We start from the raw sequence: 67,007 nt of genomic DNA, 5'->3' as shown, positions 1-67,007 counted from the left end.
TCGTTCGTTAAACCTATTTCCGCATTTATGATATGCTTAAATAAATCAATATACCTAAATTAATCTAAAAAAAACTTAAATTGTATTCCCATTCAACTCACAAGAATGGGAAATTGTCATTTTAAAAGACATATTTGGCATGTCTTTTTTTTTTTTTTTTTGCATACGGAATTACTATCCAATACGAGAATATGCCAGTTAATTTTTTATTTCAAAAGTTGCCAAGGATCTTCTTGGAAGTTTTAATATCCAATTCTCGCCGTAGCAACGAATTTTCAATTTCATAAAGAAAAAGCGACTGCCAATTAATTATCCATTTTTTTGCTTTCAAGTCAGTTAAAATTAATTTGTTTTCATATTATGCTATTTAATATGACATACAACAATTAATGTGGAAGCTGTTTTCCTAAACATAAACATTTTAGAACCCATTCTTATATATATACATCTTTGCAAATGCATATTGAATGTCCATATGTGCATTCATAAAACATTCGTTTCTCTTTTTGTATAACAAAAGTGTGTTTGGTTATTTTTTTTTTTTTTCAAAAATACGTGGTTTTTAAAATAAACATTTTTATTGCATTACTATATGTTGATTTAAAAAAAGAAATCCAACAATATTTCAGTTTAAACCCCGAGCATAATTGGTTTCTTAAAAATATTTAAGAATTTTTTGCTGTGCTGTCATTCATTCTATATTTTCATTTCTGAAGATATATATTTTTTGTTTTTTTGCAAATGAAAAACAATGATCCCCCATACAAGTTGAGACAACACTGCTTAGAATTCATTCTTCTATATATGTGCTAAGATCCAATCACATAAATGATATTTTTTTAAACTTATTTTCTTTTTTCTATGAATGGAACTTTGTCATTGTAGCTCCTTTTCATCATCTGTATATTTATGATGTTCACTTGTTTTAGGTGTAATCTAAATAAGTAAATACGTATTTTAATTTTTAATAATTTTCAATAATAAACGTATAAAAATATACAAACTTTTGTTGATCATCCTTTTATTCATTTTCTAGATTTTTCATTTAGTTTTAGATCCGATTCGCAATTATTGTCATCAGAATATAAGAAATACTTTGTTTATAAAAGTCGAGTATACAAGTGGGCTTTGTTGTTGTTGTAGTGGATTCTATGTGGAATGGAGGTTTGAAATGTACGGTTTGTGTTGGCGCATTGTATTCTAAACACAAACGCGGGTCTGGTCTATATAAAACGTTTGCTTCATTGAAATTTTCATTTTCTACACAACATTTTATTTCGAAAACTTATTTACTGGGGCACTAATGTTAGATGTGATGGAATTAGGTATGTCAAACTGGCTGGATTGTCCAGTCTTTTTCATGCTTGTTCAGTGTCAAGATAAAATTTAACTTGACAATAACTTGGGAACAATGATTTTCGTGTAATCTTTGTGAAATTATGCTAGTTAACACTAGTTGTACATTTGTTATACAACTATGTTATGATTTCCCTCATGTAACATCCGTGAAAATATGTTTTTTCTCTAATGATTTTAGTTTTATATAAACAAAATCATGTTGATCATAAACAAGACGAAATTATTCTGGACATCAATTCCTTTTCAATTTGTTCGATTTTCCCTTTAAAGTTTTTCTAAACAACAATTTGCAGTTAATTTTTCGGTGAATGAAGTCCGAAAGCTAAAAAATTCGCTATGGGGAAAAATAAGTTATTCTGGATTACAGGTAGTGGAAGAATGTGATTACATATAGAGGAAATTTTTCGCTAATAAATTAAGAGCGACTATAAAAATATAAGTACAGTAAAATCTCGCTAAACCGGATAATTGATTGCAGACCCCAATCCCGATTATCGAGGATTTTAAATTGGTTTAATTTTTTATTCACCCTTATTACGGTAGGCGTAGTCGTAGTACGGCATCGCTCGTAGGCTTAGTCGAATGCGTTGTCGTAGTCGTTTTTGGTCGGTGTTATGTAAAATTTATGACGCCAAATTTTGTAATAGATTTTTCTTGTACTCTGTTACAAAACCAAAGCAAAAATTGTACTTTTAAAACCTTTTTTATATTGTATTGGAAAAACTATGTCATTTTGTTTTTCTAAGTAAGTGTAAATCTTATTAATATTGAGAAATACAATACGAGAAATACAATAAAATAAAGGGTAATGTAGCAGTTAACATTAAAGGGTAATGTTAACTGTTACATTACCCTTTTTTATTGTATTTCTCAATATTCATAAGAATTACACTTGCCAGTAAATATTGTTAAAATGCAAATTTAACACATTTTTATACTTTTTGTATGCTGTCGATTTTCATAATACCGATTTGTCGTTTAAGTGCGACAGGGCCCAATTATTATCGGTTAGTTTTACGATACTTTAAAGACGTGGGTAAAAACTTGGGTAAATACCCGAGTTTTTACCCAAAAATTGGGTATAAACTCATTAAATGCCAAACCACTTGACATAGGCGGCCAAAATTTTGCACACATGTTTCTAATGTCAAAGCAAATATAGAAATCCAAAATGGGGTCCCGTTTTAAGGTATTTTTTGTCTATTAGATTCATTTTACAACCAAATTGGCTGTAATTTGGCACAGAGTGTTTTCTTTGGGTACCAAATGTCCATGCAAAATTGTATGTATGTAGGTCCACGTTTACTGGTAGCCACCATACAAAGGTACCCCTATTTTGAGTATTTACCCTAAAATTGGGTATAAACTCATTAACTGCCGAACCACTTGACATAGGGGGCCAAAAATTTGCATACATGTGCATACAAAGCAAATATAGAAATTCAAAATGGGGTCCCTGGGTCCAAGTTTTGATATAGCCCCCATATATCCGTATCTTCCGATTTAAGGTATTTTTTGCCTATTAGACACATTTTACAACCAAATTGGCTGTAATTTGTCACAGAGTGTTCTCTTTGGGTACCAAAGGTCAATATTTTATTTATTGATTTTTTTATTAAAAATGTTTACTTTTTATTGTTATTTAAACTTTATAACAATACAAATGTGAAATATCAATAATCCGGTGTATAAATGCTTTGTAATTAAAAGAAAAAAATTTTTAGTTTAAAAAAATAATAAACAAAATATGTGAAAAATATTACACAATTTTGATGCAATTTGGTGCAACACACAACAATAGATTACAATATAAAACACACATTTTTTATGATGGCAAAAACAAAACGAATAATGGGAGGAAATCGGCTGTTGAATTAATTAATTCACATTTTTTTTATTTCTACACACATTTCATATTTTACAATATGGCCACACAAATTCTTAAATATGGCCAGTTATTTTATGAATGTGAAAGCGAATTTTTTACATGCGAGATATCTCCCAATGAATATCCAGAATAATGCTGATAAATAGTTTTATGTTTTTAAATCGTCATAGAATAAATATTGTGTAAATATTTCTCATAAACATATTTATTATCTATGTTTTTGTAGTCAGCTCTCTTTGTGATCATATACAGCCTTATACTGGATATCAATTCCACGTGAATTTACTCGATCTTCCCCTTCGACTTATTCTGAACAACATTTTTCTGTGAATTTCTTCGCATTCTCGCTTTCGCCTTATTCTGAATGAAGTTCGCTTTGGGGAAAATTACATCAAAACAATGAACAGCTATTTCACATGCCATATTGTAGGTTCCCATATTTTCAAACTTTAATTTATTTTCTTTCAATTACAAAGCATTTGTACAGCGGATTATTGATATTTCACATTTGTATTGTTATAAAGTTTAAATAACAATAAAAGTAAAAATTTTTAATAAAAAAAAATAATAAACAAAATATTGAAAAATATTACACAATTAAATTGCCTATCTTGCACGATCTTATCTCAAATCAGCTGTTTGAGCAACACAAAACTTAGTATCTTTTTATAATTTTGTGATTTTAGGCAACTATAACATATTAAACTATCATAATGTGCATTTTTTATTTTATTTTTTATTTTATTTGTTATTTTATATAGAAAAACGTGTATACACCCGACTCTCACTATAAAAACGTAGGTGTAAAGAATTAACTTCAAACGGGTGTAAAGTGTGTTACAGAACAGCTCGATATGTGTTCGATACACTTATACCCATACCACAATAAATAGGTAGTCCCTTTATCGCAGCTGATGTCTTGATTAACTGTCAATGTGGGTAATTTCTACTTGAATTCGATGTGCAGTGTTGCCAACCATTTGAAATATTATATGGAAAAATTTGACAGATAATCGAGACAAAAACAAAGGTTGTTGTTGTGATACATCACCTTATTATTGCATCATGGTTCGTGCCATGGTACGATTCAAAAAAAAGTATATCCACAATTGTTATGACAATTTTAAATATTATACATGGTTTTATTTTCGTTAAACAAGTGAAAAAACGTTAAGTTCGGCCGGGACGAACTTTGGATACCCTCCACTCACAGGTACTTGAAATGAAAATATAGGGAACATATCAAAAAGTGAACCTATACCGATAATTCTACAAACCTGTTTATGTAAATTACTATGTACACCAAATACAAATGTCAGCAATTTTTAATGAAAACCCCAAAGCGTGGACTGATACTAATAACGCATGGTCGAGTATGCAATCCTCAAACTACTGCAATTTAGATTTCATAGTGTAAGAATTAAAGAATTAAAACTGACTATTTCGAGTAACGACTATCCCCTATACTATAGTAGAATACATGTGGACAACCCCTGCACACGGAACTAATTAGTTATTTTAATATAAGAAGGGGTTATATAGGAACTACCCCAAAAATGGGGCGAATATTTATAATTTTTGGTAGGAATGCATTATTACTATATGCGACTATAAAATACCATATTACAAAGAATTCGGTTGAAAAACGCACTCAAGAACTCCAAAACACCGAATATTGGGGGTGCCCTTATATGGGGTCTACCCGAAAAAATTTACCTATATTTATAATTTTTAGTGAAGAAAGAATTTGGTACAATGGGTTCTTACTGGGTACCAATAAGAACCCATTGTACCAAATTTCAGCGAATGCGGGTTAAAAACCGGAAAATGGGGGGGGGGGGGTACCGTTAGGGGGGGGGTCTACCAGAAAAAGTGGACCAAATTCTAAGACGATCTACCCATGTCCCTGCGTCTTTTGAAATCATGCTATTTCTCGAAGAAATTCAGATAGGGAGTTGAATTATTCCCTATATCTTTATAATCCCCCCATTATTATTAAGTATTTCTGGTCGTCAGTAGTTTCCAAGATATTATTGGAAAACTGTTTGCATAGGTTCACTTATTTGTAATGTTCCCTATGTAAAGAATAAAAATATGTCGTGTATTAGCCAACTAATTAGCAAATGCGACGTACATGGAGCATTCGCTAGCAGGGAATTCGAAGTTATCTAATAAGAATTCGAAGTTATAAATTGTAGATAATTAAGTATACGTGTAGCACGTTCGTTATAACCAAATTAAAATAAGATAAGTTTAAATGTTTGACAAAGTCCAAAATAATACGGAATCATGTTGTACATCTTTCGTGCGAAATATATACTCTGTTGTAGCTTCATTTAAATCTGAACGTAATTAAATACACTTGGGCATAAAAGCTCGAACTGCTTAACGACAGAATTATCGACGATGACTACAAATTTTCTTTTGTTAATAATTTCGTTAATTAACGAACATGTTTGGTAAATTAAAGACCAATATATAGTCTGTTCTAGTAATTTTTTAATAGTAAAGCTGGTAAAAGGCAAACATTTCAAAATCGCTCTCAGAGTACAAAATAATTTGAAAAGTTCGGGAACGAAAATCTAGTAAATATGCCAAAATTAGATGGCAATACTTCAAAATCTACAAACAGCCAATCAGAAGTAGGCATTCCTGTTTACAACTTTAATAATTAAAAAAAAATAATTTCAAGCATTTTAAGTGAAATTACGGAATATTTTGCAAAATCTTACTGAAGGTTGTCTGTTTAGTTTACTCAGTATTTTTGTAAGAAAGAAACAACGGTTTACTCTCTGAAATAGAAACCTGACTAATTCTATGCATTTTTAATGTCCACCTCATGGTGCAAAATATTAAAAGTTCGATACGGCCGATATTAACTATGTTTTTACTTGTTTATAATATAAGTGTGATCAATAAAAAAACATATCAATAACTATTATTTTTTTGTAAAAGAAACCGCTGATTCTAAAGTTGAATTTGCCAACACATCCCATTGCGATTGAGTGTCGATTTAAAAATAGCAAAAATATTTGCTATGAATGCTATTTTTTAAAGTATTTCAAATTTCGTTCGGTTGAATGTGGGTGGTTGGATCTAACGCCAGCTAGTGGAAAGGTGAATCTTTCATTTAATTGGGTTCATTTTGGTTGTTTGTTTGCTTGTTGATAAGCGAATATTTTGAATAGCAACTTTTTTTTTGGTTAGAGAGCATATTTTTGTTTTCGTGCGATAGGAGTGACGTAAACTTGAGAACAAAGGGGAAGAAAATGCAAACAGGAAAACTAAGAGTCATTATGAATGAAAGAGAAGCTATTCTATAGCAGAATAGCATATTCGGGTACACTTGCATTCTGTGACATTTTATAGAATTAAATTGTTATGTCACGTGCAACCACACATAAATATGCTTGAACATGCGGTTGTTTAAATGGATATGAAATGTAAAAAAAAACAAAAATAATACGATGTTGATAATTTTTCGTGCGAAAGATATACTCTATGTAGCATCATTTGTATCTGAAGTTCTGATTCTGGACGTATTTAAATAAACATGAGCCTAAAAAGCTCGAAAGCTCTCCTGTAGTGCTATTCTGTAATGGTTTAACGACAGAATTATCGACTATGACTGCAACTTTTCTTTTTCGTTAATTAAACGGCCTTTAAATTAGAACTTTCTACCGGGTTAACCTACTCTATGAGAATTTATTTGGCATGTATACATTGACAATTGAAACCCACAGGGTTAACGAAATCCGTACAATGTAAACGTACTATTAACGAAAATGTTCGATGTTAAAAATTAGGATTCACTGTTGTTTAGTTCATATAATTTGTAAAGCAAATTTTGAAATTAGTTGAGTAGAAAAGAAAGTTTTAAAAAGTTCCGTCCCAATTATTTTTTATTTGAGTTGTGAAAATTAGTGCGACAAATCAATATTATGAAAGTCGTTACAATACGCCAAATTTGTCGTTCGAGATTCTTTTGAGTACAGCATACAAAAAATATAGAGTAACTTCGGGTAATGTGGACCACCATTTTCTTTTTTTTGATATTGTGGGCGTAACAACGGAAAAAATAAAAACATATTGTTTTCACAACATAGTAGATTTGTTGGCTAAATATATTCCAGGTCAAATAATATTTATATTTGTCTATAAAAATGTTATTGCATTATATTTCAAAAAATTCTAAACTGCGAATAAAAATAACTTGGCGGGTAATGTGGACCAGTATGTGTGGGTAATGAGGATCAGTAATTTAAAGGTAAGTTGTGGATTGGTTGTGATAAATTTCAATTTATTGCACTCTTGGGTAACAATTAATGCAAAAATGTATGCGTTTATGTTTTGGAATATCCCCCATTTAAGGGTACCGCCCCATTTGCGGTATTTTGAAGGTCCTGGCTTCATTATCCAACCGAAGCACCTGTAATTTCGCATATCAAGTTTTCAGAGGATTGAATACCTCCTCGCATATTAAATGCGCCCATGTTTCGAACTCGTCCTCATAAAAAGGTCCCAATTTTTATAGTGGTCCACATTACCCGACATTGAATATTTTTATTTAAAAATAATTATCGGCTTCAAAAATGAATAAAAATTAAAAATCGCCGATTATAATTACTGCTAAACGTATATTTTTGTTAAAGAAAACAAGAAAACCACATAACTTCTTTATATTCGAAAAAAACCAAGTGTTCGACTATTTTGCAAAAATGTTCGACTATTGTGCTAAAAAATTTTCAAATTACACTTTTACAATCTGAGCTACATTTTCTACTACTAATTTTTCAACTTTGCAATTAATTATTAAAAACCAAGCTTGATGTTTGTTTTCACTAATTAGGAAAACATTTATCAAGGCGGCATTGACATATTTCAAGCATTTTCTTAGATATGGGGGATGGTCCACATTAGACGCCTGGTCCACATTACCCGAAGTTACTCTACACTAAATATATATCAAATTATTCAGGTTAGCGACTACAATAATCTTATACAGTATTTTTCGGTTAATAGACCCTACGGCTAATTGGTTTCCACGCTTAATTGAACCACATGATGGGGCAAAAAATATTTCATAGGGAAATACATGTAAATTTTCTCGGATAATTAAACCCTGTTAATTGATTTTCCCGCTTAATTGGTTCAACATTAATTGCATAATAATAATTGAAAAATAATCTGCCATTTTTTTACATACATATTTGACATAATTTGTGAAAAAGACTAGGTGGCATCTCTACTAATTCAAAACATATGTTTATTGCTAAGAACATTGGATTTTTTTAAATCATTAGTAGTTCCAATTATACGTGATTACTGTAATTGAACAAACTATTCAATTAAGCGGGTTCGGATAATTGGTTCCTCGGTTAATTGAACAAAAATTTGTGCAAAAAAAAATACTTTAATCGATTTTTAGAAATTCCTATTTGCTTATTAAAGCTAGAAGTAAAATTCGAAAAACACTCAAAATCGAGTTTCAAAATGTTAACATCATTCAAAGGTAGACGCAGTTAAAATTTTGAAAAATGATAAATAAGAGACGTAGTCCCCATTTTGTAGGCTTCTAGTTTTACTTTGACACGAAAACCGTGAAATGAGTGGCTTAGTCACAAATAGAGCGAGAACATAAAAAACTGGTTCGCCTCAACCTGTTTTTTACACATTTTTTTTACATTAAAGTAGACACAGCTTCCACACAAATAAAGTTTGGAGATCAATATCATGAAAAGTTTGCAACGACAGATCAATTAACCCAAAACTATTCACTTCCTTTAATATACTTAAGTAATTCCCGAGTTATAAGGGGGTGAACCTCGGCTTCAGCTATGTTAAAAAATTTGCAATATTGCCCATATATAATCGTCCGATTTAATGTAAATGGTACACCAATGTCTATATATCTGTCAATTTGCATGAAATTTGGCATAGCGTACCGAATGGAGTCTATAATAATGCGTGCCATGTTTCGTGAAAATCTGTTCAGATGTTTATATAGCTCCCATATATATTTTAGTCCGATTTAATAGAAGTGGTACACCAAAGTTCCTATATATCTTTCGATTTACACGAAATTTGGCATAGTTTCGTGAAAATCGGTTCATGTATATTTCGAACGGGTGTCTGATTGAGATTAAATTTTGAAGTCTGTGGCCTACCGAATAGCGAGTTTCTAGTTTGCTCTAAATAGATTTACATAAATTTGTCCCATTGTACGCAAACGACTCTAAACTTGCCAGAATGAAATGAAATTTAGCATAGGTTCCAGAAAGGCATAAATATCACATATTCACAGTTCATTCAATTTCATGCCAATGTTCTTTCGAAAATCGCCATCTGTTAGGAGACATATGTAGAATATATCGAAAGAGGTGAAGGGTATCGTATAGTCGGCCCAGTCCGACTTTACTACTTTCCTTACTGGTTTTAGTTGTCGTAATCTTTCTTACCAAAAATATCGGCCCATGCTCAGGTATACTCTCCATTATTTAGAGGACTCCAGTCATGTTTCCTGCTTTCCTGTTTGTTTTAAATTTAGGCGTATTATTTGATTAAATTAACTTTTAATTCATTGTGGTTTCGGAAATAACCAAAAACAAAGCTTTGTAAGTACGAATGATTCGTTGTCGCGAAAAAAATCGTTATACGGCGAAGTTTTTTCATTTGAAATTTTAATATAAGACAAAAATTCCCATTCACATTTAAATTCCCATTCACATTTATAATTAATATAACAAGTTTAAATATTTTTTAAAATACGAAAGCATTCTTTCTGCACCCATCGTTATACCCACATTTCGAAAACGTTCGTTATATCGGAAGTTAGTGTAAAAATGCATCTAATTTGGGCATTTGTTATATCTAGAAATCGTTATATTTTGGTGATTATACCAATTGTAACAAAATTATAATGTCTTTTTCTTGAAACCACTCTTGTTATGATTTTCAAATCTATCAAAATATCGTACAAATTCTATTAATATAATTACATTATTTTCTCACCTTTAACAAATGTGTAAAAATACGAAGTGAACGAACGCTCTTTGATATGAGTGTGTACACACAAAAACTCTATAAACGTAAAAACATCACGTGTGTGTAACTAGAAAATAGTTTTTTATCGATTCCAGCGAGGTCGCGTGATTTCGTTCATTGTAAGGCAGTGTAACTGACATTGAATGTAAACACTTGTTGTTGTTAAAAGCTTTCGAATACAATGCGACAAAATAAAAAATGATGACTTTACTAATAAGCTTTCGTTTATCACATTTGTGAAATGTTAAGAAATGTGTTATGCGATGCTAAAAGCATATGAGACATTCAACGTGAATATATTGGGTTATGAATTTTAAATAACGTGAAATTATATATGGACTTTTTGTGATTTTTTAACTAAAAATTAGGTTATAATTTTCCTACATTTAAAGGAAATTTTCCAACGCTAAAAAATTACTATAATGATTGATTACATTGACTATAATGATAAGATTACATTAATCTTTTGAGCCGCGAAGTTTTTCCATGACTACTGACCGATTTTCAGAATTAATGCTACTATCCTAAATATGAATAAAATTTGACGTCGCTATACCCTTGTATTCGGCAGATACAGTACATTTTTTCTTGAAAGTAAAAGTCCAAAATCATGATAACCAAATGCAATATCGAAGAAAAAAATAATTTTAAATTATTATCAATTTTCGGTTTTACAAGAACCAAAAATAATTCTGATGACACAATTCGAATTCGAAGCCATCAGAATTAGTTGGACTGTATACACAAACTGGTACTGTACACTTTTTTGCTCTATTCTCTATATTGATAAAATGGTCAAAAAATTGTTTTTTTTTCGGATTATTCTTTTGCTATGTGTTGACCCTAATCAGGTGATGATATATGTAATCCAAAAAATATGCATTTACTAGCTGCGTGTTAAAAAGGATATTTAAGCCACTCAGTACACATTGTGATTAATTTTGATATTTAGAAAAGAAGATTCTTGGAGATATAGGTGCAGAAAAGAATATTTATTATATATATCAATTTTGTCATTCCGGTTGTGGTATCTCGAAATATATTAGGTCAGTGCGTGCGGTACCCACTTGTCCATCTTCTTGACCTTGTCAATCTCAGAAAAGTGTCTGAATATCGTTGTATAGCCAACTTTCATCCTGATAGCAAGTTCCCTTGTGGATACGGCTGGATCCGCTTCCACTAGAGCCTTCAGGTGACCATTCTTCACCGACGTTTTGGGTCTTCCGCTCGGCTCCTTTTGCAGTGAATAATCGCCAGTCCAAAAATTTTCGAACCAACCCTGCACTTTCCGATCGTTAACCTTATTCTCCCCAAACGCTTGGTTTATGTTACGTGCAGCTTTTGCAGCACTATTACCAAATTTGTACTCGTATAAGAAAATGACGCGAATGTCGGCAGAATTCATATCGGCAATAAACTCAAAAGAAATAAAGAAAACAAAAGGGAAGACCTTCGAGAAAAACTATTTTGCTGAAATGAGTCTCTGACAATGGACAATACGACTATGAATGAGGTTATGCCAAAGACAATAGTATAACGAAAACAGGGAGACAAACGTCCGCATGTAAAGAGAGTCCGACATTTCATACGCACCAACCTAATACATCAGCGTATATTATTGGTCGGAATAAACTTCTGTATCGATTTTGAATTGTCTGCCTTTTGAAATCACTACAGTGTTCGTAATATTTAAGATAGAGCTTTAGCATTTTACACATACATTGCTGGATGGACGTTTGGTATTCCACATGTCCTATATCGGTTCACGTTTAGGTTCCGCTCTATATTTTGCAATCGAAGTGGATGTTCTTCGGGATTTCAGGTTCCCAGAGGGTGAAAACATATTTGCAGAAAATTTGAAAAATATAAATGATGTTTTGGAAATAGCGTCTATATGCAGGTCTAGCCCAAATTTGGGAAAATTTTCGGTTTCGGTTTCTTTAAATTGACAATCCAGAATCTTCGTGAATATAAATCTTATTAGCAGAACATTTTCAATATAGAACAGTTTTTTGACATAGCCTCCGTTCCAATTTTATGGTTTGCTGGTGGGTAAAATTCTTTTATAAAGAAAAATGTCAATGTAGATCCACGTTTTGATATAGGCCCTGTGTAATGGACTCGCGCCCCTTTTTTATTTTGAAGACTTTAGCTGGTTTTTCCTTCCAATAGAAGTGGCTGTAATTTGGAATTCCGGGCCCTTGGATACAAAAACCTTCATTCGCGGAAACATTCACCTTTTCGTATTTTGATAGTCCTAAGATCATTTGGGTAGAAAACTTGAGTGTAGGCCTATGTTCTAACATAACCTCATATTAGGATACCGACAGATTTTAATTGTTTCGAATGTACGCCTTAATTGAAGGCCGGGCTTAACGCCGTTCTATTTTTTGCTATATATCCGGAGATATGTGCCTTCAAAGTTCGGCTGGGGCCTTTATATTCTCCAATGCATAGGGGTATCAATTTAAAGCATTTGAAGTTCTGATTCAAAAAAATTAATTATATTGTCGAAGAAGTCCATACCGCCTGAGATATGGGTCAACAAAGTTCGGTAAGTAAGTTTGAATATTTTTATTGTGTTAAATATTCGCCAAGACAGTATGGGTATTATTCAACCTCATTAAATCGAAACTCATATTGCCTTAGAGATATCCATATCTCCAAAAGCATGGATTTCCGAATGAAAAAATTATATCGCGGGTTATCTATGGTAAATAATTAAGAACGTTCAGCGGCAGGTTACTAAACTGAGCTGTTTCTAAATTGGGCTCCAAATCTAAAACATATATCCCACATTGTTTACCAGTAGGCACTAAAATAATTTTAATAGCTCATAAGCAATGAAATCGCTCATATATTACTATGTTATAAATGTATAACAACAATTGTAAGAACAACAATAACACCGAAATCGACAGCGACAATTACAATAACATAAAATGTTAATATAATTTTGTTGTTCTAATTTTTTTCCGACGCTCTCTGTTGTTATGTGCGCGCCAATCGGCTCTATTCGACGATTTGTTTAAACTATATTTGTTTTTGTTTGTGCAGATTTCTGGCAATTTTTCAGTTTATTCCCGATTAGCTCAGAAAATGGCAAAGAGAACCCCGACAATTGGCAAATATTTCTCGGCTGCTGTAAAATAGTTAATAGTTTCGAGTGTCGGAATTGGTTCGTTCGCATACACCTGTCCCATATCTGTTGGGAGAGAGAGAGAGATAGTACCCAGTGGCGGTACAACAATTCAGTTCGCCAAGAGAAATACCACCACTAGAAAGCGGGAGAATTCTGTTTGGGATCCCTATTTGCAAAGAGTTTAGTCGGTTTTGATCGCTTCAACGGTTCAGTGGCAAAGAACGTGCGAACAAACGGGCGATAGACTCGAGGAAAAGTTTAGCTAGCAGTTTGTTTCTTAACGAATTATAAAAGAAACAAAAATTTTGAAATAATTAAAATAAAAAAAGAAAGAAAGTGCACGCAACCAGAGTACAAGAGAAAAGTGCTGAGACATAAAAAGTAAACGCACAAAAATAGAAAAGGAAAAAAGAAAATTGTGAAAAATATAAAAAAGCAAGTTAAAAGCAGAAAAGGCAAGGAAAATTATTATTCCACCAACCCAACAAATATTAAAGAAGGCCGACTGACCGAGAAATAGCAACCTAAATTTTTGATAAATTCATTTAGTAATATGTAAGTAACAAATTTGCAGATTTGATTCGATTTGATCAGCAAGAGTTGTGCAACCATCCATCCATCCACCATCCACTTGATTTGATATCCTCAAGCAAAAGCGAAGATAAAAGAACAACTGCAAAATAGCAACAACAACAACAACAATTGATAGGTAGAGCATCATCTCCTGTGTGATATGCCATTGTGCGGTGCGCGATGATCGTTAATTTATTATGCAAACAATTAGTTTATTTCTATTATGCCTCAGCGTGTGAGTGTATGTGTGTGATTATACAAATTTGTACGATCTTTTTTTGTGGTTTTCAATCTCTCCTCGACTCACGTGTGCGATCATTTTCAGAGCTTTGCCAAGCCTCCTTCTTCTCTTCTCTATGCATTGTCTTCATTCCATCCATGGTGTCTATTGTCAGCATCAACTGTTTTTGTCGCCGCCGTCATCAACATTGTCGTGACCACCAATATCTTCCCAACCCCCGGAACCATCGATACGATAGGGTTGACAACGGGTGAAGATATCATCAACATCAGCAGCATCATTAGCTGAGAGACGGCGGCGACAACGGCGGCAATAGCATTAGATCGAGTATTCACAGCGATGAGCGATTTAATTATTTTCCTTACCTCATCTCATCTCACTTAAAAATTGACCACAGTCAATTTTCCTCTTGTTTTTTTTTGCTTAATTGTTTTTTTTTTGTTCAGTTGACAATCGATGGGTATTATTGGTTTGGTGTGAACTTTGTGACACAGGGTTCTACATAGGCTTTTAAAAGAAATTCAAATTTTTGGTTTGTCTTACATAACAATGTAGTAAAATTTTGATCCATCAAGGGAAGAACTTTAAAATATATCTGGAAATTTGGAGGGTACTAAATTGAAAATGGTATCTAAAACCTAAATACCGGTGTAGTCGTATAGAGTACTAAACGGAAATGTACTAACGGCACTAGATTTGGTACAATTTGGATATGGATAAACGGACAGATCTGGAAACCTATAATTTGGAATAATGGTTGCTGTTGGAGTGTATGTATACTAAATGGTACTATATTTAGTCCAACTTGATTATGTGTGTACGAATAGAGCTGGACTCCAGAATTTTAGAATTAAAATTACTGTTAGAATGTAGGATTGAGATAGTTTAGGAATTCGTACTTACAGCCTGTTTTTGTAAAATTCTAAACGAACGAATTCGAGTGACTTACGACCAAACCTTTGTTTATGTAAACAAATATTTTTTGATTCAAAACAAAAATAAATGACATATTTTTCAAAACAATTTGTTTTTGTGATTTAGGATTCAAAATAGGTTTGAAATATGCCGTTTAAGTCACTCGAATTCGTTCGTTTAGAATTTTACAAAAACATGCTGTTAATGGAACAAAAAGTACTAAATGGTACCAAATATTTTACAATTTGTTTTTGTGATTTAAACGACATGTACATAAGAACTTTTTACAGGGGTTAACCTTCTTTATGAGGATTTATTTGACATATATTCAAAGGAATTGACAATACAATTAAATGTAAACGTATTTTGGTTTGAAAGTTAGGATTGGGAAATGGAGTTAGTTTTGAATTTTTTGTACAAAATGGTACCGGATTGAAATGGAAATCTGAAATATCAATTAAGATTACTGCTAAGATCATGATTGAGGTAGTTTAGGAAACTTGTACTTATGGGTATGAAAAGTACTAAATATGGTACAATTTGAAGGGATAGGGCTAAGATCCTATTGTTTTGAATTAAAATTCCTGTTGGGGTATAAAAGTGAGGTTGTTCATTCATAGTTACGGGGACGCAAAATTACTAAATTTTGTACAATTTGGATTTTGGTGAATGGATAGAGCATTAATCATTAAATGTGGACTTAAGATCCACATTTACCCCATGCCTAATATGAATATATTTTGAATCTTCACCTTATTGTTGTAGATATAAAAACTTCGGCCTGTCAGAATTTAAAGATGTTTTTACTTGTTTGTCAAAAAATACACACAGAAATGGCTGGATAAAGAGGTTCCGCTCGATTTTACCTAATTTGTAGGATCCACCAATGGTTTTCTGTTGGGTTTGTGCAAAATTCCTTTTTATATAGACTTGGAATTACTTCCAATTCTGCTACTATTACCTGTTTTTTAGGAATTAACCAAAGGGTGTGGTTAAAAACGCCCATATAATTTTTAACGGAATCCGGCGATTTTTCGTTTTTTTAAAGAGGCTATGACAATGATTTTTGGTATTTTGAAGATGTCGGTATGTTCAAGGTTCTAGCTCAAATTTCCAATCTAACAGTATGTAGTTTTATGTTTAATTTTACGTGGCATATGGGTGCTATGTTTTTACGTATCATCAAAAATTTCAATATTTTTAAATCCAATTCAAGCTAATGGAATGATCAATTTGTTCCAAACTTTGCACAACTTATTATCTTTATCAAGACCAGACCAAGTCCGAAGGTGGGACCCGTAGGTCATCTTTTTCTGCTACCTCCCCCTCAAATGGTTCAAATTTTCAATATTTTTAAATCCAATATCAAACGAATGGAAGGTCCGATTTGATCCAAACTTTGCACAACATATTATCTTTATAAGGACAAGATCAAGTCCGAAGATGGGAACCATTGGTCCACTCCTTCTGGTACCTCCCTCACAAAGGGTTTAATATTTTATAAACATGTACGTTTAGTTTGAAGCGAATTGAATAATCGACTTGAAAAACATCAAATCCGAAAAATCTTTGATAAAAACATATATCGTATATAAAGGGAATAAAAACCGTGTGTGTAATTTCGAAGATCTCCATAATCCATGGGGTATATGTCTGTCGGCAAAACCGACTGACATTTTTTTACTTGTTACTTATTATCGATTCCCAATCACTCATTCATGCGTTTTATTTTTAATTTATGGTCCTAGAAAATTGGTCCGTAAAAAATTACTAACAGCATGTTTTTGTAAAATTCCAAACGAACGAATTCGAGTGACTTACGACCAAACCTTTATTTATGTTTATAGATGTTTTCTGATTCAAAACAAAAATAAATGACATATTTTTCAAAACCAAGGAGTTTGGTCGTAAGTCACTCGAATTCGTTCGTTTGGAATTTTACAAAAACAGGCTGTAAATAAATAGTAGTTAAAACTGTAAAAAAATTCCGATCAACGAGTGTGATTATAGACTTTGCTTGCCATTCGTGTTTGTATTTTTTTAAATATAATAATTATTGTAAAACAATCCATATATCAATTTTCGTGATTCGTGACAATATTGTGTCTCAAATATTCGAGATTGTCATTCAAAATATTGATAGATGTGGTGTTGTTAATATCATCAGTTAAAATTGACACAGCAATATGATAATTGATTATTTTAAAGTGTGTAAAAGTACAGGAACAACAAATAAAATTTTTGATTTAATATTCCCATATTTTCAACTAATTTCCTGATTTTGGAAAAAAAATTAACATTTCGCGTTAGTTATACATTTACTGTGAGCAAATTTATTTGAGTTATTCTTCATAGCAACGGCAAATTTTTGGCAATGAAAGTACGCATTTTTTGAACAAATATTAAAGAGTTGCCAGATCGAAAAAAATTTAACATGTGTTCATAACAGATATGGAAGTTTCCAAAACATTTAACTTGTTTCTGTTTATTCCGCGCTTTTTGTGCTAGACTAAGAACTTTCCGAACTGCCCTCGTATGTTTAAATTGTCATGCTTAAAATCTCACAAAGAAAAGAATTCCTCGTGATTTTTTAATGGATAAATCCCCTGTAAACGGTGTATTAGATTCGGTGTAAACAAATATTTTTAATTTTATTTAATTTTTGGCTTTTCCCTGAAACGTCTGCCGTATTGTTACTTTGCATGACTGTCTGCCCGTCCGTCCGTTTGTTTATACAAACAACAAACATTGCCGGTGAACTTGCCCCGTTTTTTCCTTTCCCTTTTTTTTTGGTTTTTGTTGTTGTTGAATCATTTGGCATTTATTCAATTTTTTTTTGTGTTTCGTTGTAGTCTTTAAGTTTTGCTAGTTCGATTTATTTTCGCGAGCATCTTTCTGTTGCTGGTATGTTAAGGTTTTTTTGTTTTCGTTTCTTTTGACAACAATTAACCATTGATTGATTTCGAGTAATTCACTGCGCCTCTCTTGTTCCTTCGTGATTCTTTTGTTTAACGCTTTATGTCGAATATGCAAAAAATTCGGAATAGGTTTTTTTGGGAGAAATATTGTATTTTGTATTTTTATTATTAATTGAATTTAAATCAATTTAAATGAGAATGTTAATTTATTTAACATTATATTAAGTAAAAATAAGTTAACCCTTTGTGGGATGTGTAAATTGTGCATATGAAGTTTTCGGAGAAATTTGCCGTATCCCTGATTTGGCACCCTATAACAACTTTTTATCCCCGCACATCAAGAACACAAGTAAAAATGTCGAATATCGAACTTTTTATACCCTCCACCATGTGGTCATTTTCAAAGGACTTAAAATCGATTGGGTTTATGTGAGAGCTATGCTACGGTAAATTGCTGCTAGGAAAAAACGAAATATCAAACTAACGATTGTAAGGAAAAAAAAATCGGCTAGAACCTTTAACATACCGAAATTATTGATAATTTTTAGTAAGAAGATTTGACACACAATGAGAACACTAAATATCTAATTGGAACCAATTCGGTTGAAAAAGTACCTAAATATAGGGTAGTATATAAAAATGCCACATTAACTGCCATACTGTCAGGTTCATCAGCTAGAACCATACTACAGTTATGGACCAATCGTCACGAAATTTAGCATGTAGGTTCGTTTTGGACCAAACAAGATCCGTTAATGATCTGTTAATATTTAGGGGATGAAATGGACCAAAAACTTTAAACTTTGTGGCCGCTCTAGGGTCACAATTATGTCCCGAATATCACAAAATTTTACACAGCAAAAGAAATCTTTTCATGATAATCGATCAATATTTAGGTCAAATGGGCCCAGACTTTTGTGTGAAAAATGTCAAATTTTGCAATCTATGGCGCATACTACTGAAGGACATAGTCCCGATGAGTCGGTAGTATATCCAAGAGGAGATATTGTCCTTTAAATTGATACCAATTATAGTGATGTGGGAGTTATACTATATTTCCGCCTACACTAGAGGGGGTATATTGTGTATTTTGTTTGTAGTGGCAGTAATTTGAAATACCAATACAGAACATTTTCACAAAATGTAAAAAAAATATATTTTTGAAACCGAATTCCCTTATATAGATGCATGAAGCATGTTTAAAAGAGAACGATAAGAATTGCAACAAGTAAACTCGACTTATCTAAATTAGAACAATGTGTAATTTTTGAGCAATTCGGGCTTTGAGATAATAAACCATGTATTTATTAAGAAGATCGAAATTCGATCTTGAAAAGTCGACTTTGCGATTTTTTCAAAGATCAAAAGTTAACTTCGACTTTTAGACTTCTCAATACAAAAAGCCGATTATTCGAAAATCGATTTACTTATCCCTAATCAAGGTGGAGACCATATGCTTTATAGGGGATGAAATGGATCGAAACATTTATTTTTGTCAGGTTTACTTGTCTGTCTAAATTACATGACAATCACAAACTTGACACGTAGAAGGGGATCTGGTCTACTATTAGCATTGGCTGTTTCGATCGGTCAATATTAAGGGGTTTAAATGAGCCAAGACATTTGTGTGTAAAATAAGAATATTTGAATTTTACGATTTAAATGTTCAGGAGGAGCAGTTGATATCTAATCTGTCAAAAAGGTGCAAATATCGCCAAATATTGTGCAGACTCGGAATATAGATCCGTAGAAAGTTTGAGTTCCGTGGTTGTTGCGTACGGCATCATATGGTCGGCCCTGTCCGACTACACTGCTCTGCTTACAGTTCTTTTTATTATTTTATTTAATATATGAAAGACTAATCGAATACTTTTCGTAGACATAACCTTTGCCTTGAATATTCGAAGAAGAAAAAGAAACAATTCCATAACAAAAAGAAATGTCGGGGTAATAGACAAAATGTAAAATAAATATATACAAATTAAATATTTATTATTATTTATTTTTTTATTTAATTGTGTTTATTGAATCGGACTGGAATTGCTTTCGTCATGGAAGAAGAAAGAATTCTTTGAACCAAACAAATATTTAAATGTTTTTTGATTTGCACTGTGCGATTGAACAGGAAACTGTAAAAAACAAATCGGAACGTATTTAGAAATGGAAAGGAAATTATTGTTGCTGAAAATGAAATTATAAAATAAGAAATGACAATTTTAATTTTAATGGGTTTTCTAAACTAGGTTACATATTAAATACTGTGTGAATTAGGAGTTACATATATTTACACCAATAATGTTTAGATAAGAGTCACATAATTTCTTTATTGTATTACTATTTTTCACATTAGGAAATCAATTTTTCAGATGTCAGCATTTATCTTAGAAAAAAAATATTTTGCTCTAATCTGCAATTCCGCCAAGAAAATTCGGTTGTGGGCTAACAATTTACGCCTAATATATAATTTAATTGTGCTAATTATCGCAGGTCATCGCAAGCTCCCACGTGTAAACCTATTTATACTTTTTTACAGAATAGATGTTGTGTGTTAAATTTCTAAAACCACCATATTTCTGGGATATCATTCAGATACACTTAACAATAAGCTATCATTTAATTTTTTTAACATGTTTATGATGAAATGGCTTTTAATGATGTTACTTGTTATTGGGTGGGAAATTAACATCCCCTTTGTAGTATTTAAAGGTGAGACAATTGAGTACGTCTGCGGAAAGACTTTTTTATTTCAGTTTTTTTTTTTTTTATTTACATTAACCTTCATTTCAGTGTTTGCGGCAAAAGTGTTCTTTTTTACAAATTTTTTAAGTGCCAAATTCATATAAAGAAGTACTCATAATATATAATGTCGATTATTCTATTCCGAGCTTATTCACTCTTACAACAAATTGACGTAAGAATTTGATTGACGTACAATTTTTGTGCCGATTCTATTATGGTTAATCGCTTGTTCATGAAGTAAATATTTTATTCAGACACAAATTGGCAATTGTTATCCGATATAAGCGTTTTTTTCTGTATTTTGAATTCAAAAATTGTTTTTCAAATTATTCTATACTTTGGCATGGGGCTAATCAAAATGATTTTTGTATTAAATGTCATTGACATACATACTAAATCAGGGTTTCGGAATATTTTAGCAATGTCTTTGGTCGTAGAATGGAATTTCTTTTTTTTATTATAGAGACTCTTTGGGAGGACCACCATCTTTCAATGAACTGGAACATAAATCCTTTGATAGAATTTTGCTGCTCCCACCAAAATTAGATACCCAGTTAAAAAAAAAACTTAGCCTACCTGACAAATCTGTGGGGAGTGTACAATTCCCATTGGGGATGAAAGCCCTTAGCGAATATATAAAGAACCCAGGGGGACAAAATCACCATATGTCAATTTTTGGGTTTTTGACATTTTATTCTTGCAATACGCGAATTGCATGCTTTTAAATATTGACAATTTGTATGTATTGTAACATTTTTACAGTCGAAACTGTTATCAGATGAATATACCTATATTTAACAATCATCTAAAAGAAATTGAAGAAAAAAACGTCGCATTTTTTAGAAGATTAAGGCAAAACCGTATCCCCTTAACCATACTAAAAAAATCGAAAATTCAAAAAACATTTCGATTTAGTTAAAAAATTAATTTATTTTCTTTTCAGATATCTTCATGCTTCTATTTGTTTTTCGCGACAATTTAACCGTAATTCAATGTGATTTGACAAGTATGCTATGAAAACAAATGTGTATAACCACGTGTGAAGAAATTCGCGAATTACAACAAATAGGAATTAATTTAATTTATATTTGAAATACAAGATTTAAAATCGCTATAACTTTTGTGCGCAGCATCCGAATTTGTGAACGCGAACATATTTCGAATCAGCATATTTTTCTTAACCTATGTACCAAAAATCATAAATGTGCTCGCAAAAAATTTTTTCAAATTTTTTTTTATGGAATTTTAAAAGAATTTTGTAATTTCTCATATACCCTCAGTCTATGGTTTGCGGAGGTCTTCGGAATTATTATTAGCTTTATATGGGATATACAATTAAGGGACCCCCCCCCCCCATTCTCGATTTTAATTTTTCAAGATTTTCAATGGGCTGGTAAATCAATACCAATGCTTATAAAGGTTTGTAACTTTGCACATATATAATTGAAGATTTAAAAGAGAAGAAAAATAATTTACAAAAAAGTTTGTAATTGTTTTGTTGTTGTTTTTTGTAATTAAAGAAAAGTCCTTATTTTTGATGGCGGGCATGATAACTCCTCACTGGAACATCGGAATCCGAAAATTCCAACGGTGTTAGAAAGAGTACATGTCTGGCTCTCGTATGAACTAGGATTATTGACTTCGCTCTAAAATTAACAAAATGGTGGACCGTTGAAAAAATATTTTTGGAAAATCGCCGATTTTTTTGCCAAAATCCAAGTTAAAAAATAAGGAAGATCTTCACCGATTGGCTTTATCCTAGTTCATACGAGAGCTATACACTCTCAGAGAAACGTTGCAAAATTTGGAACCGATTGGGTCATTAGTTTTTGAGTTATCGTGCCCGTCATTCACAAAAAAATGTTTAGAGAAAAACGCGTTTAAAGTTTGAGAAACCCTTCAGCCGTCACTTGATGCTGACACAATAAATCGGCTATATCTTCAAGAGTCTTTAATCAGTGTAGATTCGAATTATATCAACAAAAATTTTGACCACGAGAATGGGGGGGGGTCCCCTTAAGAGGTTTCAGGTTTAATATTGATCAAATCGGTTATTCAATTCGCTTCAAAGAGAGGTACCGGAAGTGGTGGACCAATGGGTCCCATTCTCGGACTTAATCTAGGGGTCGTAAAGATAATAGGTAATGTAAAGTTTGGTTCAAATCGGACATTTCAATACTTATAAATCCAATGTTAGGCTTATATATTGAATTTATAAATATTGAAAATGTTGACCATTTATGGGGGAGATACAGAAAGAGTGAACCAATGGGTCCCATCTTCGGACTTGATCTAGGCTTAGTAAAAATAATAGGCTGTACAAAGTTTGGTTTAAATCGGATGGTCCCTTCGCATGATTTTATAAAAAAAATTGTAAAACCTTAAAATATTCGCTGAATATCCCTAAATAAATTTTTATGTCGATTTGGTCACGGTACCCTTAATATTTGGTATTTTTGACACGTAAATCAAGCCAATTCGCTGTAAATTTCTATTTTGTAATCATATTGAGCAGAAAATCACTCTACCAAAAATTATGAATATTTGCCCACATTTTGCGGTAGCCCCCATAGAACGGTACTTGGGATTCTCTAAGTCCTAACTCGGCGACCTTTTTTCTTGAGACTTAAATTTGAAGACACATTTAAATTAGATCAGACTTTTGGAAGAAACATCCACCGTTTACTTCCAGATTGCAAAATTGATAGTGAGCTGAGGGCCTAGGTAGTCTTTATAGATGAAATAAAGAATTGTGAAGGTAGTAACGACAGATGAGAGTGCGTTTAAGTGAATACTGATATATGAGACCAGCTGAAGGAATTTTCTATAGACGAGCTGAATATGGTTCTCATAGAAGTTTATATATTTGCCAGTAGGTAGCTCCGGCACAACGAACTAATTATATTGGAATAAAATTTTATGAATATATTGAAATAAAATACATGAATGAAAATCGAATTTTTATTTTCCAACAAATCCAAACTTTTATCCGCAATGTACGTTCTACATTCAACCTGTTGATCTAACTGATCGTAAACTATTCAAAGCTTTACTTTTTTATTCATTCTTCTACAACTACTACGCCCCATAAATCGAACATCAAATTGCATTTTACAAAAACCACAACAAAAAATGTCTGAGTGTCAAGTTAATGTTATTTATTTATTGTAATTTTACTATTATTTCTTTTCCTATTTATGATATAATTCTATTCGCTCTCTTTATGTAATATTTATTGAATGGAAAGTGGAAATGTATGCATTACTTTATTTTTTATTTATTTTTGTTTTGCTTTCTTTCCATTTTCAGTGTTGACCAATATTGGCGCTGATCAATATTCGCTGGCGTGATTGTGATAAATGAAAATGAATCAATATGATAACATGACTGATTGTGGTCAGACAACAACAACAACTACAACATGTTACAGACGTAATAAAAATTGTGATGATGATCAGAAGGTAAGAAGTTAAAACAACAACAGTATTAAATTTTAAGGAAGATTTTTATAAAAATAAAGAAAATATATACTTTATGGTCCAGGAAATTAGCAATAAAATACTTTTGAAAAAAAAAAAAAAAATGGTATTGATAATAATTAAACTAACTAAATGATCCTTAATTTCATAAAGTACGAGGGCTACTATATATATTTCTGGTCTTATAATGAAAATGCGAATATTTATCATCAAAAATGGTTATATTGATTTTCAAATTAGTCTCAAGGGTGATTTATACATTTGTCCATGCATTTTTTTTTTTGATGTGTGGTAAAAAATGAGAAGTCATTGGGCGCCAAGCCAAGGTGTACGCGGATGACCAACAAATTCCACGTTTTGACGGCACAAAAAGGCGACTGTTTGTACCGATGTGGGAGGTTATTTCAGAAAATTGTGAAACTATCGCCACATGGCCTGTTTTACCGAAGAAACCGTTGCCAAGGGGAACCCCATTCTCTATTTCTAATTGTATATTTTGGAATCTTATTGGAATCCCTACCAAAAATTATGAATATTTGCTCACGTTTTGGGGTAACCCTTCAGAACGCACTTGGGATTCTCAAGATTCTAACTCAGCGACGTTTTTATTTGGGACTTATAATCTCATCGCACTTAATCCAAGCGTTAAAGAAATTTTAAAATAAATTTAAATTAGATCAGTCATCGTTTAAGGACCAGGAAGTATTTACAGAAGAATTGATTTTCAAGCGGCTGGTAAATGATCGTGCATTATATTGAAGACTTGTAAAAAACAAAAACAAAATTCTATTTGTCGAAGCGAATGGGGGAGGGGGTTTGATCCCCTTAAGTTCCTCTTCGAAGACCACGCAGTCGATGACTGTTTTGTTTCAATTTCATGTCAGTGTTCCCTCGAACGAACATTGACATGAAATTGAACGAACTTAAATATGATATCTTTATCTATAAGTGAACCGACTAACATCAATCCATACACATGCCTTTCTGCAACTAATGCTGAATTTCGTTTCATTCGGGCGGATTTAGATCCGTTTGCGTACAATGAGTCTAATCGATTTCAAAATTTAACATTAGGAGTTTAGTGCACCATTTACCTAAAATCGGACGGAAATATATATGTGGGAGCTACATCTACATCTGAACCGATTTCAACGACACTTGCAAGAGATTAATTTATATTAACTTCAGTACATTTTACAAAGTTTTGTGTTAATCGGACTAACTTTCTGTCTTTAGCTCACAATTTACATAAAATCAAAAAGCAGTATCAAGTATGATTTTTGCACATTTCATCTTATCGCTCACATTCACAGCTCTATAGTGACCTTCGTACACAATATCACGATCCTAGCTTTAACCGTTTCAATTCGTCTGGGATCTATCAGTTATATTTTAAGACTTGCCCTTGGCATTGGAAAATCAAAGCCAAACTCAAACTATTTTTTAAATTCATTCTTTGCATTTCAAACCAGAAAACGCGTTGAAAAGTTTCTTTTCACTACATACGAGTATTGTTCATCGTAGATTATTTATTCGCAATTCTCTAAATCTAATTCCAAATCTACATGTTTTTTTTGCTGGTCAGCAAATTTTTTTCAATATGTATTTTTCGGCCAGTACAAAGTTCAATGATCGGTAGTGTCGAATTAGGTGAAACAAACTACTTTCATTATCAGCGATATGAGTTGCTGCTATTGCTGTTGTTGTTATTGTTCTTACTTAATGCCATTTTATTGGCACACAATTTGAAAAAATAAAACATAGTCTATATCTGATAATCTTATTGGCGATTTTATTAGTGAATGCTATGTGTATGGAAAATTTTGTTTGTGTGTTTGTGAATTTCGTTTTTTGGGTTTGTAAGCTGAACTTTAACAAGTCTGGAGATTCCAGTTTTGTTGAGAATTCTTAAAATAAATACACATTAAATTTAAATCAAAATAATCAGTCTAATTATATTAAATTTGAAACGCGGATGTATTAGATTGTGTCAAGTGTCTATATTTTAACCCTTAATAAAAATTGGTACTAAAAATAAAAAGGGAAAGTAGGTTGGAAAAAATGAATGTTAAATAAATACTTACGCTGACAATGAACCGCTATTGAAATGAACTCCAACTAGTAATGTTGGAATGTATGACTAGAACTTCCAATGAAAAGAAGAAAGGCCGGGCCGAACTTTTTACACCTCACACCACCTTAGTTGTACTTTCAAAATATCTAAAATCTGTCAGAACTTGTACATGGTTACTATTCTATGGTAAATTGTTGTCAGGAGGGAACGAAATATCAAACTCAGACTCTCAGGTTGGAAAATTCGGCCAGGATCTTGGACATGTCGAAATCCTCATAATAATAAAAATTGTTATATGGGATCTACACCGAAACGAGGACAGATAAAAAGAAATTTTTCTTAAGAATGAGAAATTTGAACTGGAAAAAATATTGAAAATCTTCAAAATGCCGAATAATGGGTGGTACGGTTATATGGGGGCTACCGCGAAAATTTGGCCACATTAATTTTGTTCGGTAAGGAGATTTTTAATAATACCCAATTATAAACTTAAATATAAAATTGCAGTCATTTTGGTTGAAAAGCGTGCCAAATTCCCCTTGCCGAAATTTCGGAAGTCCCTTATATGCCTTAAAGCCTAAGAGCTGGATCATTGATCATTTTTTGGTTGGAACATTTTCTACACAATTGGAACCCAAAAAATCGATTAACAGCCATTTTGTTTAAAAAAAATTCGCAAAATACCGAATATTTGGGAAAGCGTTATATGGGTGATATAGCAAAATATAGATCGATTAATCCCATTTTCAATACGGAAAATCCTATGTGTAGTGGGAATTTATATTCAACATTTCAAATCTCTGTCTTAAATATTGTGAGATATATCGCGATTTCAAAAGGGGAGGATGGGGAATATTATAGGGGATATACATTTAATTGGGAGGACTAAACACACAGTTGGGAATGATGCGTTTAGCGTAGTTTTATTTTCTCTCGAGATATGAATTCTTGTACTATATACTTTATTCGAGAAGTTTGGAAGGTGATCCGCTTTAAATATACAACCGAAGTCATTTATAACAACACCGTTTTAACGACGGTATCCAAAAATATATTCTGTCCTTTATTTTATATGGCTTATATCGTTCAATTTCGATAGTCCATTGACAATCGTTGACTTTTCGCCTGATTTTGTTGTCATTTAAGGGTTAAGTATTTTTTATTATCACGTGTCTGGGGAAAAAGTTATCAACCTCTTATTTTTTGTATAAAAGTCTATGTAAAAAATATTTTGCAAATTGTATTGATTATAATTTGATTAACAAAAACCAAAAAAAAAATGCCTATTCATGTGCTAAGGTTAGACTCTTCCTTTTGTTTTTTTTGCGAAGTGAATTGAAATATTCGTTATTTGTACTGTATATCAATAGAATTTGTCTAGAATCCAACAATTAACCACTCCACTTATGTTAGGGTGCGTCACGGTAGAGGGGTGTGAGTTGGGGGGTATTAATTTGATAATCGCCACTTGTTGTTTTATTAGACGTAACAATGCCGCATTATTTATGCAGGGAAACGTGTGTGTGTTTTTTTTGGTTTTTAATTTTAGTTGTCGCCATGTATTTAAATAGTTTAATTTTTATAAATGTTTTTTAAATATGTATGTATGTACATATATCGTTATGTAGATATATGGTGGGATAGAAAAATTTACTACGAGAAAGTGCTGTGTGATTTTTTGAAGAGTTGGTTCTTTAGCACTTTTGCTTTGGTTCTTATCAACTACATTAAAAGTGCTCTAATTTGTGTTAGGGTTATGCATTTATATGTTGTTGTTGGTTTTTGTATAACCTACACCAAATAGATACATACATTTAGTTAATCATTTCGTTTGTAACTTCGTAAGGTAATAATTTCGGATCACGTAAAATATGCACTAATTATTTGTCAATATAAAACTCTAAATATATTTAATAATATTTAAGATCTGCTTTGCTTCTCCTACGTACCCTTCAATAGTCACTTTAATTTATGAATAGATCTGAACCGTCGCGGGCTGTGTCCGACATCTCTTCAGTAATTCAACGCGTTTTTTAGCTCGATATTTTTCACAACTTGCAAGTTGGACAATCACGACATGAGTGCATCAAAGGATACTCTCGAAAGTCAATATGAAATGCTGGTTAAATGGTCATTGTGCGATCATGATGTGACATACCAGGCTATGAAGACATTTTTGGATATTTATTCTAACAGCCGTAAAGGTTTGTTCTCGTCGGAAGCCGCAAAATAACAAATGGTTCTATGAATTTTGAAAAAAATACTATGGCGGATTTTTAAATGTTACGAATCATCTTCGAAGCAAATAGTAGCCTGTTTTGACAAAACTCTTAATGTGCGGCTGTTTCGTTGGGGCAAAGTAGGACGGTCGATTCTAGGTAATACACCACAATTTGGCTGTCTATCATGAAATTGATTGGTCATCCTCCGCACAGCCTTTACATGGCACCCAATTACTTGTTTATATTCCCGCATATTAAGTTTACGATAATAGAAAGGACTATTCACCATGAAGTTGGGCGCCAAAATATCTAAATTTGTAAAACTTTTTAATATATTTGTCATGAGGTTTCTTCACCTTTGGGTATTCGAAATATCAAATTACAGACTCAAACCAAAAACAAGTGAAAAAAGCGTTAAATTCGGCCGGGGCGTTCTTTAGATACCCACCACCATAGGTTACTGACAGTTACTTGAAATGAATATATAGGGAACATACAAAAAAGTGGACCTATACCGACAATTCTACAAATCGATTGTTGCAAACCATAATGTACACAAAACGTGGGTGCCACACGCTACTACATTGTGTAGGAATTAGCGAATATTTGGGGTTTTTATTATATGAGGGGCTATGCCTAATCAAGGACTCATATAGCTCAATTGTGAACCTTATATTTTAGTTTTGTATGTCAATAACTTCCTTCACACTAATTTCTAAAAATACCGAAAATCAGGAGGTATCATTATATGGGGGCTAGTTCTAAAAGCGGGCCCAAGTATTTCAGTCTCGTCAGGTGCGACTTTTTATCTCGATATTCTCTGAAGGTAGAATGATTACAACAGAAGAAGCCTATATGAGGACAACCCCAACCTCACGAAAATAAATCAGTTATCTATTTTAATATAAAAAGGGTATTGGGGACTACGCCCAAAATGGATAAATATTAACAATTTTTAGTAGGGAGATTTGTTACCAAATAAAAAAAAATGTTTGACAAATTAGGGTTCCCACCTATTTTCTGACGTTTTCACTTGAGAATGTGCGTGGCTATACCCTTCACCACACTGTGGTACAGGGTATTATGTCTTTGTGCATATGTTTGTAACAGGCAAAAGGAAACGAGATAGACACATGGTTCCTTTTCTATGCATAGAATATATACTTTATGCATGTACCACCGTCCGTCACTCTGTCTGTCCATGTTAAATTGTAAACAAAGTACAGGTCGCTTTTATGATCCGAATTTAAATTTCCACACTCAGCTTATAATGGAAGGTATAAAAAATTGGGAAAATCGTGTTCTTGGATATAGCTCCCATATATATATTTAACCGATTTAATGTTGGAACGGTTTTATATATCTTTCGATTAACACGAAATTTGGTACAGCCTAATCATTTAGGTCTAGAAAGATGTCTGCCAAGATTCGTGAAAAACGGCTCAGATTTAGATATAGCTCCCATATATAGTTTCGTCCGATTTTATGTAAATGGTGCACCAAGTCCCTATATATCCTTCGATTTGCACGAAATTTGCTATAACGTACTGAATTGAGCCTTGATTGATGTCTGGCAAGCTTTAAGAAAATCGGTTCAGATTTAGATATAGCTCCCATATATAGTTTCGTCCGATTTAATATAAATGGTGCCCCAAAGTCCCTACATATCTTTCGATTTCCACGAAATTTGGCATAACGTACTGAATTAAACCTAGAGTGATGTCTGCCAAGTTTCGTGTAAATCGGTCCAGATTTAGATATAGCTCCCATATATAGTTTCGTCCGATTTCATGTAAATGGTGCACCAAAGTCCACATATATCTTGCGATGTGCACGAAATTTGGCATAACTTACTGAATTGAGTCTAGAAAGATGTCTGCCAAGTTTCGTGAAAATCGGCCAAGATTTAGATGCACAATGGTGCACAAAGTCCCTATATATCCTTCGATTTGCACGAAATTTGGCATAACGTACTGAATTGAGCCTAGAATGATATCTGCCAAGTTTGTCTGATGTCTGTCAAGTTTCGTGAAAATCGGTCAAGATTTAGATATAGCTCCCATATATATTTTCGTCCGATTTAATGTAAATGGTGCACCAAAGTCCACATATATCTTTCGATATGCACTAAATTTGGCATAGCGTACTGAATTTAGTCCAGAATGATGTGTGACAAGTTTCGTAAACATCGGTTGAGTTTTAGATACAGCTCCCTTATATTATAGATTGATTTTATGTAATTGACACACCAAGAAATCAATAGGATAGGAACAAAACGTACTAACCTGTGACAAGTTTCGTTGGAATCGGTTCATATTTGGATATAGCTTCCATATATATTTTCGTCCGATTTGAAGTAAATGGTGCATCAAACTCCTCATGTTTGTCATATTGTCTGAAATGTTGCTGAATGTACAAAATTGAGCATAGAATTATGTAGATCTAGGTAGATTCACATTTAGATATATATCACATATTTTATTTCATCCAATTTCATGTTAATAGTCCTGTTTAATATACCCATAGTGGTGAAGGGTATCATATAGTCGCCTCGTCCGACTTTACTACTTTCCTTACTGGTTTGTTTTATTTTTGGGTTCTAATGTTATTAAATTTGATCTATGCATTTTCGTGGACTCCATACAATACTTCTAACGTATTTCGAACGATGTACATTTTCCTTTTACATCAATCTGATTCCCTATACTCAGAGATGGTCCGTCAGAAACAGTGACGTAAATGACCTACATATCCGACGTATAATACATACGTCAGAAACGTCGGAAACCTACTCAAAACCATTAGGTTTTTGACAAAATAGCTGTTTCCTTTAATAGATTATCAAAATACGTATGTTTTACTCAAATCCATATCAAATTTCAAAATTTTCTTCTCCAAAAAGTTTGGAATTGTTTATCAGTTCCAGTAAGGAATAGTCAGATATATATTCTACAAAATACCTATATATGGTAATGTTATTCAAATAAATGACGTTTACTACATTTATTACATTTTATACAGGTATATGACGTTTTCGACGTTTACACCTTGACAGTCGAAAACCTAATAATTCGTCGCATGGACCATCCCTGCCTATACTATTTTTTAAGATTTAATAGGGAAAACCAAATTATTGCTTAATAATTTTCTAAATAAAATAGAAACCTTGTAAATCTTAACTTGCTAATTGAAAGATATACTCGTGTGAATGTATGTTTCTACAATTGTGGATAATTTTAGATCTAAACGATAACAGAACTCTTCAAATAGTATTCCACACAATGTTGTTGTTTATATCTAAATTATTTTATAGCTCTGATAAATTTTTATATTTTTTTTATCAATGTAGACAGTAAAAATTATTTGAATTATGTGATTTAATTTATTTTTTATGAGGAATGTGACTCTACAGCGCCAGTCAATTGACAAAGTTGTATGTTAAAGTCTTTGTCGATATCAACAGTGTCGAAATAAATGCTACATACCTAACACATGTATGCTATATTTTGTATTTATTATCATTGATAGTTTGGCAATAGTCTGCTCTGTTCTATGGTGTGAACAATTATTGTCTTTAGTGTACAAATTGTGCAAATCAAGTATCATTTCATTGGTACTGAAATTTCGATTTATTTTGGAGGTCAATTTGGGATTTTCCATTTAATGTTTTTTTTACTGTGTTTATTCAATGTGGCTGTGCATGTGGTAGTGGATGATGATTATTATTCTTTAATTGCGTACATACATACAGTTACACAATATCGTTGACGTCGTTTTTGTTTTTGAACTTGTTCTGTGATAAATGTTGACGTCTTCAAAAACATGAAGAATTTCAGACAAGCCCACATGGGTTTTTGCCGTTGCAAACCCGTTTTTCTTCAAGTGCACGTATACTTTCCTTCCTTGTTTTTTGGAGTATTGAATGATATGCAATTTTTCATACGAATGTTGTTATCGCAGAAAAAAGACGAAAGACTGTAGCGATAATGGAAAATCACAACAGCCATTCGGGTTTTCAATGTTTTGCTGCAATGCTGCAGATAATTGGTTGAAGACACCTTTTCCTTGTGCAATTATTTGCAAAGGATACAAAGAATTTTTAGTTCAGGGGATAATACAAAGAACTCTGTCATTTTGGTTCTCGACGCAGATACTTAAAAATAAACTACTTTGAGGGTATAACACTTTGCAAATTACAATCGCATCGGCCTTCAAGACACCGAAAACATGTCGGTACCGTTATAATGAGGGTATATATACTTTGCTACATCAAAAATATGCCTCATCGAAATTTTGATTTTAGAACCCATGTTTATTGCATCATATCCGTTTCAGACAATTTGGAGTCACCAAGTTTGTATAGGGATGGAAAATGAGGCTTATCGGTCCGTTCTTTCTAGTACCTCCCCCACAAAGGGTCAGTATTTGAAAATCCAATTTCATTCAAACTTTGCACTTCGTTATATTTTTAATAAACCTCGATCTAGTTCGAACATGGGACTCATTGGTCCACTATGTTAAGTAACTCCCTAACAAAGTGCCAATTTTTTAAAATTCGTATTTATGTGTATAAAAAGTACAAAATGGTACTAAATTTGGTACTATTTAATTTAGTTGAGTGTATAGGGATGGAATCCTGAAAATAAGAATTAAGGCTACTATGGGAGTACCGGATTCAGGTAGATTTAAAAATCGTACTTATGTGTACGAAAAGTACTAAATGGTACTAAAATTGGTGCAAGTTGAATTTAGGTGAACAGATAGAGCTTATGTCTTCAAATTGGGAATAGTTTAGGAAATTCGTACTTATTGGTACGCAAGGTACTATATGGTACTAAATTTAGTACAATTTGTATTTTACTTGAAAGGATAGAGCTCAAAACCTGAAATTTGGGAATTAAGATTTCTGTTGAAGATTGAGCTATAGAGACATCTTTGGAAATTCGTATTTATATGTACAAAAAGTACTAAACGGCACTAGATTTGGTACAATTGGGATTTGGGTGAACGGAGACCTGGATACCTAAAATTTGGAATAAAATTTGCTGTTGGAATAAAGAATTGAGGTAAGCATAGTGTACTAAATAGTACTATATTTGGTACAACTTGATTACGTATGAACGGATGGAGCTAAACTCAAGAATTTTGAAATTAAATTATTATTTTTGTGTGAGCGGGAATCCTAAAATTTGGAGGTAGTTTTAAAAATGCGTAATTATGTGTACTATATGGTACTATGTTTAGTATAATTTAGATTTGTGTGAAAGGATAGAGATGGAAATATATATTTATATTTGAAATTAAAATTACTGTTAGAGTACAGGATTGATACAGTGTTTGAAATTCGAACTCATAAGTACGAAAAGTACTAAACGGTACTAAATGTGTGAAATAGAGAAGTTTCAGAAACTCGTACTTACGTCGACGAAAAGTAATAAATGGTACAATTTGGATGTTGGTGAACGGATAAAGAATTCTTAAATATGGACTTAAGGTTATTATTGGAGTGCATGACTGAGGTATTTTTGGAAATTCGTACTTTTGAATACGAAAAGTACAAAATTTGGTACAATTTGTTTTTTGGTGAACGGGTAGAACTCGAATCCTGAAAGTTGTAACATGGGCTTCTGTGGGAGTGTAGGATTGATATAGGTTTAGAATGTGTAAAAGTACAGAATGGTGCCAAATCTGATACAATTTGTTTTTAATGAACAGACAGAGCTGAAATATTGGAATTTAAACTTACAATTACTATTTCAAAGCAAGTTTGGAATATTGAGATAGGTTTGGAATATGGGTACGAAAAGTACAGAATGGTACCAAATCTGGTACAATTTGATTTTTAATGATCAGACAGAGCTGGAATTCTTAAATTTGGACTTACGATTACTATTTGAAAGCAGGGTACGAAAAGTCCAATTTAGACTTTGGTGGAATTAAGATTACTGTTAGAGTGTAGGATTGATGTAGTTTAGAAATTCTTACTTATGAGTATGAAAAGTACTAAATGATACTAAATTTGGAACAATTTGGATTTGGTTGGATCCTGAGATTTGGAATTTATATGATTCTTGAAGTGTAGTATTGAGCGATGGAGACCACTTGGTGACTCGAAATTATGTGTACAAATAGTAAATAGAAAACCTAAAATTTGGAGTGTGGGTCAAACACGGAAAGTCAGAAAGAAGTACCAAAGGGTTTTTTGGTACTAAATTTAGTGGTGGTGGTATGGACGTAGTCTTAAAAATGTGTTCTTGTGTGTTCGAATAGTGCTAAATGGAAATAAATGTGGATCCCGTACGTAAATGTATAATTGGAATTCTGATCTATTTTTAATCTGTGTAATGGAAATAAGAAAGAGATTTCGGAAAATAGTGCTTATGTGTATGAAGAGTATAAATAGTAATAAACATGTTATTAGATGTAAAAATAGAGGTGGATGTAGAAATAGAATAGAGAGAACTATAGTGCAACAAATTATACAGTATTCACGACTTCCATATAAAATATTATTTATTTGTATTCCCTTTCCGCATACTAAGTGGCGGGAACTTTGGTAGTACAATATAAAGCGAATGGAGCGCTTGATTTGATCCAAACTTTGCACATCGTAATATTTTTACCAAACATAGATCAAGTTCAAAGATGGAACTCATAACTTGTAAATTTCATAGGAAACGAATGGAGTATACGATTTGGCCCATGGATATCAATTCATAGATTTATACTGGCAGTTTCTTAAATGTTATTGGGTTCAATTTTGTGCATATTTTTGGTATATTTATCAACCAAAAATTATTAATATTCAAGTTCAAAGTTACTAAATTTGGTATAAAATATACCTCTTAAAATGCCATCTGCAATTTAACACTAGAAATGGTGTATTTTTGTTATAAGATGCTCACTCTAAGCCAATCATTGGTAAGAATAATTACCCAGCCTTATATTAAATTCATGGCTATTTTATGATACGTTTCTTGTGTTTATATGCGTTTGTGTGTGAGTGTATCAGTATTTTGGATCATTCATAAAAAAAAACATTAAATAGCTCACAGTAAACCGAGAAATACCACATCGTACGACATGACATACCCACATTTTGTTTCGGATCTGCGTTTGCGCAAATTACGATAACTGCTGTCGCTGCTGCTACTAAGGTCTATACAATGAACTGCATTTAAGGTTTTAGTTTTTAACCGTGGGTATTTATAAATGACCTTCAGGTTGGTGTGGAGCGGTCGGCGGAGACAAAAATGTTGTTGTTGTATTTTGAAAAAAAAGATAACGCTTTCGAAGTTGTTAAACTTTGTGGATGTTGGCTGGCCAGGTTGGTTGCTTGGGATAGCACCTTAGTTGACACATTTAATGCTCTTGTATTGTGATTTGTTTGTAACTGCGCTTTGGGCCTTTAAATTGTCAAGTGGAGAAATCAAAGCGGCAAATGTTAAATGAATATCTCTGATTACTAATTTGATTCGACCGATTTAAGTTTGAAGTAGCGTCATTGAGATGTGATGTGATAGTGATATTCACCTGTTAATAAATGTACTTAAACAAATTAGAAGTGCAGAGTGGTGAGGGGAGAACATATCTACCTATGTATGCAATCATTTATCACGTTCGAAATAATTACAATCTGTACCAAAATATCGTAGGTACTAAAAAACAATCTCCAGTGATAACTAATTTATGGTTCCTTTTACTTTTATTTCTCCATTACAAACACTATTGGTCTGTTCCCGTACTGCAAGAATCTACTACTTTTCACTGCGATAACGAATTTTCCATTATGATATCGAAGAAAATAGTAAAATCGAGTAGAATGTTGCAGTACGGGAACTTACCATATATTAGGGATTTGTTTTTAACAGTATTGTTTTTAAAAAAAAATCATTTTATTTTGAAAATTGCGAATAAAACCCTTACTAATATAAATACCATCCAGACACTCCTATTTTGGCGCATCACGCGATCGTTGTGGTCACCACGATAACATCTATCGGATTGTTTTTATTAAATGAATAAATAATAGAAAATCATATTGGGTTATGCTGAATCCTAATATGGTCGCGAACATAAATATTTACATATGAGCAATCTCTAATCAGTTTCCGGGTTGTAATGTCAACATATAATCAAATTATAATAGGTAACATTTGTGTGCACATAAATAATGCATTGGGAATAATTTTTATTGACAATATGAAGATTTTTTTATTTTGTCTTTCGATCTTCCTAATATACAATTAAGGGTTCTAGTCCTTAATCTCTCTGAGTAGGGCAGGTAAACGTAAAAAATAAAATCACAACAAAAAATAAACATAAAGAAGTAAAAGGGTGTCAGTAGGTGTTGCCGACATATATATTCCCTCAGCCTATGGTTAGCGGAGGTCTACGGAATAAAACAAAGACTTTATTATTCGCTTTATATAGATGTATGTCTTTATCAAAGAGAGAGGTATATACCCCATTTTAGAATTTATTGTAGGTTTAGAAAAATATTACGATATACAAAGTTTGGATAAAAGCTGACTTTTTGGGGAGTGAATCCCATCTTTGGATTCGATCTAGGCTAGGTAAAAATTTTACGAAGTGCAAAGTTTGGATGAAATTTGGATCTGGAAATTAATGTTTCCTTCTTCCGTTCGATTCATATAATATTTATAAAGTTTAAAAATGTTGACCTTTTGTGGGAGAGGAGTGGACCGATAAGCTCCATCTCCTACTAATCTACAGGCATGATTAAAATATTAGGTTGCGCAAAGTTCAATTTGAATGAATTGATAATATAAAATGCATTTTCAGCACAATTTTGGTCATTTTGTGTTGGAGGTACTAAAAGGAGTTGACTAATTTTCCCATCTTCGAACTTAATATGACTTTGTAGGAAATTTTACGATTTGCTAAATTTCGATGAAATCAGGCATTCCGATAGCCTATTATTCGAGTTTTTAATATATAACAAGCTTAAAAGAAATATTACGATGTGCAAAGTTTGGATGAAATCGGTTACGCCATGCGGAGGGACGGACATTTGTAAATCGACTACAAATTGTCTGAAACGGATTTGGTTGAAAGAAACATGGGTGTTTTGCGTTAGTACTCCTTTTGGTACATCATTAGCCATAAGGCTGAGGGTATAATAAAATAAACTCCGGTGTTTTAATAAATGTAAAAATTAAAAAAATATCACTGCTTTCAAACAATAGAAAAACATTCCAAATCTCAAAGAGAATTAACAGTTTGTCATCATCGCCAATAAAAAATACTTTTTTACTAATTTTCCAAGGTTTCCAGCATGTTTTATACACAATTCCATGCGCTCGTACCAATTGTCAAAGCTCTTTTAACACTCTGATTGAGGTATTTCAAAATCACGGTGCCGGAATAAAAATAAATCATTGAATTACAATTAAGGGCTGTACGGCGTACTATTCCACCTTTTTGTACTTCAAAAGGGCGCACTTTTGAGCCGATGAATAAGAGCTCGTATTGCCGTGGTGCACAACGATTCGTCCTCATTAGTTCGTTAGTCGACTTTCTCCAACGACTTCCGGTAAAAACATGTGGTTTACCACTCAGAATTGGCCACACTATGTTGCTCAAGTTAAACTGTTACACATAAAATTTGCAGTGAACCGGTACTATTCCTCGGCTCACTGCTATTGGTACCTCCACCACAAACTGGTCAATATTTTGGTGAAAATTTATTTTATAACACATTGCAAAAACTGTATCCGATTTCAATAAATGTGTTCACAATACAATATTTTAACCATGCCTATATAATAATGAAAGAAGGTATCTGACTCCACCCAAAAGAGCCAACATTTTGAAAATTTGCATATCCCATATATATAGCAAACGGAATATCCAACTTTATCTAAACTTTGCAAATCTATAATCGATTCGATTAATTCCAAATTGGGCACATCGTTATATTCACCCTTACTTCGGATGGCGTTGTCGTGTTAAAAATTTGGCACTGTCGTATTTATACCACAAATCAGTATTATGAAAGTCGTTATAATCGTTACAAAGATTCAGTTGACGACAGCATAAAAATAACTAGGAAAATAATTTTAACATTTTATTTTAGCCATATTTACTGATTAACTGTTACATTAGAATATATTTTATTGCATTTCTCAATATTCATAAGAATTGCACTTGCCAGAAAATTAATTAGAAAAAAATTACATAGTTTTTCTAATAAAATATAAAAAAGGTTCTAAAAGTACAAATTTTCTTTGGTTTTGTAACAGAGTAAAAGAAAAATCCATTACAAAATGTGGCGTTGTCTTAAATTTTACATAATACCGACCAAAAACGACTACGATTACGCCTACCGTAATAAGGGTGATTAACTCAGATTATGTGACCTAACGACCCACTTCTTCTAGTACCTCTCCGCAAGGGGTAAACATTATTTAAAGCAAATGGTGAATCCTGCTATATATGTCCTGCATCTCAGTCACAATTTTGAAAAATTATCAATTTAATAAAAAAAAAAAATCCACAGTGCAGTGTAGACCACTGCAAACAAAAAAGTCAGGAAATGTGTATGTAGTATACACATGTCATATTGCAATGTAACACCGAATGACATTTTTGTACTTGTTTTAAACTTTCGTTGTAAGAATCGACCCATGACATTAAAAAAAACAGACAATTCACATATAAATTTGTGAAATATTAACGCACATGAATACGTTTATGCTAAAAATATCAAACTTTTCAATGTTAGATGGTGCTAGGCAACGATTAGTTGTCCATTCCAGACATTAAATTTGCACATACCATATGTAAATATATATTCCCAGATATATTTATTATATAAATATTTTTTAAATGACACCTCTAATAATTGTTACCCTATGCGAAAATTATCACCTGTTGTTCTTTACACATATTACAGCTGGAAATTGTCGTTAGGTATGCAAATGTACATTGGACAATGTATTTACATTTCCGTATGCACCTTAAAAAATCAAGGTCAACAATAAGTTCTAGAGAAGTCGGAAAATAAGTTCTTATATCGTTTGACCAACAGACGGAACAGTTAACGATTGTGTGAGATTGCCGAATGCAAAAACTAGGCCAAACAAATGTTTTATTTCCCACAGATACGCAAATGTCCACAATTAATTGACAATAAAGAACCACTTTTAATTGCAAAATTACGATCAGGACCTAATATCACTTACTAAGAAGTTAAAGTATTTCATTTTCAGGCCCATAAGAGTTCAAAAAACATTTTGATTACTTTTGACGTCACTAACGCATGCGTAATACATATTTTCATTATTATTATTAAAATTCAAATTATGTATTTAAATTATTTAAACAAATAAACTAAAATCCACCTATCTCATTTGCATACACACTCACACACACACGCATACCTACAAATCAATATTTTTATGACAATCAGGTTGTACATACCAGTTAACGTTGCATTTCGTAATTTCATTGACGAATTCTTAAAACATAATCTTGTTTAAAACGATATAAAATCGATGACGTTACGACAGCCAAACTCAGGCCATGCTTACATACATACAGACAAACATGTGCATATGAACATGCGCACCAACAAGCCAAAAACATTCGACTGACCAGCTAGCATAGCGCCAAAATCAACTGATTACCTGTTGATAGCAGTGCAGAGCAGCAGCGACGATGGCAACACGCTTGTTGTTTACATTTTTTTGCTTTCGAAAGGCCGTTGTGGCCGGTCAGTTGCGATTCTCAGAGCCAGACACCCGTTTTCGATGTGAAAACGAAAATAAATTCGAACTTATAAGCATACGAACTGAAACCAAGCGACTCGCAGCAGACAGACAGATAGACTGGCTAACAAAGCATGCCTTTGCTGTCCGTAGCATTGCGAAGTGACGTTTTGGGTTATCAGCAGATTTATTTTTGTTGTTGTTATTTTTATCCAATATCGAATATGGTTTTTTGATGTTCATTTAATTTTCATCTGAATGCTGAATGTTCAGTTATATTTTAGGTTTGCATGCCTACGGTTTAATTTGCGGAATTCTCGTCTCGTAGTAACGAAGCGAGGCGCATTCTTCATTCATTCGGTCAGTCGGTCGTCCAGTCGTGGTGTTCGAAATTTAAATGTGCCATCGATTGGTTGCCATCACAATTAATAGGAGAACAGCAATTAATTGAAATTTTTGAAATTTCAAGTGGAAATTGTCTTCAATCGATGGAGGTTGATTAGTCCACCACTGCACATGAAACGTTAAGTGGGTCTCGTGTTTTCGCCGATTGATTTTCATATTTCCCCGCCTTGTAATTGAATGAATATCATCATAGCGTGACTTTGAAGAAAGCCAGTAATTTACAATATTTTGTCAAGTGTATTATTTTGAAATTGTTCGGGCGTGTGTTTGTTCATTTTTTTTAAATTTTGTTTACCAGTGAAATAGTAAAAAATAATTATTTCGAAAATATAAAACGCACTGATAGTCCGTTAGAATTGCACACATATATTCGAAAAACCACAATAATAACAATAACAAAAAACTTGTTTGTAATTTTCGAAAATTAAAAAGAAAAACAAGAAAATTGAATAGAAAAAAATTTAAACATGGAAACAACAACAATTACAACACAAAGTCAGGAATTAACCAGAAAAATTGATAAATTAAAAAAATCAAAAAAGAAAACGGTAATTGTAAAAAGAATATTTTTATTTTTATGAATTTTTATTACATAATATTTGTTTTTTTCCATTAATTGATTTAAAAATTAGGGAATTTAAAGACATAACAACAATATATAGCGATTCAAACTATACAAATTCTGATACAACATCGAACTCATTATCTGGGAATGAAAGCCCTTGACGAGTATATTAAGAATGCGGAAGGACAAATTCGCCATAGGTCAAGTTTTTGTATGGCGTGATGAATTTTTTGTTGGGTACCCTAAAGTGCATGAAGAATACCCTTTATATCTTTGTATATGGCTATTGTAGAATATTTTTGAATTTTCATGTCTTTCAGTTACGAAAATTAGGTCAATATTTTCATGTTATCTGCTCTCCACGCCTATTAATTTATTATTTTATGCACAAATGTAACAGAAAGTACACTTAAGGTCATTACGAAAATATTCACTTATGATATTTACGATACGTCAAAAATGTGTCCTATCGAAATATGGATTTTATACCTCAAGTTTCTTTGTGCAAATTCCTTTCAGAAAATAGACTTATGCCAAAGTTCCAAATTTTGTACATAATAATATGAAGTAGGAAATATCGATCCATTCCTTCTGTTATCACCCACAAAAAAAGATTTTAAAAATCTAATATACGATAGTATGCGAAAGGACTATCCGATAAGATCCAGATTGAGGGACTTGGTTCAAATATAAAATTAATTGAGTGTCAGATTTCGTCCGATATTTATAGATCGTAATATATTTACCAAACTTAAATCGAGTCCATTAATTTTGAATCAAATAATAAACATGTTCAAATGTTGCAAATTACATTTTGCTGGAGTGGGGAGTGTTGTTTTTTTTCTGTAACTTCTCTTGATAGCATAGAGCTTTCACAAAGCATTGCAATTTTACTCGGTTAGTCCTTTTATTACTTTGGTTATCATGGTTTTTTTCCAGCTAAGTAGATGATTAGTTTGCTGTAGTCTATCCTAGGTAATGTTGCTGACATCTACCGTTGCCTAGAAATAACAACGCCTCGAATTTTGTGCAGTTGTTACTATTTTCCTCTGGGTGGCGCTGTCTCCTTTTATTAATATTTTTTGTGTTGTTTTTAATGCTAAGGTTGCTTATTAGAATGCTAGGGGACTTCGGAGGCATATCATCTTGATAGGGATTAAAAAACTTTTCCCCCTTCGCACTCTAGACTAGAATCCCATTTTTTTGGCCCTAATTATAGTAGTGGGTTTATGAAATAAATATCACATATGAAGGTATCGAGGACGCTGATTACGATTCTGCAAGAAAAATGTAATAATTCAATAGGGTGGGTCGAAAATGGCGGTCATATTTTTTAGGTGAAGTTGAATTAATAAAATTATTTTTGAACACGTTTTGTAGAGCCATAGTCACTAATTACAAATGTGAAATCAGATTTTGAAAATCAAATAAAATGAATCCGAAATGGCACATCAAATATAAGAAAAAACTAAATACTTCATTTCTAGGCAGTGTATAACATCAGGATAGCATGAAATCGTATTTTTTTATGTATTATAGTCCTAAAATTATGGAATACCCTAGTTAAATTTGAACAATAGCCAAATTAGTTGGAAAACGAACTCAAAATCCCCAAACTACGTGCATTTATTTCGCACACACATAAGGATTCAAAATACGAGATTACAGGCTATTTAGTTGAATAACGCTCTCAAAATCTCAAAAATAATGCTCTTAAAAACTCAAAAATTATCTTCAAATTACCAATATTTTTCACTTTCAATAATCACCAGTTCCATCTGTTCAACTGACCGCCATTTCATTTCAATATAAAATTTTTCAAATATAAGTTATATACACAAAAAATGGATTCCTGGTCCATAGTTCTTTGTTGGGATTTGAAACCGGGACTCATTGTAGTGTGGCACATAATTCACTGTACGCCATGTCTATCCGACGGTATGAATAATATGGTTTTACCTGAAGCTGAAAGAAAGATTTCTGATCGGCTCCATTTTTTTTTGAGTGTTCTAGCACATTTAAACAATCGAACTCATATTTTAAAATGTGCGGCATAGAAGTTTAACCAACTAAGACCGCGAAATGCTAAATTACAGCCACATCGCTTAGAAAATGAGCTTAGGATCTTCAAAATGCCCACCAACCCCCTTCTTACTAAATAAATGACAATTCGATGATATACGTTCTACAAACAGAAATTCTAAAAGTATCGCAGACCAATATCTCTAGTGATTCAGCACAACGTCCTCCACTTAATAATTTTCAAATCTATTATTTTCAGAGAGTTGGAAACAAATCAGAAAATCCTTACTAACAATGCAAAACTTTAAAGCATTCATTACAATCTCAAAATATTTCCTAAAATTTGAATTTACGTTGTTGCTATTTGCATTGATCTTACGAAAAAAAATCCTTGAACACTTTAGTGTTAAATAAATAACATCGGCGTCATAAAAATAGAATAATGCAAATCTTGTGCAAATTATGTACTTTTCAAAGTATTTATTGTTGTTGCCGTTATTGTTATTGTTGCATTTTCTATTTGTTCTCAAAGTGTAAATTCATTAGAAATGTAATTGACACTATTCGCAATGACAATGTGGCTGCAGATGATGCTGTTACGGTGTCACCTGTCGATTTACAAAAAAAAAAACTATTTAACGCAAAGTGTTTACCCAATACTTTAGTGAGATTGTTATGCGGTTTTTTAGATCTATAACTTAAGAGGGATTAATATAACCTCTTTAAATGATGGGAAAACACACATTTTTTTATTTAGGCAACTCAAATAATTACTTTTCGATAATAATAAATAGCAAAAAAAAAAAGAAGAGGCCAAGAATGACCTACAATAATAAAACGGTTAAGTTGTACAGAATTCCAATAGAAAAATGCATATAGTTGAAATATCGATTGTGAAAAATCTCATCGGAATGTACAGTTCAAATGAATTGAATCGCTGTTTATAGAAGAAAAATGCAAATTCCTTCTACAAGCAGCGATTTAAATTTATGGTTTCGGAAGAAATTTAATGGCGACCTGCAAATGTGTTCACTATAGTTTTAACTCGCTTCAATGTGTGTTCTTTGTAAATTTTTCCGATTTATAGTTATTTAATTACTGTCATTGTAATGTTCAATATTTAAATGTCATTATAGTAATTAAATTAATTTAGTTATTTTTTAATTTACGCTCTGTTATAGTAAATTATATATCTTGATAAAAAATCTAAATGACAACCATTTTCTCGGGGCTAGTCATTTGTAATTTAAAGAAATTATTGCAATTTAAATATACTCATATAAATTACTGTTAATTGTTATTAATCAATAGCTAAAAAATATATTATCTGTTACAATTTTATAGTAAACATGATCGTAATTTCCATTTAGTTTTAGTTTTGTTGAATTATTTGTTTTTATTTATAGACGTCTTATAAGGAAAGGTCCCTCCGTATTCACATCGCTGGTACTTTGAAGGCCCTTTTGGTGAAGGGTGTGGGGATTTTTAGCTGGCCGAATTTAGCGACATTGTTACTTGTTAGAAACTTCAATTTGAATCGGGGACTGCTTGACAAAAATGTTAACCACTGTTCCAGTTCTATATTAGTTAATGCTTTTATACACTTCACCATAATTTGGAGTGTAGATTAAATTTGTCATTCCGTTTGCAAAACCTCGAAATATTAATTAAATATTATTAAACAGTTCTTACTATAAATTATCAATATTGATTGACTTAGGGTAGCCGCCAAATAACGCTACACCCAAAATGTCGGTATTTTGAGGAAGTTGGGAACGCGTTTCAATCATATAATCGTACTCCCCATTATTGGGGTGTATTGGCTCTAATTTGACTGTACAAGTGTCAACTTATCTTACAAAAAATATTAATCAACGGCTCACCCAATTTTCGGTGGCTGCAATTTGGTATATAGGGTTCTCAAAAGCTTATGTATAGCAACTTTTCAATATTGTCAGCATTTTGAAGGTTATAGCCGCATATTAAGTAAACAACGGGATATTGGAGGGTAAAGGACATATTCGCGGAAATTTGTCTATATAGATCCATATATTGATATCACAGAATTTTCTCATCGTCGTGGCTATAATTTGGCATATCAGATTCTAATTGAATAAAAACTTCTTTCCAGTAATTGTTTAATACAGGTTAATGTTTTAAAATAGTGTTTTAACATGTTTGTTTAATTTTCGATGTGTTAAAAATCCTACTAAAGTTTCCAACATGACTTTTTTGTACTTGGAACATTATTTGTTCAGGGCATAAACAACCTACTATGCATAATGTAATAACAAAGTTCCCATATAAAGGTCCCGACCGATTTAAAGTATTTTGAATGTATAATGATGACGTTAGGCAATTTGACATTAGTCCGTTTTCACAAGAAACGGACTAATGTGATTTAAATTCACATTCTAAAATCAATTCAGTTCGTTATGCAAAACCTCGAGTCAGTAGGACAGACATGGAGTCTTTGGGTTCCTTGTTCATGAAATCGGACGAAAAATATATATTTGTGTCTTGTACTTTGAACAGATTCTTATCAATTCGAAAAAAATTCGTCCTTGGGTCAACAGGAAAAAATTAAACAAATATAAACTTTATACACAATGTTCAGATTTTTATATATGTTTTATATTAGTTATGGGTTTTATACAGCTCCCTATGAAATTGAGTTCACTTCCTAATATAACACATTCATGCCATCATTTGTTCGAATCCTCATTCTAATCCAATATCTAATAAGCAACATCAACGCGACATTGTTTTTGTCGAAGTCGGGCAAATTGAAATTTCGAATTTTATAAAAAAAAAATCCACTAAGGTGTGAAAATACCTAATTCTATACAATCCAATTTACAAAGCTTTCGTCCAAAATTTTGTGGGAGTCGACTGATAGTCGGCATTCTCGAATTTGATATATGTTTGGATGGAATATAACGACGTTCCAATTTTTGATAATATCAACAACATCATTCATGCGCTCCAACCAGCAAGACAGACGGACGGAAATTTCTAAATCGATGCCAAATTGTCTGAAACGGATTTGGTGCAAAGATACATGGAGTCTAAAAACAAATATACATTTTTGACTAAAAAATTTCTTGATATGTTACGAAGACATATAGAGTTCTGAATTTTGAAGAAGAGTAACTTTTGTTGTGAAGGATTAAAAACAAAAATAAACATTCAACCGTAAATCCAAAAATGTTTATTTGCAATTTCTTAATCTTTAACTGCAGAGTTTTAAAAGACGTTTAATGCGATACTTTTTTAAGATCTCGTTTTTGAAATCTCTTTCATGATTAACATATGTATCTACAAATTTTCTCAAAATTAGTTCTTGAATCATTTCCACCTAGTGTAGGAGTAATGATCTATCCCACCAACTACAGATTTTTTCCTAACACATTTTATAGTTGTTGAGTATATCCATTTGTAGTGATTAATATAATTTATTTACTATTTTGTCGATTGTTTACTTAAAAACTATCAATTAAATACAATAACAACAACAAATAATTAACAAATTATGCAACGCAATTTGCACACACCCACTTTTGGATGATGATGTTGATGACGACGACGAGAAGGCAATTCTTGTTTTTCTCAAAACAGAACAACCGAATAAAACAACATAAACAAGTGCAATTGTTGTTGCCGGAAATATGCATTCGCTGAGATCTGCGACGGCAACGGCATCAACAACAACAACAACATTTCATGCAACTGCGTTTTGTTTTCGAAATTCACCACTCGTCCCCATCTCAAACTCAACAGCCTGTAATTGAGTGAGCAACAGTAGTTTTTTGTTCAGTGCTTACAAAGAACATAAAAAACAACAGAAACAGCAATGTTATTTATTTTGTAGCAAGAAAACAATAATAAAAAAACATAAATATAAACAAAAACATACAACTACAATAATAAATGTATATGTATATACAAATACAAAGTACTTGAGTACAACATGTGTACGAGTGCATATTTATGTACGAAATGAAAAAAATAATTGAAATGAAAAACAAAAAAGTTCTTAAATAATGATACTACTAAATATAGTACTTGAACTTATAATTATTCTTTAGCAAATAAATTAATTTAGTCGGTTAGAATTAGGAAAAATAGCAAATAAATAAATTTAGTCGGTTAGAATTAGGAAAAATAGAACAAATACAAAATAGGGGGAAATAATATAAGCGGGCCATCCATTTGAACTAGAACTTGTGTGTGTGTATGTGTGCAAATTATGATTATGACAAATTATTTCCTTTTCTTTATTTCGAAATGTCTTAGTGTAAAATTAAACATGTAGAAGTAGTCTAATTTCATATTGAAAATCATAGATAAGGTTTTCGGGAGATTTCAGGTAGTACTGAAGGCAAATATTTCCATATCTCGACCAAACCCATCAAAAAAGGCGGGAACTTAATCTGAAATTCCTAGTTTCATCACGAGGGTAAGACTAACATAACCGTCTGAGGAGCGAAGAGCCTAATAAGATGGTAGAAGAGGAAGAAAGAAGAAATTATAAGGGGAGTGAAGCGGAGGAACAAACGCGAACAGCAAACTGATGCTCGGAAGGATAAGCCTGAACTTCCCTTTACTTCATGGGAAGTTGCGAAGTAAATTAGGTCTCTGGAAAAGCAGACGAATGTCAAACCCGTTAAAAATTAGCTTCCCGTTAGCTAATATAAATAGAAAGCTGAGCCAACCCAAAAGTTAAAGAAGGCGAGTACCCATTGAATGAGACTAGATTTCGATTTCATAATAATAGTTCAAACTATGTTTGGCCGATTGACAATAAGTGGTTTATATATTGATATAGCTCCCATCTCCCATTCAGTTATATATCGGTTTAAATTTATAAATAGCTCTCATATATAATTTCGCCAAATTTCACGAAAATGTGTGATATTTGCAAATTACAGAACTTATTGAATAGATTCTAGAATGATAATTTATTTTGAATCGATTATATTAAGATGTTTATTTTTTTTAAATATCGATGTCCGAGTAAGAAGAATAATTCTGAACTTTTTTGTCTTTATTGTTCCACTTCAATATGTTCCTGTTCTTTCCAGTTATCTACTTTTATAATTCCATTAACCATTGATATTTTATTTTTATATTTATTTTTTTTATTATATTGTTTTTTTTTTCAAAAATAGAACTTTAGTTGATACCGTATTATTTCTCAAAGAGGAAATATCCAATTATCTCAGAACTCAACAGGTTTTATAATTGGCCAACTTGCAAATGAATTGAAAAAAGAAGAATTAGCAGAGCAAAAAGAAACGTGGATCTTAAAAGGAACGCGAATGTTTAGATATTTAACTTTGATGCGATTAGCTATGCAAATTTGCGGAACTTTAGTATGCAAATACTAACCTTTTCTTCCGCAACGATGAACAGTTAATTCTGTCATTTTTCAAACCGTTTTCCAAAAATAATTTATCAATATACAGATTATTTTATTTTACTCTTCCCCTCTTAATTATTGTATTCAATTTTTTCTTCTATTCTTTTCATAATTTATTAATTTTATTTCCTTTTATGTTTTTTTGTTTTTAGAACGAAGGTCCCAAACATGTCTCTTCACAAGACACTCATCAATTTCCGGAAAATGAAGAGCCAAATGTTTTGGGCCATGGCTCACCAGCTGCAGTTACATCGTTGCAACAACAACAACGTAACAGTTGTTGCCAATCCGAATCACAGGTCGATGACAATGAAAAGTACAATAAACATAAAGTGTTGCTAAATTTTGAAGAGGTAAGTAATATCTTTTGAAATATAGAGAAAAAGAGTAGTTATTTCCTTGATTATATAATACATACTTACTTAATACAAAACCAGTAAGGAAAGTAGTAAAGTCGGACGGGGCCGACTATATGATACCCTTCACCACTATGGCTATATTAAACAGGTCTATTATCATGAAATTGTATGAAATAAAATATGTGATATTTATCTAAATGTGAAACGACCTAGATCTATCCATATACATGTCATTCGTTTGTTACAATGGAACAAAAGTATGTAAACCGACTTCAAACAAATATCAATAGGTCATCCGTTGGGCTAGGTCTGTACTTTTAGAAAATCCAACTACGTTATTCTATGCTCAATTTTGTACGTTGTGCAAAATTTGATGTCCATCTAACAAATATTAGGAGTTTGATGCATAATTTACTTATATATGGATGCTATATCCAAATATGAACCGATTTCAACGAAACTTGTCACAGGTTAGGTTAAACTAATGTCAGTACCTTTTGTTCCTATCAGCCATATATTGGTTCCTTGGTGCGTCAATTGCTCAAAATCAATATATAATATAAGGGAGCTATATCTAAATCTCAACCGATTTTCACTAAACTTGGCACACATCATTCTGGATTAAATTCAAAGCGCTATGCAACATAAGAACTTGGTACATTATTTAGATTTAATCGGACGGAAATATATATATGTAGATCTGAATCGATTTTCACGAAACTCAGCACACATCATCTCAGCATCAATTCAGAACGCTATGCCAAACTTTTTGCAAATCGAAAGATACATGTGGTGCACCATTTACATTAAATCGGAAGAAAATATATATGGGAGCTATATCTAAGTCTTGACCGATTTTCACGAAACTTGGCATACATCATTCTGGATTAAATTCAAAACGCTATGCAACATAAGAACTTGGTACATTATTTAGATTAAATCGGACGAAAATATATATATCTAGATCTGAATCGATTGTCACGAAACTCAGCACACATCATTCCAGCATCAATTCAGTACGTTATGCCACATTTCGTGTAAATCGAAAGATATATAGGGACTTTGGTGCACCATTTACTTGAAATCGGATAAAACTATATATGGGAGCTACATCTAAATCTGGACCGATTTTCACGAAACATACCAGACATCATTCTAGGCTCATTTCAGTACGTTATGCCAAATTTCGTGCAAATCGAAAGATATATAGGGATTTTGGTGCACCATTTACATGAAATCGGACGAAACTATATATGGGAGCTATATCTAAATCTATACCGATTTTCTCGAAACGTGGCTGACACCATTCTAGGCTCAATTCAGTACGTTATGTCAAATTTCGTGCAAATCTAAAGATATATAGAGACTTTGGTGCACCATTTACATGAAATCGGAGGAAACTATATATGGGAGCTATATCTTAATCTGGACCGATTTTCACCAAACTTGGCAGACATCACTCTAGGCTCAATTCAGTACGTTATGTCAAATTTCGTGCAAATCGAAAGATATATAGGGACTTTGGTACACCATTTACAAGAAATCGGACGAAACTATATATGGGAGCTATATCTAAATCTGGACCGATTTTCAGGAAACACACCAGACATCATTCAATGCTCAATTCAGTACGTTATGCCAAATTTCGTGCAAATCGAAAGATATATACGGACTTTGGTGCACCATTTACATGAAATCGGACGAAACTATATATGGGAGCTATATCTAAATCTGGACCGATTTTCACGAAACTTGGCAGACATCACTCTATGCTTAATTCAGTACGTTATGCCAAAATTCGTGCAAATCGAAAGATATATAGGGACTTTGGTGCACAATTTACATGAAATCGGACGAAACTATATATGGGAGCTATATCTAAATCTGGACCGATTTTCATGAAACTTGGCAGACATCACTCTAGGCTCAATTCAGTACGTTATGCCAAATTTCGTGCAAATCGAATGATATATAGGGATTTTTGGTGCACCATTTACATGAAATCGGACGAAACTATATATGGGAGCTATATCTAAATCTGGCCCGATTTTCACGAAATTTGGCAAACATCACTCTAGGCCCAATTCAGTACGTTATACCAAATTTCGTGCAAATCGAAAGATATATAGGGATTTTTGGTGCACCATTTACATGAAATCGGACGAAACTATATATGGGAGCTATATCTAAATCTGGCCCGATTTTAATGAAATTTGGCAAACATCACTCTAGGCCCAATTCAGTACGTTATACCAAATTTCGTGCAAATCGAAAGATATATAGGGACTTTGGTACTCCATTTACATTAAATCGGACGAAAATATATATGGGAGCTATATCTAAATCTGAACCGATTTTTCCCAATTTCAAAGGGGTTCGTCCTTGGGCCAAACAAATGATCTGTGCCAAATGTCATCCAATTCGGATCATAAATGCGACCTGTACTTTGCTCACAAAAATACATGGCAGACAGACGGACGGACATGCTTAAATCGACTTAAAAAGTGATTCTATGCATATTCTCAAAAGGAACCATGGGTCTATTTCGTTTCCTTTTGCCTGTTACAAACATATGCACAAAGACATAATACCCTGTACCACAGTGTGGTGAAGGGTATAAAGAGAAACAAATAATTATCAAAATGGAAAAAAATATTAGATATTATGATTAATGATTTTATAGAGTTTTGTAAACTTCTGTCTTGGTATACACATTGAACACTAATATTAGCGGGTTCTCTAAAATAACAGAGATTAAAAAATATTAATGGGTTTTCATACACATTTCAACGAGACTGCATAAGAATTGGTTTGTCGGCATTTGTTTGGATTTTAAAAAGATCGCTCTGTTTGCAACACCTCTAAAAACTCGTCGGAAATATTTTTATGGTAGTAAAATACGATGTTTATTTTGCTGTCTGTCCGAATTCTCAATCTCGCTCACAACATTTAATACAATGTTTTCCAATTCCGTCCCTACTAATCCTATGATATTTAGTATACATCGACCACACCTAAAATATATGATATCGGCCCAATATTCTGAAACTGTGAGACAAAGTTTTTAAACGAAAAAACTTTAGCATTTTGAGTTCTTGGAGAAAACATAGTTTTTCCCAGAAAATGTGGGTCAATTTTTTAGCATTGCCCCAATATGATGATGACGTCTACTTTAGATATATTGTATAGTTAAATCCGTATTTTTAAATCGGTGTGATTATATTTAGCCATTTCGAGTTTTCAGAAAATATTAATAAGTATTCTGAAGACTCTCCACATTTTGGAGAGTTAACAATGTTCTGTCCGGGCGAACTTAGCGACCTTTTTACTTATTTATGGTGGAAGAGCACATTGACATTTTTTGGATAATGGCAAACAACATGATTGGATGCTGAGACATATTTTGGCATCTATAGCTCTATCTCTATTGACCGGTTTGGCAGTACATTTAGAAATACCCATGTACAACAAATCGAATGGAGAATTCGAATGTTTTCAATTTATCGCGAATGATAAAGTTACAATGAATGAACAAGCATTTGCAATCTCTCGCGAATGTTCGCATTGTACGAAAAATTCACGAAATATAAAACTTCGCTGCAAGCGTCGTCGATTCGTTCTTTCGCGAGCATTTGTTGCTGAAGAGCATTCTTTTTAAAAACTCAAAAAAACAAATGTTCGCGAGCGCTGTTAGAAATAAAAACAAACAAAAATATCATAAAAAAGTAAACACATACACACAGCGAATGAATGTGTGTGTGTAGAAAGTGTTGGGCATGTGTGGAATAACAAAACACATGGCCAACAACTATTAAGTTCACGAACGTTTTGTTTTTGTCTTGTTGCTGGTTTGAGCGAATGTTTGTTTTCATTCGTGAGCGAATGTCAGAAAGTATTTCAACCACCAAACAAAACGAACGATCGTTGTTGCGTGCTCTCACTCGTTAGTTATGTGTATACGAACATTCGTTTGGCGAATGCTCATTTGGTAAAGAATATATCGCAATAAATTCATTCGTAAAATGAGCTCAAAACGAAAAGAATGCATTATGAATCATTCGCGAGCGAATTTTTGAGCACACCCAGGAATATCTAAATTCGTCAGAGTTGCATATGTTTTGACCCAGATTTGATCGAGTTATCCGTTTTAAAAAAAAATTATACAGCAAAATACCAAACATTTCTGAGAAATATTACAATTACAGCTTGAATTGAACCTAAAGCATTCAACAAAATACCAAGTTGACCTATTTTTTAAACTTCAAATAAAGAGATTACCACCACTGTATATAGTGCCGTATTTCGCAGATCTATTTTAGTGCCCATCATAAAAAAACAAATATATAAATGTATAATATATGGACGTTATATCCACCCGAATATCAAAAACATCTATCCCAATAAAAACAATTCTGAAAGTTATGATTTAAGGACCTATGTTCAATATTTCAAAATAATAAAATTTCACTTTATAGAGCTATTGTATGTAGGCATGTATATTATTATGTATATTATCCCTTCTAACCCCAATTCTCTAAAAACTTATGACACGAAGTCTATACTACTCCCTCTCAAACTTAATCTAACAACGTCTTGTTATTCATTCAATTCCCTTATTATTATTTATTCAAACCTCCTATTATTTTTTGTAATGTAATATGTGTAGCTTGTATTCAAATAGGTCACATTTTTATGCAAATCCATAAGCCAACCACTACGCAAAATTTCAATGTCAAATGCCTTTTGTTGGTCAAAGTCAAGATATGCAAATATCGTTGTGTTGTGTGTTTGTAAGTTTTTGAAAGAATTTAGCCAAATTGAGTCGCATTGACGACACCTTTGCCAATTGGCAGCCAAATATGTTGTTGCTGTATTTGGCTATTGGCGATTGATTTCAACACTCTATCAATTGACATATTAAGTTTTAAGGTATGACATGGCGATCTTCACCCAAATCATTACGATGAAGTCTAACTAAACTTTTTTTTTTTTTTTTGTAAAACGAAGAAGTGGTATTCGTTCGATGTTATTACGATAGATGACCATTTCATTTGGCAAATTGGCATTAGACAAGTTCATGCTAAAAGTGTTGGCCTGTTCTTCTTATTTTGTTGACACATTGATTGGCAAAATTCATTAACAAATCATGAATTCATTGATTGGTTGGTCGGTCGGTCGTCGGTTGGTTGCTTAGTTGGGATGGGTATTTCAGCCACTGGTCGTCTTCTCTGTTCTGTTGTTGTCGTTGTCATTATTGTTGTACCACATTTGTTATTCATTTACACCATTAATGTTAAATTATTAACATAAATAACAAAAAACTGAAACCTAAACAATAGCAATTACAACAACAACAGCAATGACAGATAAGGCGAATGGAATAACTTTAGGCAGTTTAGGTATTGCACAAACATGGACTCTGGAGCAGTATGACTTGAGTTACACACGTTTGTCGATCTAACCGACAGACAAACAGACACATGTACGCATCGCACTGAAGTGGCCGCAAGAGAGACCGATAGACAGACAAACTGACAACCAGCCAGACAGACGTTGATTTTGCAAACCTAAATCAAGGTTAACATTATTAACAAAGAGATTTTTTGTTATTGTGTTTTTGGCTTTGACTTTGATTTAGTGACTTGTGTTTTTTTCGTTTTGTTTTTACAATTTTTTGGTTAGCGTCCAAATCTGAATATAAGAAAAAAAGTATTGTAATTGGTGCTGTAAATAGGGTATTGTATGTGTGAGTGTGTAGGATTTGTTTTCTAAATTAACTAAATTTTAGTACAGTTGTATGTAGATACGTATAAATAAAGGTGTATCTTTTTATTGGTTGTTTTTGCACAACCCTGTGACCCGTTGTTTTGGTATAATGGGTAGCGCCTTATTTTATAACAAAAATAACAATTGTATTTTGTAATTTTTTTTAAATATTATGTAGTAATGAAAAAAAAAATGCCAACACGATAATAATTTGTATGTCGATAATTATATCTCTTCTAATTCAATCGATAGTTTTGTATGTATCCATTACAGTCATGTAGGATACTTATAGTATTTTTGATGTTCGGTTAATAAAAGGGTTTCCAATATGGACTTGTCCACTGAACAGAGGTGGCAACGTACGTCACTTCAACACGTTTTAACCATGAACCATACGCAGAATTCGGGATACGGTGTTGCAGGCCTCATTTTTGAGAACTACGCATAAGCCGAAATTCTGTAGAAGATTTTTATAATTTGCAGATATTGTTCTTTTTCATAATTTACCGAATATCATGGAAGAATATTAAGCATAACTATGTATGTGTAGATTTTTAATAGCTTCTATACCCTTCACCATATTTAGAGTGTATATAAAATTTGCCATTCTTTTTGCAACACATCGAAATGTTCGTCGAATTAAAATAAAAGTCAAATTGGCTCTAATTTCTTATTGTGGTTTCTCATTGGGCGCCAAATCTCATGTGCTCATCGAAATATTGGTTTTAGATCCCATGGTCCAAATCCGTTTTATAAAATTTGGAGTCGATTTACAAATGCCCATCCGTCTGTCTGGCCGGCTGGTGTGCACGATAACTCTCGAAGGGAATATAAGTAATAATCGATTTCATTCAAATTTGCACTTAATATACCTTCCCAACTTAGTTGAAGTTGGAAGATGTGGAATTCAATAATATCATGCGAAAGGAATATCCGATTTGAACCAAACATTGTTCAACCTATTATCTTTACCAAGCCTAGATCAAGTAGACCCATTGGTCCACTCCTTCGGGTACCTCACAACGGGTCAAAATTTTCAATATTTATAAATCCAATATCAGGTGAATAGAATGTCTGATTTGAGCCAAACTTTGTACAACTTATTATCTTTTCCAAGCCTAGATCATGTAGGGATTGGTCTACTCCTTCTGGTACCTCCACCACAAATGGTCAAAATGTTCAATATTTATAAATCCAATTCCAGGCGAATGGAATGTTCGATTTAAAACAAACTTTGCACAACCTATTATCTCTACCAAGCCTAGATCAAGTCCGCAGATGAGCCCCATTGGTCCATTCCCCCACAAAATGGTCAAACTTGTGCAAAAAATTAATTTTATATCATGCGAAATGACTATCCGATTTCAATCAAACTTTGTACAACCAATTAACTCTGCCAAGCGTAGATGAAGTCCGAAGATCGGACCCATTGGTCCACACTTTCTTGTACCTCTCCACAAAGGGCCAAACCATAGGCTGAATGGTATATATCTGTCGGCAACACCGACTGACACTTCTTTACTTGTTTTTTTACATTAAACAAAGACTATTTAAAATGCCATGCCTAAAGTCCTCTTTTGTTTCCTCCTTAAGAACAAGGTCCTTAATTCGCTGGCCGGCAGCACTTGGGGTGCTGACAAGGAGAACCTGCCAGAATGTCGCTCTGAGAACTACAACAGTGAACCATCGAATGTTGTCGATGCAGTACCTACTTGGGTTTATCGTCGAGAACACCTTTGCCTTAGCCTTACTCATACACTTCGGGAGAGATATCAACAAGTTTATCTAGCAGGCTTGAATAGCATTCATACAGGTGCAATCTTTCAAGCAGTAGAACAATACCGAATGAATACTATACGTGCAGACCAATCATAGCAGCAGAGGAGAATCAGATGCATAGACAGACAATATTAGTTATAGATCACTTAAGATCACGGTCCGAATACTTAACGCATATTCAGATTGTGAACTTATTCAACTGCCCAGGTCGGAATTATTTATGGACCCAACTTGTACAGGATGGAACATTCCTGAATTTGAAAACAGAGGAGTCAGAAAGAGACAATACATAATAAATTTCTTTCTTGTAATTCAGTTGCTACAAAAACAAAAATATCGGCTGATCTTTAGGTACAGCCCCCGTAAAAGATCCCGGCAATTTAAGTATTAAGATAGGCACATTTTCCAAATCGATCGATCTTTAATGGAATATTCAGGTTTCTTAGTGTTTAAACAACTTGTTCGTAAAATATTTTCAACATAGGACATAAACCCCATATAAATGTTCCGACCCTTTTCGGTACTTTGAAGAACCATCTTACATAGAGGTCGATAATTCTCCTGGATACATGTTTAGACATAGACAAAAAAGACATATTTTTAATTCCTATGTAATGCTTTGAGGTATGAAAATTTAGATCCAATCGAACGATTCGCTTGTTTTTTTAACTTTGAACCTGATATTTATGGAACAAATTAAAAAGAGTTTCTTCTTATTAAATTTTAAATCTCTACATTTTCTTATATTTTCAGGCACCTGATCATTTAAAATTTAATCCTTACATAAGACATGGCTATCGTACATTCCTCTCCACAAAATTGTGTCTGCAAAGTATGTTCTGGTGGACAAATGAAACGGTAAGTAATCCCCTCATCCTTAAATAACAAAATGAGTTTCATTTGTTTCTCTTTTCTCTCACAGATCAACATATGGAGTCATTTATGTGGTTGTATACTATTTATTGGCTTGACCATATTCGATTTTCAATTCCTAAAAGTTCATGCCGAACTTGAGGATCAGATTTTGGTTGTATGCCTCTTGATATGCTTCTGCCTGTGCATGCTGCTATCCTCGATCTATCACATATTCTCGTGTAAATCGGAAGAACATTATGAGCTATTCCTGTCGGTGGACTATTTGGGCATATCGTTGTCACTGGTGGCCATCTATATCAGCAGCATGTATTATGCCTTTTGGTGTTTTAAGGTGGGTACAACATGACAATGTCTTCAAAATAACAGAAGATTAATTTTGAAATTGTATATTTTTCAATTTTCAGTCTCTTAGAATAATTTATTCTGTGATTGCTTTGAGCATGTTCGCCCTAGCTATGGTTGTACAAATTCCCAAATTAAATGTTTCCCTAAATGCAAAAATAGCGGTGCTATTTACATGGGCAGCTTATGGTGTCATACCACTTGGCCATTGGACTGTGGTCATGGGTGGTTTGGAAAATGAACTTGTGAGAGTAAGTGTTAGACACCTACTGGATTCTAGACTCCTCATATTAATTATGTACCTCTTTTTACTCTCTAGCTAATGGTTCCCCGTGTCATCATCATGTATGCCCTGTGTGCTATTGCCTTTGTGATATACGCTGCAAAGATTCCCGAACGCTGGCTGACCGGCAAAGTTGACTACATTGGTCACTCACACAACTGGTGGCATCTATTCATTTTGGCCGCTTTCTATCACTGGCACAACACCGGTCTGGTCTATGCTGAATATCGCTTGAACAACGGCTGCAATGGACCCATCCTGACGTGAAGACTATCAAGCCTGCTAGCATGCTAATGTCTCGGACAATATCATAAAACACATTCATTAAAAAATATATGCATGCCATCAGAACGTGTTGAGAATATACCAAAAACAAAAAAACTAAAGCAAAACTCCCAACACAAGAAGATTCAAATTAGCAGCAATGGGAATAAGAAATAAGAACAACAAAATGCCGAACTGTTTGTCTAGTCCAGTTGTCCGGATATCTGATACCGCTTTCATTCTGATCGATGGTGTTAATTTTGTGAAGAAAGATACTGAAAGTGACAGTTGTTACAGTTATATATTTGACACTTCATAAGCACTCTAATTCTGATTAATTTATTAATATTTTTCTTGGTGGGTGGAGTGGTACTCCAACTGGATACATTCGCCATTCCCACCAAATTCCCAAAACCATCAAACGATATTGTAATGAAACTTTAGTCTTAACATAATTATTTAATTTAGTTTGGTTAACTTTTATTATTATTATTATCATCATCGTCATTATTATTATTATTGTTATTGCTATGATTGTTATAAAAAAGAAGAGGAAGAAAAAATGTAGTGCAGTTCTGATTTTTTTGTATATCAAGGATAAGATCACCAATCATACATAGAATTGACTTATATTGGAACTACATTTATAAAATGTCTTTACTACAAAGCATGCGAACAATCACTAATCAATTATTCAGGTACTCTTTTTTTATTTCTTCTACATCAGATTGAATCTGCGAATGTTTATGGCGTATTTATGAAAATGGTTTAGCTCATTTGTGGACCTTTTAGGGCTAAAAGCAATTCTAGGATATTTGTCCGATATATACTTTTTTTTAATAATTTTAAGTGTTGTATATTTGAGAATGATTGTAATTTTAATAGGAAATTCAATAAAAATGGAATAAACGAATAAATTAAAATAGTGAATATTTAATAAATTAAAACATTTTTGTTTTTATTATACTATAAGGTTATTGACGTACTGATTACGTATTTTTTTGTGATCAAAGAAAAGTCCTTATTTTTGATGGCGGGCATGATAACTCCTCACTCGAACATCGGAATCCGAAAATTCCAACGGTGCACTATAGGTCAAATGACCGGTTTTTCTGTGCAAAATTGGAGAAAATCAAAGTGTCGTTATTCACGAGTTGTTGTTGTTTTTGAATTTAGAACACTCTAGAATAGAGACACGTGATATTTATTAGTGCTAAATATAAAGTACCTATACATAGATGGCCGTGGAAGTCGCTCAATACAATTTATTCTATAAATGTGCTTATATTTCTGTGGTGCTTAGTCAACTTTGAGTGCGTATTATTTCGATTGTGTTTACAATAATTAATTAGTGTAAAATGGAAAATATAGATACAAGTGAGCATTTTTATATTAAATCAAAACATTTTTATGTTTGCGACACTATACTTGAAAATAACCCTTTAGTCTATGAAGACTTTAAAAAGTTAATGTAATTTGATAGATTGATTTTCAGTAGGCTATTAAAAAAAATGACCCAATATGACCTCTTTGAAATTTTGCACACAAATTAAGTGATAAGTAATGAGTTAATTTAAGTTTCTTTCAAGTTGCGATTTTTTGCGTTTTACGAGTAATGCCTCTTTTATCTAGGCAACCTCCGTATAAAAAATCGAACTTTTTGAAATATGGCGAAAAGAAGGTAACCAAAAGAAAAAAACCTGGTGCTGTTTTCAAACATATAGTGTGCAAAATTGCTGTCGACAACATTTCGGATGAAAGAGAGAAATTTTTGAAGCAAATAGTACATTAATTTTGCTTAACATTAGAGCAAAATTTGGAAAAATGTCACAGAAAGATGAATGTTTCAAAGACAACCAGTAAGGAAAGATCAAAAGTCAGACTGGACCGACTATATGATACCCTTTACCACTTTGGGTACAAACAAAAATGATAGAATAGATCTTTGGATGACCATTAACATGGAATCGGGTAAAAAACAAATGTGATCTACATAGATATTTGAGTCAATAAAAACCATACACATGACATTCTGAATTCTATAAGAAAATTGCATGCCAATCGCATAACTATTGAAAGATTGGTGCACCATTTACCAAAAATCTCAATATGGACCGATTTCTAGGAAAACTTCATAGATGCCAAACTGGACTGAATTCAGTACGCTGTGCAAAATTTCGTTTAAATCGGGCCATTATTGGGAGTTTGGTGAACCATTTACATAAAATCGGACGAAACTATATATGTGTGCTATATATAAATTTGGACCGATTTCAACAAAACTTCACAGATGTGAAACTCGATTAAATTCCGTACGCTGTGCTACATTTTGTCCCAATCGGGCAAACATTTTCAGTTTGGTGCACTATTTACCTAAAATCGGACGAAACTATATATGGGAGCTATATCTAAATCAGAACCGATTCCAACAAAACTTCGCATACATCAATCTGGACATAATTCAATACTCTATGTAAAATTTTGTCTCAATCGGACCAATATTGGCAGTATGGTGCTCTGGTTACATAAAGTTGGACGAAACTATATATGGGAGCTATATCTAAATCTGAACCGATTTCAACAAAACTTGACACATACCAATCTAGACCTAATTCAATACTCTGTTCAAAATTTTGTCTAAATCGGACCAATATTGGCAGTATGGTGCACCATTTACATAAAATCGGACGAAAATATATATATGGGAGCTATATCCAAATCTGAACCGATTTCTTCCAAATTCAAAAATAACGATTCAAGTAACAAAAAAATCAGTTGGGCCAAATTTCATGACGAATACTATGATTTTGTTCCCGCTGTTAATTTTGCACAGAAAAAGTTGTCATTTGACCTATAGTGCGGTGTTAGAAAGAGTACATGTCTGGCTCTCGTATGAACTAGGATTATTGACATCGCACAGCAATTAACAAAATGGAGGAACTTTGAACAATTTTTTTCGGAAAATCGCCTATTACTACTATGTTCAAAAATAAGGAAGATTTTCGCCGATTGGCTTTATCCTAGTTCATACGATAGCTATACACTCACAGAGAAACGTCCCAAAATTTCAAATCGATTGGGTTATTAGTTTTTGAGTTATCGTGCCCGCCATTCGCAAAAACGCTGTTTGGAGAAAAATGCGTTTAAAGTTTGAGAGTCACTCTTGCCGTCACTTGATGCTAATGCAATAAATCGGCTATATCTTCAAAAATTGTTGAGATGTTCACTTGAAAATTTATAGGGACATTCTTGAATAGAGTAGGTTCGAATTAAATCAAAATACAAAATTAAATTTTTTGAAGTCGAGAATGGGTGGGGTCCCCTTAATATCCATATATACTTTTATCCATGCTGATGTTGGTAGTATCAGTCAGACGTAACATCCTTGGTGCATAATTCCAAATATTTGGAAAATTACCCGGATTATTCAAATTCTAAAAACTGATAAATCCACTACTAATGGAAAATCATACCACCCGATATGTCTTCTTCCACCAGTAGCAAAGAGTTAAGAATCTATATTAGGAGTGTCTGGTTACTTTTCCAGTAACATTTATTCAGTAAGTTCTAGTTCAGAGAGTAAGCCGTTTTTAGTCTCTTTTGCTCTTTTACTGAGAAAAGTAAACAGACAACATTTAGAAACATTTAGCAAATAAACAGCTGATTCAAGAAAACATTTCATTTGCGCCAAAATAAACAACAAACAAAGGACGAACACAATTATTAGTATTGCATTTAATATTAAAAATAAAATTAACAATAAAAGAAAAATTGATTTGGTATGTTCCCCGGTAACATTTAAGCTTCCTGCAGCAATACATTGCCCTCTATCTGGAACTTGCCTAAAAATATATAAGGAATTAGTTTCAAACTTAATGAAACTTTGCATTACTTACGAATTATCTTCCAATTTCTGTAATTTTTATGAAAATTAAATGCCATGATATGATTTTTTTAAGTCTTGGTTCATTTGCCCCGCTTAGTATTGACCAAGAGTTATCAAAACAGCAAATTCGATCAAAAACCTTTCTAATTAGTAGAAGACATAATCAAAAATATCAAATTACAGCCAATTCGATCGAAAAAAAAAACTACAAAATCCTAACATTTCGAAATTTTGAGGTTATCGTTATATGGGGACTATCCCAAAAAGTGAATTAATATTAATAATATTTTAGCAGAAAGATTTCGTACCAAGAGAAAATCCAAAATTTTAAATTACAGCCATTTAGCATGAAAAACGTGTCTAAACTTAGAGAGTTCTGTGGGACTACCTCAAGAAGTGGGGCAATATTAATAATGTTTACAGGAATATTTGGTACTAAGAAAATATCCACATAAAGCCAAATCGTGTCCAAAATTTTGAAAATCGGAAACCAATAACAATCCTTTTAGGTAGGGAGACGGACAAACATATCTATATCAAGTCTACTAGTCGAGATTTGACGATCGGTATACTAAAACGTGCGGACCGGATCAATATTTCGCGGAGTTACCAATTCATGGACCAAATAAAATTAAAATACCCTCAAAAAAAATCATTTTTAAGAAATATACTAGTTTGGGGAAAAAGAAATCCATTATTTTTTCGGCAGATGGCTGTACTGATAGATTTCTCGTAAAGTATCGATCAAAAAATTTCAGCTTTATATTCGTTGGAAGGGTGACATTTCGCAGCAAAAAAAATTATTTTGCTGTATTTTTGTTAGGTGCATTCAGTTGATAGTTACAGGGTGTTAAAAATGGAACAGTTTTTCTTTGACAAGGGCGAAAATGCAAGCCAAGCGGCTAAAATTGCGAATGGGTTTATGGTTCCGATACTGTAACAGCAAATTATATGCAATTTTGGTTTAGTAGATTCCGTTCAGGAATTTTTGATATTAATGATGCACCTCGCACAGGTAGGCCGGTCGTCGAAAATGTCGATAAATTCGGGGAAATGATCGAGAAATGCCGTTAAAACGGCAACAAATCATATAACCAAACGGTGCATATTTGGCACAAATCGGACATTCCGAAGTATGTTAAAAAAGTCCTATAGTTCATATTAAAATAATGGATTTCTTTTTCCCCCAACCTAATATATCTCATTATTAAATATATACACATTTCTTTATATAGATTTGTAGCACTTTTCTAAAAATTTTAGCATTTTTTAAATAAAAACTATCATTTGTATTTTCACAATCTATGCTTTCCACTTTTGCTTCGGAATGTAAAAAACTCCATGTACAGCATACCGCCCTCTGGTATTTCGAATATTTCGAACATTGTTGGTGAGTGGGTTTGTTCGCGAATGGTTTTTGTCTTTGATGATTTTACATTGAGGAACAAAAATTAAAATAATTCAACTAAAATGCATTGCATAGTTTTAGGGAAATATAAATAAATTAAAAATGGAGATTTTTGTAGACAATTTGTGTTGATTAGTATTTAGCCGTGTTTACATTAATGTCGTTATATTGACAAACATCTATTTAGTCAAGCATTATGTATTTTAACGTGAAATAGAGCACAATTCTGTATCATAGAATAAACAAATCCAAAAATGTTTTTTCCCTGATTTATTACTTGCAGAACAAATAGTTATTTTATATAAAAAAGAAAGTGGAATTACACCTGACTATTTGAAATAAAAATAAAATACAAGATTGTATTCCAAATTTTGAATATTTGTTTTGTTTTGAAATCACTAATTTCAGCAGTTCCACTATGGACCAGAAAGGCAATTTTTTCGTCATAATTAGAACAGTGGGTTTATGAAATAAATAAATATAAAATATAAGGGTTTCGTGGACGCTGATAACGATTCTGCAAGAAAAAAGTAAAAATTTAATACGGGGGATCAAAAACTGCGGTCATTATTTTTTTAAGTTAATCTAAACAACTTATTTTTGAACACATTTTGTAGAGCTAATTACAAATGTAGAATAAAATTTTGAAAATCAAGTAAAATCAATCCAAAATGGCTTATCAGATACAAGAAAAAAATAAATATTTCAGTTCTTGTCTGTATTTAAAATATAAAATGGTATATTATGGTCTTAATACTATGGCATACCTTAATTACATTTGAATTGTAGCCAATTTAGTTCAAAAACCTGATCAAAATCTCCAAACTAGCAAATAATAAATTAACTCAATGATAATACGAAATACTAAATTGCAGACAATTTAGTTGAAAAAAAAAACGCAGACAAAATCTGTAAAAAACCAAGATTACCGATATATGGGAGGTAACTCAAATAGTTGTTCCACTATTTGTCATTTGCAAACCGTGACCCACAATGTTATAAAAATTTGAAGCTCAACGTTTTTACTTGAAATTGGGGTTTTGTCAAAAAATCGATTACTGGGCCATAGTGAGTTCTAATAATGGGCTTTCAATAGGAAGGTGCTGTTGTATCCGAATGTAACAAAAAACGAAAACATTGTAAATTACCAAATTTATTGAACTATATACAATAACAAGAAAAACCACAAAGTTCGGCCCGGCCGAACTTTGAATACCCTCCACCATAGGTATACGGTTAGTTACTTGAAATGAAAATATAGGGAGCATATCAAAAAGTGAACCTGTACCGACAATTCTACCAATCGATTCTTGTAAACCATAATGTACACCAAATACAAATTTCAGCAATTTTTAATGGGAATTTTTCCTCAAAACCTCAAAACCCCAAAACGTGGAACGATATTGATAACGCATGGTAGGGTGGAACATGTATATTAAACGCTCAAGGTACTACAATTTAGAGAGCAAAGTTATATGATAGGTTATCATAATATGAGGGGCTATTCCTAATTAAGGACCGACATAGCTCAATTTCGAACCCAATATTTTAGATTCGTATCTCAACACATCCCTTCAAAAATACCGAAAATCGGAAGTTATCATTATATGTTATATTATAGGCCTTAATGCGGGCCGTTATATTTCATTCTTATCAGTTTTTATCTCGATATCCTCCAAAGGTAGAATGAAGGCTAAATCGTCTTAGAATGCCAAACTTTGTAGTATATAAACTGACAATTTCGGGTAAAGGCTCTCAAAATACCAAAACTGTTATTTAGGTTCCACCCAAATTGGACCAATATTGATCATTTTTGGCGGGAAGATTTGGTACCCCATTAGAACCCAGAGTACCAAGTTACTGCCAATTTAAATTAGAGACATTTCCAAAATCCTCAAGGTTCCCATATTTATAATTTCCGCTAAAAATAGGACGATATCCGTCATTTGTGGGCTATTCCAAAATGTGGACCGATATATCCTATTTTTTATACCAGACATCCTAGCAATGTAAATACAATATATTGAGAGCTATATATCTCTATGTATTGAATACGGAGTGGCAAATCTAGTATACACTCGACTTAAGTTTGAGGGTATAATGTTCGTCTGGATGTATATTGCTGTTACGCATAAAATATGTGCCAGAATCGTGAGAATGCCAATTCTTAAATTAATTTTTGGAAAACCCATCAAATAAGGCTTATTCAGTGCAGATTTAGCCATGTCCATCTATATTTTGAGTTCGTAATATTTGGTTGGGGAAAAATAAATCCATTGTTAATTATTATTCTTATTGTGTAAATGGTTTAAAACAGTTTTATGGTCCATTTTAAGCTCCTTCTCCTGCTAGCATGACGGTCAACTTCGATCATTTCTCCGATTTTACAATATTTTCGACGACCGGCCTAACTGTGCAAGGTGCATCTTTTACATCAAAAATTCCTGAACGGAATCTATGACGCCAAAATTGCACATAATTTGCTTATTTGCATAATTTGCAATATCGGAGCCATAAATACCATTCACAAATTTTGTCAAAGAAAAAAAAAACCAAACAAAAAAAAGGCAAGATAATTTTTTTACTGCGAAATGTCATCCTTCCAACGGGCATAAATCTGAAATTGTTTGATCGATACTTTTAGAGAAATCTATCAGTACAGCTATCTGCCGAAAAAAAATGGATTTCTTTATCCCCAACCTAATATTTAAGGCAGAGCTGTAATTCCATAGTTTGCGTTATTAGAGGATTAAATATTTTACCTATTTTAAAATTGTCTCACAGTAGAGGATATAAGATATTCTTGACGACCGAACTTATTTATAATTTTATATTATTAATTTTTCCCACGCTTCAAATGGAAAATATTGACGACAATTATGAGTAATTATTTTTTTGTTTTTTATTATTTAAATACCATTAACTAGGCTCTTGTTTCAACTTTATCGAAAGCCAAATCTATACTAAATGCCCAACATTTAATAACCAATTTCAACTACACAAATCAGGTTAGTGGGAGCACTTTAGTCGCCGCATCACACCATCACATCAACTATTATCAAATCAATGCCTCTTGATTTCCAACGCTTATTATCTCAAGGTGGTGTAGCATTTGAATAACTAATGCTTGAGCGCTTGATACACTTGATGCATATTTGGTCCATCACTGACCACCTCCAACAAATTTTGAAGTGCGCCCAAGCATCACTATTACCACTAAAAAAATAATCATCAAAGCAATCAGCCATCATCAACAAACAACGTTTCGAGCGTAACTATCGTCGCAGACATCATCAGTCATCGC

General features: G+C 32.6%; 1 protein-coding gene across 1 annotated transcript; it reads left to right on the top strand.

Annotated features, from left to right (window-relative positions):
• Positions 1–24,115: 24,115 nt before the first annotated feature.
• Positions 24,116–58,443, top strand: LOC133335422 (progestin and adipoQ receptor family member 3). The gene is made up of 6 exons (XM_061543693.1): positions 24,116–24,280; positions 48,893–49,093; positions 57,398–57,502; positions 57,567–57,851; positions 57,925–58,113; positions 58,182–58,443. Exons 1-6 carry the CDS (start codon positions 24,179–24,181, stop codon positions 58,410–58,412), a joined length of 1,113 nt encoding a protein of 370 aa, XP_061399677.1. The 5' UTR covers positions 24,116–24,178; the 3' UTR covers positions 58,413–58,443.
• The last annotated feature ends 8,564 nt before the right edge of the window (positions 58,444–67,007 follow it).

The sequence above is a fragment of the Musca vetustissima genome, unplaced genomic scaffold (assembly GCF_032173495.1).
Source record: "Musca vetustissima isolate MV318-11 ecotype Yass unplaced genomic scaffold, APGP_CSIRO_Mvet_v1 utg7762, whole genome shotgun sequence".
NCBI classification, from domain to species: Eukaryota; Metazoa; Arthropoda; class Insecta; order Diptera; family Muscidae; genus Musca; species Musca vetustissima.
Note: the sequence above shows the minus strand (reverse complement) of the source record. Positions and strands in the feature narration are given on the sequence as shown.

Bases quoted from the DNA above. Each gene is read 5' to 3' on its own strand.
- LOC133335422 (XM_061543693.1), top strand. From the start codon at position 24,179: ATGAAAATGAATCAATATGATAACATGACTGATTGTGGTCAGACAACA. The intron at 57,503-57,566 runs GTAAGTAATCCC...TTTCTCTCACAG, and splicing joins TCTGGTGGACAAATGAAACG to ATCAACATATGGAGTCATTT. The intron at 58,114-58,181 runs GTAAGTGTTAGA...TTTACTCTCTAG, and splicing joins TGGAAAATGAACTTGTGAGA to CTAATGGTTCCCCGTGTCAT.